At 34.7% G+C, this 67661-nt stretch overlaps 2 protein-coding genes and 1 pseudogene across 2 annotated transcripts; 2 read left to right on the top strand and 1 right to left on the bottom strand.

Annotated features, from left to right (window-relative positions):
• The first annotated feature begins 15456 nt into the window (after positions 1-15456).
• Positions 15457-15753, top strand: LOC120177205 (annotated as a pseudogene).
• A 6651-nt stretch (positions 15754-22404) lies between these two features.
• On the bottom strand, positions 22405-23633 carry LOC120177204 (uncharacterized protein At5g48480-like). The gene is made up of 2 exons (XM_039183425.1): positions 23224-23633; positions 22405-22679 (listed from the first exon to the last, which is right to left on the bottom strand). Exons 1-2 carry the CDS (start codon positions 23487-23489, stop codon positions 22460-22462), a joined length of 486 nt encoding a protein of 161 aa, XP_039039356.1. The 5' UTR covers positions 23490-23633; the 3' UTR covers positions 22405-22459.
• Positions 23634-39388: 15755 nt separating this feature from the next.
• LOC120177206 (fimbrin-2-like) lies at positions 39389-45043 on the top strand. The gene is made up of 14 exons (XM_039183426.1): positions 39389-39667; positions 39766-39936; positions 40364-40605; positions 40693-40864; positions 41303-41341; positions 41430-41498; positions 41701-41817; positions 42160-42371; positions 42954-43109; positions 43440-43639; positions 43779-43936; positions 44047-44143; positions 44395-44486; positions 44634-45043. Exons 1-14 carry the CDS (start codon positions 39581-39583, stop codon positions 44802-44804), a joined length of 1983 nt encoding a protein of 660 aa, XP_039039357.1. The 5' UTR covers positions 39389-39580; the 3' UTR covers positions 44805-45043.
• Positions 45044-67661: the final 22618 nt, after the last annotated feature.

Below are 67661 nucleotides of genomic sequence, written 5' to 3'. Positions count from 1 at the left end.
AAATATCTATTGAAATTAGGGTCCAAATGTTGGATCATAAACTCGATCCATTATGGGAGCCTAAACCCACACACAAACTAATTTGATGTCATTGCTTACATCAATTAGGTGAAGATGTCATTGCTTACATCAATTTAGTTAGGTGAGAGTTATGTATGTCTCATTTTTTAATGGTTTAAATTAGTTTATTTATGTGGTGTAGGATTGTTCTTAAGTAGTATAAATACCCTTCCCCATTTTAGTTTAAGCATCAAGAAAAATTAAGAGCTTCTAAGTGAGTGAAGAAGCAAAGTCTTATAAGAGTGAGTTATAGTATCTTATTTTTTGAGTGAGAGTGCCCTTGTAATATTTGTTTGAGTTTTAATAAAAGTTGTTTGTGTGAGTATTTAATTTCCAACAAAGTGGCATCAGAGTGAGTTGAAAAGATCGAAGGTCTCGACGAGAGGAATCTGAATCTTTCCAATATGAGTTCTAACACGCCGCACGCACCGCCGGAAGATTGCTGCCAGAAAATTGAGTTGACTCACCGAGTTGAGCCAAGTCAACCGAGTTGGAGCCCCTTGACCGAGTTGTCCAAGTCCCTCCCAAGGTTTTTCAGCGTTCCGGGTTCATTCGTATAATCAGATTTTGCAAATTCTCATTATATTGATAGATACAACAATTGGAGTATCAAAATGAAGGCACTTCTTGGATCATAAGATATGTGGGATATCATAGAGAAAGACTATAACGAGCCTGCAGATGATGATGTTTTTGCTACTCTTACACTAGATCAAAAGACAACTTTGAAGGATTCAAGAAAGAGAAACAAGAAGACTCTCTACCTCATCTATCGATGATGATGGTTTTGAAAAGATTTCGAGTGCAAGCTCTAGCAAGGAAGCGTAGGAGAAGCTGCAAACCTCTTACAAAGGATCCGAGCAAGTGAAGAAGATCTGTCTCCAAACATTAAGAGGTGAACTCGAATCCTTACACATGAAAGCATCTGAGTCTATTTTAGATTATTTCTCAATAGTAGTAGCTGCTTCTAATCAATTAAAAAGAAACGGTGAAAAGTTAGAAGATGAGAGGATAATAGAGAAGATACTTCGTTCGTTGGATTCCAAATTTGAGCACATCGTCGTGATGATTGAAGAAACTAAAGACTTGGAAGAAATGACGATCGAGCAACACCAATGATCATTGCAAGCATATAAAGAGAAGCATAAGAATAAGCATGGGTTTACTGAGCAACCCCTCAAGCTGCAACTCAAGGATATGCATGAAAGCCAACGCAATGATAGAAACCAACGTGGCCTAGGAAGAGGTAGAGGCCATGGACGAGGTGGAAGTCGCGGTCGTGGATGAGGCTGGAATTACAACAACAACAATTCCAACAACAACTATAAGAAAGGAGAAAGCTCAACACGAGGCCGTGGAAGAATCAATCCGAACTCAAAGTATGACAAATCTCAAGTTCGATGTTATAATTGTCAGAAGTTTGGGCATTATTCTTCAGAATGTAGAGCTCCCAACAAAAAAATTGAGGACAATGTCAACTATGTGGAGGAAAAGATAGATGGCAAAAAAACTATTCTTCTAGCACGAAAGGAAATTGATGGTGGCCAAGCAAATTCCTGGTATCTTGACAGTGGTGTAATCACATGTGTGGAAGGAAAGACATGTTCGTGGAGCTAGACGAGTTAGTAAGTGAAAATGTTTCGTTTTGAGATGATTCCACAATAGTAGTGAAAGGGAGATGTAACATCCTTATCCGTTTGAAAGATGGGAGACGTCAATTTATTTCAAATGTATACTATGTGCCCAATATGAAAAGTAACATCTTAAGTTTAGGGAAACTGGTAGAGAAAGGTTATGATATTCATATGAAGAATTATAATCTTTCTATAAAAGATGATAAGAATAACTTCATTGCTAAAGTGTCAATGTCAAAGAATAGAATGTTCTTGATCAACATACAAAATGATGTTGCAAAGTGCCTGAAAACTTGGTACAAAGATGCATCATGGCTTTGACATCTTCAATTTAGGCATCTCAATTTTGGAGGTCTAAAGCTGCTATCTAAGAAGGAGATGGTGAAGGGACTACCTCGCATCAACCATCCTGACCAGCTTTGTGAAGGGTGTCTAGTCGGGAAACAATTCAGGAAAAGTTTTCCAAAGGAGTCAGAGACAAGAGCCAAGAAGCCACTTGAGCACATCCATACCAATGTGTGTGGACCGATCAAGCCAAGCTCTCTCGGTAACAGTAACTATTTTCTTCTCTTCATTGATGATTTTCAAGAAAAACTTGGGTATAGTTCTTGAAACATAAGTCAGAATTTTTCGAAGTCTTAAAGAACTTTAAAGCTACAGTGGAGAGAGAAAGTGGTAGAAAGATCAAAGCCATGAGATCCGACCGAAGTAGATAATTTACTTCCAGGGAGTTTCAAGAGTTCTGTGAAGCAAATGGAATTCGTCAACCAATGACAATTCCTAGATCCCCCCAGTAAAATGGTGTGGCAAAATGAAAGAACAGAATAATCCTCGACATGACATGAAGCATGCTCAAAAGCAAGAAACTACCCAAGGAATTTTGGGTGGAAGCAGTAGCGTGTGTAGTCTACTTGACAAACCAATCTCCAACAAGAAGTGTATGGGGAAAGACACCGCAAGAGGCATGGAGTGGAAGAAAGCCTGACATTTCCCAATTGAGAATCTTTGGAAGTATAGCCCATGTTCATGTACCATATGAGAGAAGTTTATCTTCATCGGCTATGATGCTAATTCGAAAGGCTATAAGTTGTATAATCCAGACAATAAGAAGATTGTGATTAGTCAAGATGTGGCCTTCAACGAAAAATGAGAATGGGATTTTAACTCTCATGTAGATGACTTAAATTTCTTTCCTTAGTTTGAAGAAGATGAACAGACAATGAGGGAACAACTAGGTGAACCTCAACAAGAGATTAAAAATCCACTCACTTAACCAATATCAACCACTCAAAGAGACTCTTCACATTCGTCATCGTCAAGTGGGAGTCAAAGTGAAAGAGTTGTGCAACGTACAAGAAGCCTTAGAGATCTCTATGAGGTAACTGAACGACAAGATAATCTTACATTATTTTGTCTGTTTGTCGATTGTGAACCAGTAAGCTTTCAAGAAGCAGTATAAGAAAAGAAATGGAGAGATGCGGTGGACGAAGAAATCAAGGTCATCGAGATAGGAACTTACCTCACTTCCCAAGGGACATAAGGCGATAGGTGTCAAATGGGTATACAAAACAAAGCAAAATGCCAAAGGAGTGATTGAAAGGCACAAGGCGATGCTAGTTGCTAAAGGCTATAGTCAAAAGGCTGGAATTGATTATGATGAGGTATTTGCTCCTGTTGCTCGATTGGAGACTATCACACTAATTATTTCTTTGGCAGCTCAAAACAAGTGGAAGATACAGCAGATGGATGTAAAGTCTGTTTTCCTAAATGGAGTTCTTGAAGAGGAAGTCTACATTCAGCAACCATCAGGCTACAAAATCAAAGGGCACGAAGATAAGGTGTTGAAGTTGAAGAAGGCTCTTTACGAGCTAAAACAAGCACCAAGGGCATGGAATAGTCGAATCGATAAGTACTTCCAATAGAATAGCTTCAACAAATGTTCATACGAGCACGCTCTATATATCAAGATAAAAAATGGAGATATTTTTATTGTATGCCTCTACGTGGACGATTTGATCTTCACCGGAAGCAACCCAAGCATGTTTAATGAATTTAAGGATGTGATGATGAAAGAATTTGATATGATAGACATGGGGCTCATGGCGTACTACCTTGACATTGAAGTTAAGCAACAAAATGATGGAATTTTCATTTCACATGAAAGCTATACAAAGGAGATCCTAAAAAAGTTCAAGATGGAGAACTGTAAGCCAATAAGCACACCGATAGAATACGGGATCAAGATGTCCAAACATGAAGAAGGAGAAAGTATAGATCTAACATTATTCAAAAGTTTGGTGGGAAGTCTACGCTATCTAACTTGCACGAGGCCCGATATTCTTCACGCAGTTGGATTGGTTAGTCGCTACATGGAATCTCCAACAACCACCTATTTTAAAGCCAAAAAGAGAATTATTCGCTATCTGAAAGGTACAATTGACTTTGGCTTGTTCTATTCAGTTTCTAATTATTATAAGCTTGTTGGATATAGCGACAGTGATTGGGGTGGAGACATAGATAATCGAAGGAGCACTACTGGATTCGTATTTTTCATGGGAGATAATGTTTTCACATGGATTTCAAAGAAACAACCGATTGTCACATTGTCCACTTGTGAAGCAGAATATGTTGCTGCTACCTCATGCGTTTGTCATGTAATTTGGCTTAGAAATATATTGAAGGAGATAGTTTTGATACAAGAAGAGCCTATCAAGGTTTGTGTCGACAACAAATCAACCATTGTCTTAGCAAAGAATCCAGTATTCCATGATCGAAGCAAGCACATCGATATTCGCTACCACTATATAAGGGAGTGTGTTGCAAAAAACGATGTGGAAGTTGAATACGTGAAGTCACAAGATCAAGTTGTCGATATTTTTACCAAGCCACTAACAAGAGAAGACTTCATAAGATTAAGGAACTTACTAGGGGTCACAAGATCAAGTTTAACGGGGTGTTGGATTATAAACTTGATCCATTATAGGAGCCTAAACCCACACCCAAACTAATTTGATGTCATTGCTTACATCAATTAGGTGAAGATGTCATTGCTTATATCAATTTAGTTAGGTGAGAGTTTGGTATTTCTCATTTTTAATGGTTTAAATTAGTTTATTTGTGTGGTGTATGATTATTCTTAAGAAGTATAAATATCCCTCCCCATTTTAATTCAAGCATCAAGAAAAGTTAAAAGCTTCTAAGTGAGTGAAGAAGCAAAGTCTTATAAGAGTGAGTTGTAATATCTTGTTTTTTGAGTGAGAGTGCTCTTGCAATATTTGTTTGAGTTTTAATAAAAGTTGTTTGTGTGAGTGTTTAATTTCTAACACCAAAGTCCCCTGAATATTCCATGATAGTACTTTAACCATAAGGAAAATTAAAGGAACAAGGGAACGTAAACTTAAACTTGCATATCAGCAGATTCTGATTGATCAAAGACTGTATTCGCCCTCCACTAAACCTTTTCAGAAGTGTCATCCTGACCATGCACTGCTTCTAGGTTTGGATCCTTACCCTTGGCATTAGACTTGTTCAGCTCAGATGTCGTCGTAGAAATCAATTCTGCCAAGACTGGTTTGCTCCGCACAACATCAGTTTTTTTCTTGGTTTTTAATCCTTTCCTCGTATGTCTTTAATAGAAGCAGTCCCCTTACGATTTCCATTACAGCTACTACTGCAGAGAGGATTTTGAAGGCTAAATTACATAACTGACACCATTTTTTTTAACTTTCCCTTTCTGACACCGTTTGACCAATATTTCCAGAAGTAGCACCCTTTCTGCTGAGTTGGCAAAGGCGCGTCCCCGGGGACGCGCTTTACCCGTGTTTTCGCTGAGTTGGATGCCACGTGTGGAAGGCGCGTCCCCGGGGACGCGCCTTTGCCATATCAGCAGACACGTGTGGAAAGCGCATCCCCGGGGACGCGCCTTCCATTAAATGTCATAAATGCCCCCATCCGTTTTTCCTAACTACCCCTCCTCCTCCCCTATATAAACCCCCTCAACCCTCCCTCATTCTTCACACCAAAATCATATTCTCCTCTCTTATATAACTCAAATTCTCCAACTATTTGAGTTTTAAATTTGTTATTAGTGGTAAGAAATTTATTTTTATGTTAGTATTTTTTTAAATAGTTATTATTTTTTATATTAATATATTTATGTAAATATTATTTTTTTATTAAAATAATATTTATATAATTATTATTTATTTAGAATTATTAATTTTTTTTGCTAATTATATTGTTTTGTCTACAGTTATAATGGAAAACGAAATGCTGTTGCGATTGGATATTGATCATATCTCCAGACATTTTAGCGATATGATAATATTTTTTATAATTAATGTTAATATTTAAATTTATTTTTATTTTAAAGTTATTATGAATTTATATTATTTTTTTATTTTTTATAATGTATATTATTTAGGATGTTGATCGTATTTTAGAGACTTTTATTAAAAAATCCACGTATACCGACACCGGAACGTATTTTGCCATATTTGGCTTCTGCCGGGTTCGGGTATATTGCAACAATTATAGGCGGTTGCAAACTTGAACATGTCCTAATTTCTGCACTGATTGAGAGGTGGAGGCCCGAGACACACACTTTTCACCTTCCATGTGGATAGGCGACAATTACATTGGAGGATGTCTCTATGCATCTGGGGCTTCCCGTCGACGGAAATATGATGTGTGGTATGGCGGATGGTGATTGGCAATCAATGTGCATTGATTATCTTGGAGCTGCTCCGCCATAGTTTAATGGAGGTAAAATAGATTTATCTTGGTTGAAAGCTAATTTTGAGGTTTTAAATGAAAATGCTTCAGAGGATCAAGCAAAGGCATGTGCTCGGGCATATATTCTACGAATAATTTGAGGAATATTGATGCCCGACAAATCTCGCAACCAGGTGCATTGTATGTGGTTGCGGCAGCTGATCGATTTTGATGAAGCTGGAAGATATAGTTGGGGTGCTGCAGTTTTGGCATTTCTCTTTAGAGAAATGTGTCGGGCGAAGAATTATAAGAAAACTGCTATCGGTGGATGTCTTCTGCTTCTACAATCATGGGCGTGGTTCCGCATGCCTTTCTTATGCCCGATCGTGAATGAACCATACGTATTCCCCTTATTGTTGAGGTAATTTTTGAACTAAATTTTGATTTAAATATTTTCAATTAAATAGGGTGATATTTAGTTTATATTATATTTCATAGGTGGTCGATGAAAAGAAAGGACCATAAAAGTATACCTACTAGGTTAGAGGAAATTCGTTTACTTATTGATACGAAAGCTGGGTCTGAGGTATGTTTTTAAATTTGTTTAATTATTAATATTTTAATTTAAAATGTTAGATATAATTAGAATATTTTATTTATTTGAATTGTATATTTATATTTCAGTTTCAGTGGATACCTTATGCGAGCGATGAAGTGAAAGCTTGCATCCCACCCCACCTTAGTGGGTCATTAGAGGTATGGATATCGGTTATACCTCTTATATGTTATGCTATTATTGAGTGGCATCCAGTTGATCGCGTGCTCCGTCAGTATGGTTGTACGCAATATTCCTGGAGCTCATAGGAATTTAGACGACGTGCATAACATAGATAGACGAGGAAAGAAAGATGTTAACTGGGTGGTGAGACACAGAGATTGGATTGCGCTTTGGGAGAACCGATATACATTGTTGGCCCCTCGACAATATTACGCTGAAACTGGTCATATGGTTACGGATAACTATATGGACTGGTTTAATGAAAATGGGAAGCCGTTTCTACTTTCGGCGGAAGCACGAGGGGTTAACATTCCTAGGCACCGAGAAAGACGTCAACCGTCTCAATATCATCCCCCGACGCGTGGACGGAGAGAAGGCGCTACCGGTTCTGCATCAGTCCCACCACAACATCCTTATTCGTCGATGCCGCAGGGGTACATGCCCAGCCCTCCACTTCATATGCCAAGCCCACCAGTTTATGCCATGCCATCTCCAAGGTTACATTCCGAGCCCGCAGGGTTACATTCCTAGCCCGCCAGGTTACATGCCTAGCCCGCCAGGTTACATGCCTAGCCGCAGGGTTTTATACCATATGGAGGTGCATATACGACTATGTTTAATGATCCAGCATATGGTTCATATGCATCTTATTTGGCTGGTGGTGCTTCTCCGCAGACACCTCAATCTCCATCTGGATCACATACATCGATGCCAATGTTTCCACAGTTTTCACAGTTCCCGGGAGCGGTGGGATTGTTACTAGCACTCCTCCAGGGTCGTTATTTTATACAGGCCCTTCAGCCCCTTCAGCGTCATCTACACCAAATGAAGAAAATGCTGCTGATGATGATAGTGAAGATGAGGAGACTGAAGAACAAGTTCCACGAAGAAATCCTCCACGAAATAGACAACCACCGCCATGTGGAACTCATTCGAGAAGACGACATCGGTGATCCAGTTATATTTAATGTTATTTAAATAATTATATTTCAGAATTTTATGTAATTTGGTTATGTTATTTAAATGTTTCATGGTTGTTACATACATATTTTTTAATGTTATTTTTTATTCACATTTAACATTAAATGTTTGATAAATGTTTTTAAAATACAAATTATATTATTCGAAATTTAAAATAAAAATAAAAATAATATTATTCAAATTTAAATTTAAAATATAAATTATAGTATTCAAAATTAACATTAAATTTCAACTTAATATTCCAATGTATTCGAAATTAAAAGTATATTCCAATTATAGTACACAATACTTAAATTAAATTAAATTTATCCATACATATGATTTTATCATTAACATATATAAAACGTATACTTTATCAATTTATCCATACGGAATTATCTAATTTATTCAAACTTCACATAACGTTTTAATTTAAGTTATTCTTAACTTGCTGAACTTTCAAAAGAAGTTAAATTTTGGTTATAATTTACCTGATTTACTGATATATCTAGTGTCCTCGAGGGACATGAGGGACATAATAGGGCAATGATAACATATTCTCTGACGAAATAATGGAAGGCGCGCCCCGGGAACGCGCCTTCATATGAATAGTGAAATAATAGGTACTGATATATCTAGTGTCCCAGGGACATGTGTGACATAATAGGGCAATGATAACATATCTCTGACGAAATAATGGAAGGCGCCCCCCGGGAACGCCTTCATATGAATAGTGAAATAATAGGTACTGATATATCTAGTGTCCCCGAGGGACATGAGTGACATAATAGGGCAATGATAACATATTCTCTGATGAAATAATGGAAGGCACGCCCCCGGGAACGCGCCTTCATGTGAATAGTGAAATAATAGGTACTGATATATCTAGTGTCCCGAGGGACATGTGTGACATAATAGGGCAATGAACTATTCTCGACGAAATAATGGAAGGCCCCCCGGGAACGCGCCTTCATATGATAGTGAAATATAGGTCTGATATCTAGTGTCCCCGGGACATGAGTGACATAATAGGGCAATGATAACATATTCTCTGACGAATAATGGAAGGCGCGCCCCCGGGAACAGCCTTCATGTGAATAGTGAAATAATAGGTACTGATATATCTAGTGTCCGAGGACATGAGTGACATAATAGGGCAATAAAACATATTCTCTGACGAAATAATGAAGGCGCCCCCGGGAACGCGCCTTCATGTGAATAGTACTCCGATTATAGACTATTATATGCAACTATTATAAACTTTCAAAACAAACTTCAGTTCACAATCTTTCAAATTCTCAATTCCAAACTCTAAATTCTCAAATTCTCTGAAATGAGTCGTCTTTCTGCTGTTGTTTGTATGATGGAGAATTAAGGAAGCTGAAGAGGGGGTTGTTTTTGAGTCAGATATTATATCCCCTTAACCTTGAAGAGAACATCACAATGAGGGTTAATCACAAAAATTCGTTAAAGATTCGTGTAGCAGGCCAGAGACTATCTCACTTCAGTACAGATTTCCTACTGAACTTTTTCCGCTCACGTATACATCATTTCAGCTTTCAAACGATGATGATGTTTCTATGATGGTTGATGCTCATATGGGAGTTAGCCCGACACAACTGATCTGTAATGATTTCACATCATTAATGGCGGATCCAACGCCATATACCATGCATCAAGTTCAATAGGAAGGCATTCATCTGCAACTGCTTATGATCTCAACCCACGTGGCTTCACCAATAATCCATGGCAACATCTCTTCTACTTCAAGGGGCAGACATTCATCTGCCAATGTTTTCGACTTACATATGGAAATACCAACGAGACGACAGTCTATTCACATCCCACATGATACAATGACCTCAAGTTCAAGGGGAGGACACGCAAGCGGGAACTTATTTGACCTCAACATTGGATTATCGGAGGAACCCTCATCTATACCAGAAGAACCTCTTCGGGAGCCAGGTGCAGATGGTGCTGAAACGGGATTATTCGTTGAACCTGACTCACCACAGTTTAACGTACATTCTGATGATGACGAGGATGACGTTCTGATAAATACAACACCAGCCGAACTTCCTGCACATATGTATGAGGCTGATTATGATGCAATGTATGAGCCTGAATTTCCAGATCTTCCTGATGTTGGAAACTATGGACTTCAATCATCAGTCAATGACGGTAATTTACATATTGGAATGGAGTTCGCATCGAAGGAGGAAGCAATGATGGCAATAAAGAGTTAAAATATTCGTAACTCAGTTCAGTCCCGAGTTGATCGATCTAACACGGAGAAATATGTCTGCTACTGCGTCCAACGTGACAACGGATGTCAATGGATGTATGAGCCTGAATTCCAGATCTTCCTGATGTTGGAAACTATGGACTTCAATCATCAGTCAATGACGGTAATTACATATTGGAATGGAGTTCGCATCGAAGGAGGAAGCAATGATGGCAATAAAGAGTTAAAATATTCGTAACTCAGTTCAGTCCCGAGTGATCGATCTAACACGGAGAAATATGTCTGCTACTGCGTCCAACGTGACAACGGATGTCAAGGATGGTCCGTGTATCAAAGAGGAAGGAAGAAAACTTATGGAACTAACCAGATACAACGGTCCTCATACATGTTGTGCAAACAGGTATAACCAGATCATCCCAACTTGGACAACATTTGTCAAGCAATCATGCCCATTGTGAAGCAAAGCTCTCTATAGCTGTTGCAGTGTTGATTTCTGCTATCAGTCACAATATGGGTACACTGTCTCATATAAAAAAGCGTGGTTGGAAAAACAGAATGCCATTTGCAAACTTCATGGCGAATGGGATTCCTCTTACAACGAGCCCAGTGGTTTCATGTTATGCAAAGACTTAATCCTGGGACAATTGTTGAGTTCGAAACTCACATCATTACGTGAATGATCGAATGGTTCGCGATCGCTGCCAATTTTACCGAGTCTTTGGACTTACCCTCAGTGTATTAATGCAGTCAAGTACTGTAAACCAATTGTCCAAATTGATGGTACTTTCTTGTATGGGAAATACAAGCAAGTTTTATTATTGGTTGTGGTCCAAGATGGAAATCGCAATATTCTTCCTGTTGCGTTTTCCCTCGTTCAAGGAGAAGACACCGAGTCTTGGGCTTTTTTCCTTAAAAATTTACGTTTACATGTTGTCACCAGGGAACGACTATGCATTATTTCAGACGAGGAGCCGGGATAAAAGCAGCATGGACTCTTTGGGTACAATGTATAGACCTCCACATGTTCAACATCGTTATTGTGTCCGTCATATTGCTGCAAACTATTACGGAAATACAAGAACGATGAACGTCAGTTAGTCGTGCGGACGGTATGTTACTTTTTCCCAATTTTTCTAATTTCTTATTATTATTATACTTCATATTAACTATTACATATTCCTAATGGCTTAGGTTACGAACTCTTACCTCAAAGGTTTGGTCGATGCTACAGAGCTGTTTGGCAAAAATAAGAAGGGGTGCGAGTACATATGGACATCAGCAAAGAAATGTGGACAAATGCATATGACGGGGGGTATCGCTATGGTCATATGACAACAAACTTGGCTGAAGCAAAATTCAACCTTAAAGGGGCGCGTCATTTACCAGTCACGGCGTTGGTTAAAATGACTTATTTTCGTTTGGGTCAACTCTTTGCAAAGCTCGGTGGACAAGCTCTTACTTGGATGCAAAATGGACATATTTACCACCCAAGACTAGTAGTTGATTTACAGAAAAAAGTGGCTGCATCAAATGGGATGTTAGTTACAAATTTTTCTCGCACCCGTGAATTGTTTCGTGTAACCGAAATGCCACGTCCGCTGCAAGGGATTGAAGCTATCTCTTTCAGAGTTAATCTGCAAGAGATGTGGTGCGATTGTGGTTTCTTTCAAGCACTCAAATATCCATGCTCTCATGTCATTGCTGCTTGCTCACATTCGCATTTGGACTACAAAAATTATGTTGATCCCGTATACCAACTTTCACAAGTATTCAAGGTATATGAATTTGAGTTTCCGCCCATAGGAAACGAAAGAGACCCAAATGAGATTCAAACTTGGCTTACAATTGTACCAGATCCATTGCTATTGAGGGACTCAGGTCATCCAAAATCTACTAGAATACATTGTGATATGGATATTCGGGAGAAGTCAACAGAACAAAAACGATGTGGGCATTGTAGAAACATCGGGCACAATAGAAAAAAATGTCCAACTCTGTTATCATCATATAACCGTTAACTCTTATGTAATTAATATTGTATTTAAATGAATGTTTTTGTTTCTAATAATTTAATGTTATTGCATTTATATAATTTGTCAATGTATGTACACCTAAATAATTTTTTTTAACTTTTAATACATAAATATATTTAATATATTTATTTAATATAATAATTAATATTAGTTTAATTTTTTTAAAATATAATAATAATTCCACCTTCTAAGTAGAGAAAATATTAAATTAAACAAATTAAAAGTTATTAAAAAATTTATGTATACAATGACACATTTCATGTTCTGATTGGATGATTAAATTTATTAAATTAAATTTTCAATAAGACTAATTTTATAAAATATGTAAGTCTTGAAGATTAAATATGTAATTATACTAATTTATTAACTTATGCATCAATATTTTCGTTAAATATTGATATGAGATGACTAGATTGATAACATTTAAATAATTAACTGATAAAATTAATAGATCGATAATCAAAATAAAAAATAATAATATAACCATATGTGTAATATTATAATTTCATACATTTTTCATATAACTACAATAAAGTCAAAACTGGTTTTCATATATTGTTATATCATATTAATGTAGATAATTCACTCCACCTTTAACACACATTAACAAAATACATTTGATAATTCTTACATTATAATCGAAACATTTTACATAATATATTATTAATTTATAATAATAATAAAAATAAACTATTTATTATAAAACAAAATACGTGTCTGCTGAGTTGGCAAAGGCGCGTCCCCGGGGACGCGCCTTCCACACGTGGCATCCAACTCAGCGAAACCGCGGGTAAAGCGCGTCCCCGGGTGGGCGCCTTTGCCAACTCAGCAGAAAGGGTGCTACTTCTGGAAATATTGGTCAAACGGTGTCAGAAAGGGAAAATTTAAAGCAAACGGTGTCAGTTATGTAATTTAGCCGATTTTGAAGGATCTGAATGTTAGGGTCCTGTAGAGTTTGATTTTCATCATTCTCCATAACCTGGATAGCAACATGATTTTCTCGATTCAGGTTTGAATTCAAGAGTGTAGTCGTCCCTTTCGAAGCTACAGCGTCTGTGTTAATTGAATGTTGCGGGGTCATAGAGGTGTTCCTTTTGGGGATTGAGACATTTTTCACCTTGTGTTGAGCACCCCCACCCTACTTGATTCAGCAATATTCTCTGATGAAGCATTAACACTCTCATTAGCAGGGATCATGATAATCTTTCCACCTCCACATTTTCTGTTTCTTGAATTGCTTCGAGAATACCAAAATGAGAACCAGTTGGCTGATTTGCAGCAGGTTTCTTAGCTTCTGACATCTCATTCTTTTTTATTTGCAATAGTCTTTTTCTTTCTGTTCGCCACTTGCATCCAGGGTCCGTACAGCTCTTTGTACCCTTCAAAAAAATTATCAACGTTTGTTTCTTTAGCAGGCACATTTGGAGTCTTCCCACACTGTTCAACTACATGTCCATACTTTCCACAGGCATAGCAGATGGCCGGTAATCCACTAATCCCTCATATTCAGTAGGTTGTTTTATACCTTCTATCATGATTGCCAAAACCAGCGGTTTATCTAGATCAACGACGCTTTCCAATCCATCCTCCGTATTATAGTCTATCCTAGCAGCCCTGTCAATTACAGCAGCAATATGACGAAAAATACTTTTCGTATAGTATGGATATGGTAATCCTGGAAGACGAACCCATATCATTACCTTTGTTGGATGATCAGTTACCGTAGAGAAGTTTCTGCTCCAAGGCTGAACGGTAAGATAGCTTCCATATATCACTCATGGACCTCCTGATAATACATGGAAGAAATCTTCTTCAAGAGCAAAACTCATTATCGAGATTGATCAGGTTGATTTCTCCTATGGGGCTCCAAAGTAGGTTAATTCAATTTAATAGTACTTTATATCCAATCGTCTTCCCCAACAAACGAATGATAACTGAATTGGCCAACTTTGCATCAATAGCTTCATGTACTTTATTTGAGAATTTAATCGCAGGGAAGGGACCATCAGTGCCCAAGAAAACATCTTCATGTTGGACTTCAACATCTAGTTCATTGATGAAACTATTCTCCTTGTTGTCGACGCTGAGACCTTTAACCATGTCACTGAAAGATGGTTTGGTATTCACGTTCACCACTGTATCAGGATTTCCTGTCGGGGGGGAAATATGTTTCTTCTCTAAACTATTAGGGTTTCCTTCTACCATATTTTCTTTTTTAGCCAATTCCACATTGGTGGACGCATCATGAATTCCTTCAATTTCTTGATCGGGGTTGGTACGTTCATCCATTAGTGATTTCTCCATGACAGTATCATGGCACTCATCAGGCTGCTCTCCTTGAGAGATCTCGATCTCAGACTGGTTCACACAATTCGGACTTTCTTTATACATCTCTGGTCAACGTCAGCAAAATGGAAGCCGGGTCTTTCCAGTGGCGACGGTGGCTCCAAAAAAATAACGTCATCTGGCAGCCGGCCTCCCTGGTTGTTTGGTGCCTCCGATCCAGACGGAAAAGTGGGAAAAGCGGTAGGGTTGACCATTAGACGAAAGTGATATATAGTTTCTTTTTAAAACAAGTTAATTACAAAATTTAAATTCAAGATTATCCGTTTAAAATTTTATTTATTTTCAATTCTATTATCTTTTATTTAAAACATCCCATTTTGAGGTATTTCTACAATCACCTTCTCACTAATTTAGTTTGATATGAAAATAATTCATGGGCAATTCAATTGAAAACTATTAAAATATTATAAATTAATAATTGACAGATTGATAACATATAATTTTATACTATACATTATCATTGAAATTATATCGACATCCATGAGTGACAGATTATCTTTCGGATTCTGTGTTGGGGTTATAGAAATAGATCTCTAAAGAAGCATCTCAAACAAAACCAATGGCCAATCCACCAAAGTCACGGGTCCAAAACTCCCGGCAAATTCCTCACCTTATAGAAAGCTCCCACCGAATTATTTTTTGCAACACACAAGTTCACCGATCACCACTGTTTAGAAGACTGCTAATTGCCATGGAGACAGGGAAAGCAGTTGTTTTAATGATGATGATGGCGGCTTTAATGGTGGAGGGGTCAAGGGCAATAAGATTGTGTGACATGGACGATGACGGTATCGAGGCGTGCAAGCCATCAGTGACACAACCGAATCCGGTTGATCCGACGCCTGTGTGTTGCGAGGCTCTCAAAGGGGCTAACCTCACCTGCTTGTGCTCTTATAAGGATTCGTTTTGGCTGCCTTCACTTGGGATCGACCCGGCACTCGCCATGGGTTTACCGCCAAAGTGCATATGCCCCCTGATTGCTAATTAAGGTTTCCTGGGAGGAACATGAACCATGAACCGGATTCCATGTTCTTTTTGTGTACGTGTGAATTTTAAGTTCGCAAGTATTCTAAAAATGTGTATTAATTACTATTTGGTTTATCAAAGTTTGTATGAATGGATGCAAATGATGCCTTTTGGTTTAACTGACTTGTCATTGTATGCACTTCGGATGATTCGGTCCACCAAAGCGTTTATTGTTCTCTCCACTAACTATGAAAAGTTATAAAATGATCACTAATATTAATAAATTTGTTTCGATGTCATTAAAAGTTTAATAATAGATGATGTGATAGTAATAGCATCGACACAATATTAAATTTAACCCTTAAGTTTTAAACTTCATTTTAGTTTAAAAAAATCACTCAAAATTTTAATATTCTATCAACTTAATTCATAAACAAAATTTGAATTCAACTGATCCTATCATCAATGCCTATTAAGGGTGGTGAAAATATCTGAATCAGTTGATTCCAACTAGACAATCCTATAGGGCCATTTTCTTAAAAAATGTGTTCAATGAAAGTCAAGATAAGATTTACGAGATAGAAGAATTGAGATTGAGACAAATCAAATTTAAGACACAAACAAATTTCACCGACATAATTAGTATAATGTTTTGTTTATATTGTAAAGATAATTGTAACATTGACTTATATAGAGAGATAATTATTATAACATCCTATATTTTCTCAATTATCTATATAACTTTTGAATAAAAAACATTAGTGTTGACTGAGGTCGGAAGTGAATTTTTACTTGAAATTCGAAATGAGTTATGGACATGGGAACATCACTAAAATGTTGAGCTATTTGCATCATATGTCCTTAAACTATGATCTTCAAATTAAGTTGATCCTTAAATTTTTGAATATTCTAATTCCATTCATAGGTTATGCATTTCATTCTAAATCAGTCCTTAAACTTTTGAATATTTCAATTTCATCAACATATTATAATCTTCATTCTAAATTGATTCCTAAACTTTTGAATATTTCAATTTCATCCCCAAAATCTTCCAGATATGTAATTAGTTTCAAACATAGTTTAAACTAAATTTTGTTTTTTTCTCAAACATATAATAATATAAGGTTAACTACACAAATGGTCACTAAAGTTGAGTGAGTTTTCATTTTCTCCACTGAAGTTTCAAAAGTAACAAATTAATCACTAACGTTATTGGTTTATAACAAATCGGTCACTCACCGTTAACAACCGTTATTGTTGTTAAATGAGCTGACTCAGCATGTTTGACTCTTCACGTTTGACTCTTCTTCTTCACTATTAACATTCATACAAGCAACAACACCAGATTTTCAGTCAGCATAAATCTTTTCCGTCTATTGCAAATATGATGAACACATCAAAACTTGACCACGAGATGACACATGGGAACAAGAGCCAAAGAATTTCAATTTTCTACGGTTATTAGTAACAGTTCTTTCTTCATTTATACCGCCTACGGTCCTAGTTTTCTGCAGACGGTTCTGACAACTCCACCATCTGGACTTCGAAACAAGTAAAGGAGTAAGCTTACAAATTTGTTCTTTCAAAATGTTCCCATCACCTCTAATGCAAATGGCAACTTTTCTTCCAGTCTTTCTTGCGCATCTCAGATGCATATCCGCTGCATTTAAATCAAAGGGAACTTGTCTATGAGATAGATTTCCAACATGATCACTAATGCACCACATATAGCAACTAGCAAGTGAGAAAGCGGTTCTCAAAGAACTATACATCTGCAAAACCTATACATATCAAAACTTGCAATAAGTTTCTTTCAATTAATAAATTTAGTTCCTTAGTTAGAAACCATTACATAAATTCGATGTTCAGTATGTCGTCATATTTGTTGAAAAAAACATTTTGATCCATTCCCAAAAGTATGGAAAAAGCCATCATGCGCACACAGAAATTGAGCAAGCTAAAAGTTATTGAGGAAGCACAAACAAATAGAAAGAAAGAAAGATATAAGTAAATTAATTCTTTCACTAATTCTCATATTCGTAAATAATTTGAAGGCGTTCAATAGTATGTAGATATTGATATCTCTTCCGCTAAGGAGAATACATCTCTTAAAATTCATACATTTACTGTGTATAGTTCCCACACTCGAACAACAGCCACCATAAACCCATTTTCAACTACAATGGTAGTAAATAGAGAAGTTGAGGAAGTGCAGAAAATATACAAGAGCACTGACTATTAAGGATCACGCCTTACTAGATAGAAAAATAACCTACATCGTTCCATGAAATGAAATAATTTATCTAAGGTTTCATAGTTATCAAATTCACGAGCTAGTGAACAGTGAATATCATCTTTATCACCAGAAATAAAGCAGAAGCAAAAGCAGAAGCAGAAGAAAAAGCAGAAGCAGAAGAAAAAACAGAAGAAGAAAGAAGAGTCAAACGTTGTAACACCCTCAACCCGTATCCGACCGGATACGAATTTGAAGTGCCACATTAACTTTTTAAAACATTGTCATGTTGAAAACTTGTTGAAAAATTTTAACGTTTATTTATATTCCTGTGGTGAAACCCTTAAATCACATTTATCATTGAAAATTCAAACTCACGTTGGATATAAACACTTTAAAATTTACATAGATATAAATAGTATGATTATAAAACGGATCAAAACATTTCAATTTAAAACGTTATAATACATGCCAACATAATTACAAAATAAGAAATCTATATTCAAATTGTTCTTATCTGATACCCTTCGAGAATATGTTGTCCTCTCCTAGCTTTTTCCTTCAGATTTCTTTGAACCTACGTGCAAAACAATCACACACTAAGTAGTTGACTTAGTGAGGCAAGTACGAGTATAATAAAACATTGTAAAATCTTTTCTTACTCATATCATAGAAAACATTTCATAAGGAATTCAATTTACAATTCATGACAAGAATGTATTCTTTTATACATTATTCGGTTTATATCACTTTGTTTTAAATAGCCCAATGCATACTATTGAGAACTTTAGGTATTTGAGTACATTGAGGTTATGCACTAATGCAGTCACCACTGCTCACATAATTTGCATCGAAATGCCACATATTTGTCCCTGAAGGACCACATAGAACCCTCGATTCTTGGCATGCCAACTATACCTCTAATTCTCATGCATATACCTTGGGCTTTGACCATATAATTATGTCTCATTTCATTATTCAAAGTGTCTTATTCTCATAGTATACATTCTCATAGGGTACTTTCACGTAGAATATTTTCGTATAAGTATATTCACATATCACATGTTCACATTCATGTACATATAACAATAAAAACATAGTTTTAGAAATATAATTTGAATAAAGCATTATATAAAAAATACTGCGTAAAAGAAATAAAATGGTTTTCGATCGAAAACTCTAAGGTTGGCTTATCGCAAGCCGCTCTCAAATCTAATATAAAACAAATGAGTTGCACTTACCTTTGCCTCACGTAAGTTCTAAACGAAATCCTTTTTAACTTTCGTTCAGTCTCTTTGCTATATCGTTTTGATCAGTATGATGTCGTTTCCAATCTACACAACAATATGTCTAAGATCAATACCAACTTTCCATTAACGAATAACCAAATTGCACTTACAAAAACGAAATGAAACACCTAATTCAACATTTCAGGTTGAATACTATTGGCACCCCTCCTACAGTACTGATACTTCTCTTCTAGGGTACTGATACCCACTTCGGTATCGATACCATTTTAGCATTCTGAAATTTCATCTCTACTTACAATATCGATACCTTACCTTTGGGTATCGATACACACTTCAGTATCGATACTACTTCAATCAATATCGCTATTGTTCATCCGTTTAAAACCTTTTTTTCAATTTAACCCTATAGTATCAGTATTGTTCCTCCAGTATCGATACCCAAACCCCGATTTAACCTTTTTTACTTCGAAATTTTCCCACTCTTCACCTAAATCTTAAGCTTGTAGCCCCATTCATACCCTCAAACTTATTATCACTTATCCTAGCTAACTTACCTCCATAATTCCTCTATAACACCTAAATTTCTCCTTAGAACACTTAGAACTAAAATCACACCAAATATTCAAACATGTTCTTAATCCTTTCTAATACTTCTAACTTCTTAATTAGACCCTTGACAAGTCAAATTTATCATTAGAAATCCAAATATTAAATCATATCATCAAATCCCTTAAAAAAACCCATTTTACTAATTCATCATTAATTCACCAATCTCTTAGTTTCTATTCATATTAAAGCTTCTTCAAGTTTCTATACTACTCAAGGCTTCAAAACCAACCCAAAATTTAAAGAAACAACCAACTTGAAATATAATTTACCTTGACAATGGGGTTTACGGGTAAGAAATGAGAAGAGAAGATAATCAGGCTTCCAGACAATTCTTTTCTTTTAACCTTAATTCCCCACATGCCTTAATAACTTATAAAACAATATTAAATTCATATCCTATTAAAAGACCATAATGCCCTTCCACTCTTTCATCTTTGATATCAAGTCCTAAACAAAATTTCCAAAATTAGTCCTTGAACTTTTCAATTTATTAAAATTAAACCACCAAATATTAAATTTTTACACTTCAGTCACTGACCCAATGTTTGGAGTATTACAAACATGTTGAGTCAGCTCATTTAACGCATCACGTCATTATTTCGTTACTGCATTAATGACAATTAACAGAGAGTAACTGATTTGTTATAAATCAATAACGTTATTGACCCATTTGTTACTTTTGAAACTTTAATAGGGAAAACAAAAATTTCTCAAACTTTAGTGACTGTTTGTGCAGTTTACCCATAATATAACTTGGTCTAACGATTTCATCGACAAAGGATGTGCTTATTATAAACGTATATATTGGGAGGAAACTAAAATTTTCAAAAAGTTTGGAGACCAATTTAGAATGAAGGTCATAGTTTTAGGATGAAATTAGAATATATCTAAAAGTTTAGAGATTAATTTAAAATAAAAGTCATAATTTAAATATATGTAATGGGATTAACTCCTAAATTAATCCTAAATATTAAGACAAATCAAGATCATACAAACAATTTTATTTTTTAGGTCAAAATTGAAACGACAAAAGAAATTGACTCGTCTCATCCCTTCCAAATTCCCTCACTTTCATTTGTTCAACAACTTCGATTCAAAACATATGTTCATCTTTTCTCAATATTAAAATCTTATATTCATGTTAAAAATCTATAATCGTTCAAGTTAATTTTATCTAACATTATGACCGTTTAAATATGTTTTCATCCCTTTAAAGTTCAAAATGATTTGCATGTTGCTTTTGTTGATGGAGAAAACGAAATTTTGATGGTTTTTTTTTTATTTCCGTTTAGTTTAGATGAAGATCTAAGTGGTGGGTTTATGAAGAGGAACGAAAAATCAGATGAGTTGAAAAAGATGAGCAATAGAGAGAGGTTATAGAAAAATAGATCTAAAAATTCCTCTCCTCGACCTCGTATGGTAACTTACATCTATATACCTTTAATGTTAGTGTCAGATATAGGACGAAGATGGTTATTTGCAGCTGAGATCCTAGTAAAAATCCACTTCAATTCACCTACCTGCAGCCGCAGTGTAGATATTCAAATACCTTAATTAATACGAAATACACTCATTTTATTTTATTTTTCTCTAAAAAAAAGGGAAAGAAAGAGGGCCAAGTTGAATGATGTGATTTGGGGAAAGCGAGGTGTTAACCTCGGCCCACCCACTTAGTCCAAAAGCATCACAAAACTGAAACTTGTCTCTCTCACACACACACAAATAGACGAACTTTCCATTACACAGATCAGGCCGAGTTCAAGGTCTCTTTTTCAGTTTCATACGCACACGCCCACAACATTTCAGTAACCACTTCTCATCTCACTGTAATTAACATTCAACAATAAGCAACCACTCACTCGATTCATTTTACGTTTATTTGAAATTTAATAACCTAACGGCTTACAACACTCTCTGCTCTTAATTCAATGCTGAGTATTATATATTCCAAGTTACTTTTTAATTGTTTTTCGAATTTCAATGGAAACAAAGTTGCATGCATAACAAATTAACAAAAAGAAAATAATTATCAAAATAAAATAAACAGGAGAACCCCACCTATTCCTCCCGTCCTTTGGGACCACAACAGGCTACCCTCATATCCATTTGTCACTATTTATACTACAAGGACGCGTGCCCGAATCTTATTCGTTTCCCTGTTAAGTGTCAAAGTTACTACTTTATTCCCTCCCACGTACAATACTTTTTTATAATTTCAGAAACCCACTTTGTTACCACTATATATCGCACAAACCATAATTAATTTAAATTATCACACAAAAGAAAAAGATAACTAAATGGTACCAATCTCGTTGACCCAGACAGGAACCGACGATAAACCACCAGAGCAAATGCTTAACCACATCAGCTTGATGGGTCTTAACAAGAAGCGAGGTTCAAATATTCCTCTGCCACTGCTAACAAATAACAATTTTAAATAAAGAGATTAGCAGCGCCGATGAAATTCATTTTAGAGCAACTGACAGCTGGAGGTTCATGAAGAACAGTCTCAAAATAGTCAATACCAAAGGTCTCGCTATCGATAACCTAATCCTACCGGCTAGAAACCATTTTTTACTGACATCACAGAAAAGTTAAAGCTGATAATATAAATCAAAAGATCAAACGGCATCTACGCCTCCACATCTGCGCACTTCTTGGCAGGGGAGCAGATAAGCCAAACGTAACCATACGGATCCTTCACCTTGCCCACGCGACCGCCGCAGTACGCGCCGTCGCCCTCAGTTATCTCACCCTCCGCAACAGCTCCAGCGCTCACAGCCTTAGCGATAGCAGCTTCTACGTCCTCAGTCTCGAGACAGAGCACACATCCTGTCCCCTCGGTTTTCAACCTGCATAAATGAAAACAAACGAGTTACGACACCATAAAGTGCAACAGACCAAACGGTAAACATTGCGATTGAACTAAACTGTTGCAAAAGTCACGCTAGAAAACAGTTTCAATAATGTTTAAACATTTTTATAATCCTCGTGAAAATTGTTTTAGACATTAAAAAACATTTGGAGCCAAACAGCAAGCAGAAAATATCAAAAATGGAGATTAAAGGCAGGAAAAAAAACAAAATATCACGTAACGATAAAATAAATTACAGATCTAATAACCGGGAGCTCTAACAAAAGCACCGCAAAACCAGGAGCCGAGTGCAAAATAACAAACCAAAAATATGAGAAAATGCGGAATATATGTTTCCTACCAAACAAGAACACGGTCTAAACAGGCATAAACGAAACCTAAAAAAGAGTTTATTACTCAACGATGGGTGAAGGTAAATGGTCACAAGGGGAAATAACCGAAGATTAACAGTAAAAGAAAGCGTACAAATGAAAAACAATTAAAAACTACAGAATAGAGAGGGGAGGTAGAAAGGAGCTTACATAGCAGAGCTTTCAGCGGTGTCAGAAACCAGAATGGTGGAGCCAGCTAACTCAAGCTGAGCGGAGAGGATGTGAGGGAGCTCCTGCTCGGCCTTGCGCTTAGGGTGCACAGTACGGTCAACCTCGACAGCGCCGAACGCGAACTTGTAGAACTGCACCGCATCAGCTGCCTTGGGTGCCTCCACCATCAGCTGAGGTTTCACCGCCGTGAAAGTCACCACAGCTACCTCCTCTACTCCTCCGTTCTGAACCTCCTCCTGTGCCATTAGTGAAGCTAAAACAAAAAGGCTTTCGCAGAGACGCCAAAAACCTAGGAAACAGAAAACGACAAAAGGAAAGTCGGAAACAAAAAAGAGAGTGCAATGAAGAAGAAGAAGATGCGAGCGTTGGGTGTACTTATAGAAGCGGGGACCAGGAAGCGTTTAAGGGTAATATTGGTATTTTGATAATTTATGCGATTCCGATTTTGTCCTGTTGTTCATTGTTGTTTTATATTTTCCAAGACCAAAAGACCCTTGGCGTGTCATGTACTCAACTCTTCTACAATTCTTGCAAGTGTGAGATGGGCTCCTTAAGCAAGTAATCCCAACCAAATTTGGATTGGGGTTAGAGCCCGATAGATTTTAGGGTTTTTAACAGCTGGCTTTTATCATTTTATTAAAATATATGTATTTGTTTTTTGCCAAGTAAATTTATGTTTAATTATTAATTTCAAATAATTTATTTTATTTAATTTTTCCCCTTCTATAAAATTATTTTTGTTCATGAAAAATGCATTGAAATTTATGATATTTAGGGGGTCAATTGCATTACGAGTCAAAGACGACCAAACATAGTAATAATAACAATTCGGGGAAGGAAAAGAGAGGTTAGCACATGGTAAAAGCTTGGAGGAATGCATCAGATGCGGTGTTAATAAACTTGCAGTTCGGGGCATGCCGAAGACATTTGGTCATACGTGATTGTTGAATAATAAGGATTGGAATAGGGAATTGTTTGTTATTTTACCCCTTCCTCGTAAAATTCCATTGGAATATCGGAATCATCTGCCATATAAAGAAACATTTAATTAAAATATAAGGGTAAAGTATTAAATGGTCACTTAACTTTTTAGATGCTTGCATTTAGGTCCCCCAACTTTTAGAACTTGCAATACATCACCAAACATTTAGTTCGTTTGCAATATGGTCCCCGACATAATGGCCGTTTCACTGCCGTTAGGCTAAATTATATAAATGGTCACTAAACTTTTCAGAAAATTACATTTAGGTCCCCCAACTTTTAAAACTTGCAATATAGTCATCAATTATATTCTAAACCCCAAAATCCAAAATGCTTCAATTATATTCTAAATTTCAAATTCCAAAAATACTTCAATTATATGCCCAACCCCAAATTCATAATCCATCCTCAAAATCTGCCATAACAAACTGAACTTGAAGAAGCAATCCTAAACCTTTAAAACATAATCGTTTCGAAAAAAAATTAACCAACTATAAGTGAACAATAAGTGATTATGTTGGATTTAGGGTTATGTTGGACCTAAATACTCAATTCAATTTATAAAATAGTTGACTCGAAATTTTTTCGATTTGTTTTTATAAAATTTAATCAAGTCGAATTTTTGTTTAAATTTAATTATAAATATTTATCATATTTTAATATTATTTGATTATAATTCAGTTCAGTTTGTAAAATAGTTGACTCGAAATTTTTTCGATTTAAGTTTATAAAATTTAAATCAAGTTGAATTGAATTGAATTTTCGAGTTTCTGTTTAAATTTAATTATAAATACTTATAATACTATAATATTATTTGATTCTAATTTAAATAGTTTTTAACCATATACAATACTTATATTTCTTCATATTTTTCCATATGTGATATACATATATCATACAGAGTCAAGGGACTTGACTCAAACCTAAAAATTAATACACTAATTAGTAAAAAAATTTAGACAATCGAGTTGTATTTTACAACTTGATTTTAAGTTGAATTTTTTTTAAGTTGAGTTTATGAAATTACAACTCAAAGTCAATTTGTATCAATTCAAGTCGAAAAATAATTTTTTCGAATCTAATTGAGTATTGTTCACTTGTAGTTGGTTAAATCTAACTTTTAAATCCTAAACCCAACATAATCACTTATTGTTATGGACCAAAATAAACTAAATGTTGTTGATTATGTTGGGTTAATTGGTGGGGAAATTTAGCATTTAGTGTTATAATTTGAGGGTTTAGGGTTGATGCTTAAAGTTCAATTTGTTATGGTTGATTTTGAGAATTGAATATGAATTTGGGGTTGGGCATGTAATTGAAGTATTTTTGGAATTTGAGGTTTAGAATGTAATTGAAACATTTTAGAATTTGAGGTTTAGAATGTAATTGATGATTGTGTTGTAAGTTTTAAAAGTTGGGGACCTAAATGCAAGCATCTAAAAATTTCAGTGACCATTTATATAATTTATCCTAACGGCAGTGAAACGACCATTACGTCAGGGACCGTATTACAAACGAACTAAATGATTGGTGACTGTATTGCAAGTTTTAAAAGTTAAGAGACCTAAATGCAAGCATATGGAAAGTTTAGTGACCATTTATATACTTTACCGTTAAATTAATGATGTTTCTGGTTTTATTTATCTTATCGCGGTCGTAAACAAACTATGAGCAGATGGGAGCCGTCGGATCACAGACATTGGGGGCTCAACTTTTTTAGGGCGTAGGGACAGGTGGCTGTCGGGGAAGTTTTAAGGTGTCACAATCTGCCCACCCATTTGTCTTTCCTTTCCCTTTTTTGTTAAATTGATAGAATAGTATAAATTTTAATAATTATAAACTATTTTATAATAAACATTTAAATATTTTATATTATTTGTCATAACTGTTTTTAGGTGTAACAATTAAATATTGTTTTAAAAATAGTTACGGTTTTTAATTTTGGAAAATTGATGATTTTGGATTGATTTGGATAAAATTAAAAAGAGTTGCCATCGACCTTTGTGTTAGGTAAGTCGAATACCTAAAAACGTCTTTTAAAAATAATTTTAAAAAAATCATTTTTAAGACAAAAACTGGTCTGCCTTTACCAATGATTTGATTAAAACGGGTTCGGGAGTCGATTACGCGTGGGGAAGGATTAACACCCCCACAGCGTCCAAATTTGGTATTGTATCGCTTATACACTATCGTAGTTGTGGAAATCATAAATCGAATATCAAGTTAAAATATGATCCATTTATTAAAATATAATTAATTTGCTTCGAATGATTTATATTATTATGAAAAATTCTTTAACTTAAAAAGAAATATCGAGATTAACAATCCTCCATCAGAAAAACTAACTCTTCTATTTCTTAATAGTAAAAGAAAATTTCCTCATTAAAAAACGCAAATCAAATATAAAATAATATAAAATGAATATTGATAATTGCATAAAAATAAATTAATAAAAACACCTTGAATTATTCACATAAAATATTTAATTAATAAAATAAAATAGATTTATTTCAAGTCTCATTTCGTTCGAATGTCGTATCGGATTGTACCACTTCGATCAAGTGATACTTTCCACGCCGAATACATGTTCTTGAAAGATTGACACTAAAGAACAACGAAATATATATATATATATATATATATATATTATATATATATATATATATATATATATATGTATGTATGTATGTATTTTAAAACATTAATTTAGATGTATTTAATGAACAAAATATACATACACGTAGTAAAATATAATGTATTTAACATGAGTAACATTTATCTTATTTACATATATATATATATATATATATATATATATATATACTTGTTCATGAAAACATAATAATACTTGGTAAATATATCATATTAAAACATAGGTAAATAAACTACCTACCATACAAAGAATACATGAAACAATAATACACATAGGGCGAAATGATATACATAAGTAAACATACACATATGGAAAACTCAAATGAACTTATTTTATTAACATGTTTAATACTCATATATAGGATTTTCTTTAATATATAATAATATTAACATTAATTTGAATAGCTAAATAGTAAAACCAAAAATTAAGGTAACAATCGGAAATTTTAAATAATAAAATACGAGTAATGCCGATAAACCATGAAATAACATTAAGGCCTAAAACAATAATTATCCCAATTAAGTGCTAAAATTAAAAAAAAAACTTAAAACAAGAATTAACATAACACTAGCAGTGACTAAAAAAGAATAAATATAAAAAGCAGTAATTAAATTCAAATAAGAAACATGACAATTTAAGGACTAAATTAAACCTAAGTAAAATATAGAGTTCAAAATAAAACAAATGCACCTAGTGACCATAATATGAAAACACGGCTAGTCTATGGGGACTTAGGGGTGATTATACCACGAATTAGTGACCATAACGAAAAGGGTGCTAAAATTAAAGGGAACATTAAATGATTAACTCCTAAAATAAGTGAACAAAACATGAAGTTTCCAGAAATCAAGGACCTAACACGTGATTTGCCAAAAAAAATAAAATGAAGACACCTCCTTTTAACACTCCAGAAACGTGAAAACCAGAAAAACATTAAACACATTTCTTTCATTTTCTAACTTCAACCGCGGAATCCAAAGAACCTCAAGCCATCGCCGGCCAAACTCGAGCCCTCCATGACGCCAACCGTCGTTCCTCAATGGTCTTCCTCTCGGCCACCACCCATGGTTGTCCAAACGACCAACACTCTTCCTAAAACAAACCCACAACAACATCCTTTCATTCTTTGGAATCTAATCGATACCCTAAATCAAACTAAAACCTGACACCATAAACGACGACGTGGCCTTAGACGCTACTACCTTCTCCAGCGAGGGTCACTCTTAAGGTAAATGTATTCTTCTCTCCATTTCCCTCTACTGTTTTTATTCTTGAAGCACATACACATAAAAGAAAATGAAACAAAGGAAAAGATTCCAACGAACCCCTTTTTTATTGCATATATTTCGAAAATCTGGAGGGAGCCTCGGTTACAAAGCTATTACAAAATGTCCCTTTTTTTTAGAGAATAACCAACGAGAGAGAGGGGAAGTCTTCCTCTCTATTTTTTCTTTTCCCCCCCTCTGTTCGTGTTTTCTGCTTGCCTCCTCCCCTGAAATGGTTCGAATGCCTCCATTTAATCTTTCTTTGTTTTTGTCTTTGCATGCAAGATGACTGGATAATTGAATAATTGATTAATGGTGGATTAGGTAAGATTAGGTGGGATTTTGATTGGGTAGCTAAGGTTTGTTTTTGACTTTTGTATTTGGTGATGATGAATTTGGGGATGCTAAATGACGATGCTTGTTGGTGATAATTCTAAAAGCCTTCGATTGCTGGAGTGGAGCGTTTTGGGTGGCCTGCAACAATAATAAATAATGTTAATAAAAAAATAATAATAATAATATTTTTTTTAAAATCCGAACAAAAACAAGTGTCTACATTATTAATATTTAAAATTTCTAAAAATAATAATTATCCTTTTAATCATTTATATTGTTTGACTCTTACACCCATTTGTATTTTCTCAGAAGAGGTTATTAGATTTTTTTTCATTCACAGTAATGTGGGCAAAATTTTTCGATAATGCATTGGGAAAAAATTCAACAATTATTCACTCAAATAAGATGATTTTGCATACAGAAAACGAAAATGATGTGTGGTTGATTGATTTATGACTAAAATAGATGACTTGCTTTGCATTGCTTTTACCCTAGTAAATACATCATCTTCCCACATATTTAAAGGGTTCTTGAGGTAAATGTTCCATCCTTTTACCCTAGCAAATGTATCATCTTTCTACATATTTTACACCCAAACAATAATTGCTTTTTGCACCTCAGAAACGCATGAGAATTCAACTTTAAGGGTATAAAAATTACATCCTTTCACCCTAGTTTATACTAGAGACGCATGAAATGAAAAGTCATGCAATATCCCAAAAGCACATGGAATTCATTGCGTTTTTCTTTTTTCCGGTACCAATCACCTTATTTGAATGAATAATCTCGAGTATATATTATCCAAACCTTTTTTTCTGAAGCATTATCGAAAAAATTTTGCCCAGTAATGTGTATGTGTGCAGCTATCAAAACGCCTTTTACTTTCCAGGGTAGAACTACTTTAACCCAAAACAAAAACGTTTTCTACCTGAGCCACCATACATTAGTCTCATTTGGGCCTTTAGAGAAAACACCAAAATGTGGGCTCTATTCAATCGCCTCTGCATCAGTTTTTGGGTCTAAATCACGCTTCCTATTACCTTATTGTTTTAGTGGCTGGGTTAAACTTCAGACTGCAGTCAAAGAAATTAAAGTTGATAATCATACTATGTCAAGATCCGGCCTGCTCCTTGGAAGCTTAATTGTGTGGTGTGATTTCATTTTGGGGTTGAAGAGTCTGGTTCTTATTGTGGGTTGTCTGTTCAAGTTATGCTGCTTTTATTCTTATTTTGTTTACTACGTAACACCTACCCTGATTACTTTGTTGAATAAAGAACAAGACATCGCTCACGGCCGCTGAAATCATATTGCTATAATGTAATCTATTACTCCTACATAGTTTGAAAATACAATTCACTTGTGTATCGTACAAATTTGTGTTCCTCTCATTTTTCGACTGTTAAAGTGCATGCTTTTAACCATGTGGTCTTGAGTTCGGTTCCCACAGACGGCGCATTGAATCCGTGTTGCCATTTCCTCTCATATTTCGACTGTTAAAGGCTGGGTTGTCATTATATTTTGGCATCTCCGAAACCAGAAAAGTTGCACACTGCCTTTGAACTTCTATCTGCAAGGAAATGATTTAAAAGAAAAGGTGTATTCCTAGGAACCATGAAGGTACAGACTACATAGAGTTGGGAATTGCAGAAAGGTAATATATATAAACTGCAATGAGCAGAATCCCCATTGTGCTTACATGCAGTGTCAAACACTATTGGCCCTCTTTTTTGTTTGCATTATGAGGCCTTGGAGTTGGTTTAATTATTGAAAATGTTTGTTGCATATCATCTGCTTGTTAACCCCCTGAAAATGGATCTCTATGTTTGACTAAATCATTAACTTCTTCTGTTGTCCTTCCCCCCCCCCCCCCGGCACCCACTGTCTAGCATTGATGTGATTTTAGTGCACTCACATGCCATGAATTGTTGACCATACTTTGTGGATCAGCCGCTAGGTGTTTGATAATTGATTGACAACTTTGTTTAAAAGTTACTATCATCAGCAACAAAAATATGTTATTATTAGTCCACGATCTCCGCATCTAAAAGATTTACAATTTGCTTTATCTTCATTCAATGCTTGTCATGTCTTAACCCCCAGAAAGGGAAAAAAATTCAATGTTTACCATGAAACAAGTTCTTCGTTGCCTTTTAAGCTCGGACATAATGTCAAAACATATAATAATGTTTTATTTGTGGGAAAAATGCTCCCAAGTTAGATTAAATAATTAGTTTAGCACATATAATTTTTTGGAGCATTTTGGCTATCAACATTTTATTTTAATGTAAAAAGAAGATATTTTTTAGTATTGATCGATCGTTGACAAAAGATTTTCAGGAAGAACCTTTTTACTCCAAAATAAAATGTTGAACGTAAAAATAATCTAGACGATAAAAACTAAAATGACCATTTAATTAAAACGTTAGACCTACTTTTGGTCATTATCCAAAAAATCTTTGAGGCCTAAAGATCGATTGCATCAATACAACTCCCAACTTGTATCATTTCTCAAGGGATGCATCGATATTTTTAAGAATGATTTAGAGGATAATATTTCTCCCTATGAAACATCTATTCCATGATTTTTTTTTATCAATGAATATATCTATCACGAATGCAAGAAAATTCCCATTGAAGGGTAAAGCAAATCTGGGTTACATCTGTTTTTTTATTATTTGCAAGATATATTCTACTTCTTTTAAGTTGTTTAAATCAAAATCTTAATGAAACACGTTCATAAGTTGTAACCCCAAATCAAATCAGCTAAACAACGATGAAGATTCACAATATGTAGTTAACAATGGCGGATTACCATGTGTGGAAAGTTCCCACATTCCATAGCCATAGCCATAGCCATAGCCATAGCCATATATAAAACATAAGGATCAGCGACGAAACTTTTGTAATGATTTGAATGTTGTGAGAAGTAGAAGCAAACACAGCAAGGAATAAGGATTGCTACATATTCCTTCAATAATTTAGGAGTCCTTTTCCCCCACTAAACCAACCTCTTTTTTTCTTTCCGCCTTTCTTATAAAGCAACTATATAGTGTATGAATGAAACTCCAACCATATAGGATTTGGGCAGCACGCCTTCCACTAGGGCAGGGTCGGCCACCCTTCTTTAGGGTCGCCCCTACATTGGCCTACCTAAGCTGTCTTCTCGTGTCACCCTTGTTTCTTTGTCCTCGTCTTGTTCTTCCCCAACCTTCTTTTAATCAAGAGAAACAGACTTTGGATTTTACTCAAACTGAGAACTTTGTTCAAATTTGTTGTCGACGCCTGGTTTGAACTTGCTCTTTTTTTGCCTTTTTCATATTAAAAATGGTTAAACATTCTATCACAATGGTGGATCCATAAATATATTCTAAGATAGACATATATTAATAATATAAAATTTTTGTTCAAATTGAGTATAATAAAATTTAAGATTCACACAATCAATAAAATGGATAATTATCTTAAGAAAATTTAGATTTTAAGATGAACATTTATCTGTCCTCACTAGGACGGGATCCTCTACTATAGTAAAACGTGTTGGAGAGTAAATTTGGTTGAATAATCCGATAATAGGAATGATTTATTCGTCAAAACTATATAAATAGAATTAATAATATTTTTAATATTTATATAAAAATAAAAAATAGTATTATTAATTAAGTTAGTAAATAACTAAATACTAATAAATATTTTTAATATATATTAAATAATCATATAATCTTTTTAAAATTTAATAGCAATTATTAATATATCAGTTTTCTAAAAAATATTTGAGTCTTACGCTACTACAAATATTATTATTGTAAACTATAAAACTAAATTAAATCAAATAAAAGCAAATTGAATTAGTATTCAAGCATCCCACTTAGTAAAATGAATTAGTGAGTGATGACAGAAGCTTGCTTTCGATAAAGGTAGGTGGAATGTTCTAGAGTCTAGGCTCACTTTTGCTATTCAAACTAGGAGGGATAAATATGACCTAAGTAATTTTAATGGTAAATGAATTATTGTTATTTTTTAAAATTTTAGGTTCAAATACTAGAAATGTTAAGGGGGTGTGAACGTTCAATGTCAAATAGTTAAGAGTTAATAAAAGAAAAGATGGGAAGACACAAACTTAATTATTTCATGACAAAATGGTATGTGAGACCCTCGTATTTTTCAAAAAAATCGATATGACTCTAATATTCTTTTTACATACAATGTTGCCCTTAAACTTAGAAAATAGTTTCAATGTAGTTCTTTGATCAATTATTTTCGTTGTTGATCATTACAGTGCTGTCACTTTACAGTATTAACATGACAATCTACAGTGTCTTGTGATGTGGCTAATGATGTGACAAATATGTTAAATTGATTTTTTTATTGACTTCGAGGGTCAAATTATTTTTTCTAAAAGTTTATGGACTTATTTGATTTATTTGAAAAAAATAAAATATTTTTAATTTAAAATACAAAATTATTCAAAAAATATTAAATATCAAAATATCAAAAGTAAAAGTTAAATTACTAAAAATTAAAAACATAGTATTATATTTTACCTCGAATTTAACATGATTTTTATTTATATAAACATGAACTTGTCCATCATATACAAATTTTATTTTATACATTTACCTCTAACTTATCTTAAACTTTAAATGTCTTTCTAATTTAATTTCACTAAAATTGAAATAAATAAATATTATAAAGTCTTATAAAAAATAAAATTTAAAAGTTATAAAATTAAAATTTATGTATAAATTATCATAAAATATATAATTAAAAAAATATTCTAAAAATAATTATAATATTAAAAAGAGTATTTTAGTGAATATAACATGATAAAGGAAAATAAAATTCATCAAATATGGAATCTAGGTGTTTGAGATTTTTTATTGTCCCTAATATTTTTAAAAAAATTTAAAAAATAAAAAATTATTCTCTATAAAATAAAAATAAAATAAAACTCTCCTAAAAATCAACATGTATGAACATAACAATATAATTATACTACTAAATAAAATAAAATTCACATTAGAATTCATCGGTATACGCCTCCCCCGAGTCAGGCGAATAAACTGGTCTCTCAGATCATCGATATACGCCTCCCCAATATACTTTTACTGAAACTCTGACAAGAAGTGCTCCCACATATCAGGCTCCATGGCCATCTCAGTAGTCTCCAACCAGTCTATGGCATCACTTTTCAGCAAGGCGATGACACACTCCAAATTACCCTCAAGTGTCAAGTACAACTGCCTGAGCGTGATGAGGGTCTCTCTAAGCCACTGATCTACATCAATGGGATCATTGTTCTTAAAACCAAATAAGTCAATCGTCTTGTATCGGCAGAGTCTCTCGACTGGGGACTCCTAGGGTACTACAGCGGGAAGAGCTGACGAAACGAACTAAGTAGGTGGAGCGGTGGGTGTCTTGGGGATAACTCTAACTATATGTCGGAGGGCTACTGTCAATTCCCTGAAGAATGTCGTCTCATCGACCCTCAGCGTCTCCTAGAACCTCATACTCAAAGTCTAGGCTGAACTCATTGTCGGTGTCACCCGCTAAGGAGGCACGACTATCCTATCTACCCTCATGGCTAGGATCTGTACTATCCTCAATGGCCTAACTCTGAAATTTAGACAAGAGCGAAGAGTTATTATCGCATTTCCAGACACAAAGTACTTTTAATACTCTAGGGGCATGTATGCACATATAGACCCTTACTAACTCTAACCCATGAGTCTTAGGAACAACTAAATGTGACATTCTGATACCACTAAATGTAACATCCTAATCCAATATGATCCAAAAATTGAATGATTATACACTACACGGGACCACCAAAATGGCTAACCTAATTTCTCTCTCTCTTTAAAACATGATTAAAAACCATACAAAAACATCCACCATAATCACAAAATAGACAAAGTCATTAAGTTTACAATTTATGGGAGTTCCAAAAATACATCCAATTAAACTTTAAAGAGTATTTCAAAAGTACAATTACGACTCGAATACATTAAGTCTATATACAGTACATGCCCTCTACAATATACTCGAGATATACTCAAACAATGATGTTGGTATAGAATACAATCAGCACGCTAAGCTCTTCAAACTTTCCACTAAGAAACTACGCACGGAAAAAAATTATGAACGCTGAGCTCAAACGCTCAGTGTCACACTAATAACCAAACTATACTATATGCACCCATTATATAATCATGCTTGCTAACGTAATTAATTACATGCAAGAAAGAAAAATTAAACATATACATGGTGGGCATCATGGTGTGGTCGGAGGGTTTCGTTACATCTTAGAGACACATACCCTTATAGCTAGTGGCAGATCCATAAATTTATAAACGGGGGTCCAAAATTTTAATTTTCTTTTCTTAAAATTAACGGGGGTGCAAAATTTTTTATTTTTTCCATTTTTCTTTAACATATTATACTAAATTTAATTTTTTTTCCTAAATAATGGGGATGCACTTGACCCTTAGGGGGCTTAGTGCATCCGCCCCTGCTTCTAGCCTACCTAGGGTGAGATATGAAATTTCTATATTAGAATATTCACTCAACCAACCTACTGCAAACAAGTACTTGGGACATCTATACCTAGTCAGTGAAGAAGTACCGTGTGCACTAGTCGAGACTTATCCGAACATTCTACCATGCAAGCATGTATATAGCTACTAAAGTAACCCGGGTGTACTGGATTTTTCCTTAGCTCGATACAAGGCTAATTTTATGGTTTCTAATTTATATTGTTTCTAGATGTAATTATAGTCATTTATGTTATTTTCACTTGAAGTCTTATGTATGGAGTTTAGACGACCTTAATTCCATAATCAAGAGTACTTAAGATGAGATGTATTTTTTATCCGATTCAAGATGAGGGTATTGATACTAGCTGTAAAGTATCGATACTTCTATATAAGGGTATCGATATTGCCCCTAGTATCGATACTAAAAATGGCTTCGATGTTTGAAAAACGTGATGAGTATAGATACCCTTATCTAAGGTATCAATATCTTTATCCTAATATCGATACTTCTTTGAGTATCAGTACCAAAATAGGGTACTGGAATCCTAAATTCTAAAATAGTATCGATACTTCCCTTTGAGCATCGATACCTTGATACTCTTATAATGAGTATCGATACTCATAGCTATAACACCCTATTATTTTACCCATTGGGAGAACAATATTGATGCCATTCATATAGTACCAATACTACTACCCAGAAATGCCCTATTTTTGGCACGAAAATGCAATTTAATACTACCCATTCTCCCCCTTAAGGTCATCAAAAGGTGTTTAAATTATGTGACACATTAGGAGCCATAAAGAGTCATTTTTCAAGCTTAATAACAACATAAAATAACATTCACCATGAATATACCCTCTTGCTTCATAAACTAATGCAAGCTATGTAAGTGCACCTAATGACTCATAAATGGTATAGGGAGGTTAGAAATGTGTTACCTTTTGCTTCCAAGTTGTAAAGGATGTCTTCAATCATCCAAGAGTTAAATTTTCTTTTCCTTTAACTTTGAAACCTTCCCCAATTTCTCATTAATATAACATAGAAAATGAGTTACTAACTTGTTTATGATACTAAAGTAAATCTAAGAGCACTTTTTTAAACTTACCTTACCCCAAAAATGAGCTAAAATCCCTATATTTGTAAACCTCTACTAAACCCCCAACTATGGTCATTATGACTAAACTATGAGATTGAGAGCTTGAAAGAAAGCTTTGGATGGGTAGATTTTGATTCATTCCTTAGAAATTTCTTACTAAGCTTAAAAGGCTACCAAGTTTCTACCCTTACAATTGCTTGAGGAGGAAACACAAAGGAAATGGAAAAGAAGGAAAGAGGGGACAAAGAATGATGATAATTGGGGAGTGGGTAAGACAATTACATCATCAATCATTAAAACTTAAAGCTTTTGTTTGAAAGGAGGGTACAATTGCTCTTTTAGTCCTCCACCTTTTACTTAAAAAATAAAATGATCCCTAACTCTACCATTTGGGCTTAACACAAACCCATTATCTAGCTTTAACTTGGTTCAAGGTATTCTATAAGCCTATTGGGCTAAATTTAATATCCTCAGGTTAGCTCGAAACTCCTAACCCGGGGTTCGGGGCATTACAACTCTGGTTAATATATAATTTTAGTTATTTTAATTTAATTTTTAATATTTTAATATATATATATATATATTTGCATAGCTTAAATTAAAAATTTAAAACTCAAAATATCTTTTCTGAAAAAATCAAATAAGCCCTTGAATTTTAAAAAACTAATTTGACTCCCAAACTCGACCAAAAAAATTCAATTTAGTCTATCTACCACATCATTAGCCACATCACTAGCCACCGTGGATGATCATGTTAGCATTGTGAAGTGTCATGTCAGCACCGTAACGATTAACGATGAAAATTATTGGTTAAAGGGCTACATTGGATATGTTTTCTAAATTTAATGACCACATTAGGTGTAAAAAATACAAGGGTCACAATGATTTTTTTTTTTAAATATGAGGATCTCACGTACCGTTTTTTCTTATTTCATTCAAGAGCTCAAACAAATCAAACTAACATAGTAATAAATAAAATATATTTTTATTGAAGCAAAATTTATTAAATTTTAAAACATATTTTTTAAAATTAATTTGAGTAATTATAATATAGTATATATGCATAATGTTTTTTAATTATTGATAATATATATTCGACTAACATAACTATTTGAACTGAAGACCTCTAAAAGAATATTACTCTTTAAATTATCGAATCCGCTTGATAAATTCAATTTTAAAACATATCTAGAAACTTTGGTTAATATTAAAAAACACTAAAAATGGATCTAGATAACCTAAAATCCATCTAAGACTTGATAAGGGAATAACAACATTAGGTTGAGATTCAAATCAAGATTTGAGAGTAAGGAACTGATATTACAACACAAGTATGTACAAAATAACTTTAACAACATACTCATAAGAGCAGGGGCCGGAACATATAAGGGGCTAGTGGGGTATGACCCTAAAAATATATTTATATATAAAATATAATATATTTATACATATTAAATTATTAAATTTGACCACTTAAAAACTGTATATAATAAATTATTAAATTAACTTTTCTTAGAAAATATTTATATTATTTTAAAATTAGAAATTATTTAAATATTATTTATTAAAAAATTGACATTTATTTTTTGTATTATTAATTTAGTTTTAAGTGAACAAAAATCCATTTTATTTGCAAATAATCCTTTGTGTTTTTCATGGTTTGGTTATTCATCTTTTCGAATTGATAATTTCAATAAAATTGTCAAATATTCAACTTTTAGTTTCATTCCGGTTGAAGTTTTTTTTTTAATTTCAATTTAATGTATATTTATGTTTTTTTTTCAAATATCTATATTTATTATAGGAGTTCTTGAATTTTCGTATGTAAAACTAAAAGTTTAGGCTCAATTCTAGATAACATTATTATCAATGTATTTTGTTTCTCTAAATTTTTGATTGAACAGATGAATTTTAAAAATTTTATTTTACTATTATGATATTTTGATATATAATTTGTATTGACAAAATTATTAAATCTATTAATTAATATATATATGTATATCATTTTTTAAAAACGACCTTCTCATAAAATAATATTGAGTTTCCTCGCCGCATAAGAGATAATAATTTAGAACAATTTATAAAAAAAGCAATAATAAATATCATAAGTGGATAGTCAAGAACTCTAAATTCCTTTATTTTTCTTCGACTCACCTATACTGCGAGAGCATCAATGTAAGTGACGATTTTAATTCCTCTCATGGGATTGTATTTATAATCTTACACTTATGAGCTTATGACAATGTTTTATGAATTATTATTATTATTATTAGAGTGGGTTGTTCAATTGTCCCACGTCACATGAGATGCCCAGCATGTTTCATCACTGCCGTATCTTATGCATGTCCCATGTACATGTGCACCTATTTCCTATATCTTCTTGTGTAATAAACCTCAAATTCAAATTTAGTTGTTAAGGGTTGATACCTAATCACTTTTAAATTTTAATTATATTAGGATAAGTATATAAATTATTTAAAACCATTACTGTCATCTTCTCATGTAATTTTTATCATATGTGAATGATACTTCATTCATTTATCCCCCCTCTTCTCATATATTTTTTTATCATACGATCATGTGATTTTAGACTTATTAACTAAATAAATAATTATTATTTTGATTAATTTTAATGTTTTTAGAAACTGAAATTAATTTTATCGACCAAGTTTAGTTCGACTAATTTTTATTATCAGTTTAATGTATAAGAGGATATGAGATCAGACATGTTGAACACTCAATATGTTTTAACTTAAAGAATGGAAGGAGTATGGATAGCACTCAATATGTTGAACATTAAAAAGATTGATTAAATTAAATTTGAAAAAATTAGTTTCTGTTTTTTAGTTAACATATAATTAGGTACGAACATAGGTCGCGTTAGTTCAGATTTTGGTTGTTCCGACTCGAAAGTTTGTACTTTAATCTAACACCCGAATCGTTTAAGAATGAGTATCCTTAATGATTTTAAGATTGAGTTTAGTACTATATAAAATATGTATACATTTCATTTAAAGTTATATTAATTTTTAATACGATTGAATTTTAATTTGAATATAATTATTTTTATTATATTTAAAAACAATTTGTGAAATAACTCATGAGTGGGTTGTACTTTTTTAAAACAGAACTTGGGTAATAAAATTGGATTCTCAAAAGCAATATTGCACTGTTGAAGCTAAAAGGGCCCCATAGAGCAAAGGCCCACACTCACCACTCATTTTTCAAACATAAAAAAATAGAAAAAAAGGAGGGGACAAAATTGTCATAATTTGAATTCTCAAGAGATTAACTTTGAACTCTTGACAGCAACAATTCCGTCCCATTCCCACAGTCCACTTCTCCTTCTCCTTCTTCATTGATTTTAAATCTCTTAGCTCAAAAGGGAAGCGTATCAAGAAAGATATAAGCAATCCAAGAACAATTCTTCGAACAAAATTAATCAGCCAGTTACTAGATTTTGATCCAATGGCTGGTTACGTTGGCATTTTGGTCTCAGATCCATCGCTGCAAAACCAGTTTACTCAAGTCGAGCTTCGGAGTTTAAAAACTCACGTAACTTGATGAATCATTTGATTTTCTTCTTGTTCTTTTAAGCTACGAATCTGTTTTGATCATAACTACTAACGTTTTTCTTTCTTTTGTTTTCGCAGTTTATGAGTATGAGAAGAGAGAGCGGGAAGCTAACGGTGGGAGACTTAGCATCGAGAATGTCGAGGTTGAAAGTTGTGGGAGAGAATCTGAGTGAACAAGAACGAGCTGGATTTATTGCTGATTTGTATCCTGAGTCGAACGATGAAGTCGATTTCGAGTTCTTTTTGAAGGTCACTTGATGTTTCTTTATTTTGAGTTTCATCAATCTGTTTTTTTCCCGTTAAGCTCTTTTCTTTTTGTTTGTTTGATTCTTTTTTTCCTACTAAATATGTTAGGCTTAAGGAAAACAAAATGAATTCGGATTGCTCTGTTTTTTTTTATTGTAGCAAATAGCAATATTTCAAATTAACTTTTCAGAAAAAGTTCTTTTTCTCTTTTCCGGTTTTCTTTTATTATCCAAGAAAATAGCATTAAATCATTCTTTTCTTTTAATCTAATTTCTGTTTACACGTTTAGAATATTTTGTTGATCCGAACATAAAAGAACTTTTTAAGATGCTTAGAAGATAAACTAAGAATTGGAGGAGAAAAGCAAATGATCCACTTAAATTAGATATATATTGTTTTGAACTATTTGGGATTTTGGTTTTGTGAATAGGTTTATTTGAAACTTCATGCACATGCAAGTTCAAGAACAGGAAGTCCTGCAAAGAATTCGTCAGCATTCCTGAAGGCAGCTACAACTACTCTGCTTCACACCATTAGCGAATCTGAAAAGGCATCCTACGTTGCCCATATCAATAATTATCTTGCTCAAGATGGATTCTTAAACAAGAACTTACCCATTGATCCTTCCTCCAATTATCTCTTTGAGATTGTTAAAGATGGTGTTCTTCTTTGGTAAGTGATTCTTATAAATTTTTAAGCTGTTGAATTTGTGCTTACGTGATGCAAAAAATTTGAAGCATTTATGCAAAACAAATGCAGCAAGCTTATAAATGTAGCAGTTCCGGGTACAATTGATGAAAGGGCTATTAATACTAAGAGATTGCTCAATCCATGGGAAAGAAACGAAAACCACACGCTATGTCTCAACTCTGCCAAGGCTATTGGCTGCACTGTAGTCAATATAGGGACACAAGATTTCATTGAAGGAAGGGTATGCATATACTATAATGTTGGTTGTTCCGTTATTGAAATATAGTTTATTTGATGGTTGGTTACCACTTAAGTTTAAGAATGACTTTTGGATTTACGCAGTTTATTTTAAAGTATGCTTCTTTGCTCTTGTTGTGGTCATCTTAAAAGCTGTTCTTGTGCTTCTAATACTTGGCTTGGACTAGGTACTAGGTAGAGGATTTTCTCTAATACCCTAGTTTCGAGCTCATTCTCCAATGGTCACCATTCATGTTCTTATAGCTCATTTTTGGATGTGTGGTGAAATAATTTTCATGTGGTTGTCGTAAAGCCTATTTATGCTACATCAGGCTGAAGTATGGATAAAAACCAAAATGAATCACTTATGAATGTAACTACTTGAAGTTTGCATTTTGCAAGTGATTATTGACAATAATATCATATCTGGCTCCTTTTACAGAGGCATCTTGTGCTTGGATTGATTTCTCAAATTATCAAGGTAATTGGATCTATCAAATAATTAGTTATGCAACCTTACTACTTATGAATAGCATTGGTTAATCTTGCTAATGGTTATGCTCCTTTAGATTCAACTATTGGCAGACCTCAACTTGAAGAAAACACCTCAGTTGGTAGAGCTTGTTGATGACAGTAAGGTTGGTTTGTGTAACATTTTAAGAAAAAGTACAATTTTTAGGAAGCTAAACTATCTGATCTTTCGTGATGAATGATGGTTAATATGCCCACAAGAAATTTGCATTTCATTTACACCCCCTTCTAAATTTTAACAAACCAGAAAGGACTTTGATGCTTTTTCATGGATTCTTTGATAATATTTTTCTGTTCCTAAACCAACAGGATGTGGAAGAGTTGATGAGTTTACCACCAGAGAAGATCTTATTGAGGTGGATGAATTTTCAACTGAAGAAATCTCCATACAAGAAAATAGTCTCAAATTTCTCTACTGATGTAAAGGTAAGGAAGAAATTCGTTTTAACACATTAAATTTTCCGTCAAATATCTTCTCTTATGCATTTTTAGTATCCTCAATTGTTGCAATATGATATTCTGTTTTAGTTAGCATTTAACATAAGGTCAAAGTTTAAACGTCTTAAAATCACCATATCAAATCTAGTGTGAAAATAAATTCTTAAAATGAGATTTCTATCCGTATATATTTCTTTTGCTTCCTCAATTCCCCTATGCTAACAGTAGATGAAAGAAGTGACATAGTTCTAGTCGCAAGCTGCCATGAGACCTTTTTTAAAAATATATATATTTCTTTCCACTCCTGATTACATAATATTCAACCCACAGGATGCAGAGGCTTATGCGCATCTTCTAAATGTTCTTGCACCTGAGCATAGTAACCCCTCTACATTGGCTGTCAAAGATCCATTTCAGAGAGCAAAGTTGGTTCTTGAACATGCAGATAGAATGGGATGTAAGAGATACTTAACTGCAAAGGATATTGTGGATGGTTCCCCAAATCTTAATCTTGCTTTCGTTGCCCATATTTTCCAGCACAGGTGAGACTTGATAGCCTCCTTTTATTTCAAACATGATTCTTAATTTATATATAAAATGAATTTCTTTTATACTTTTAATATTTATGGTTTTATGTTAACTTTTATTATCCTTCACATATGTTATATGTTCAGTTTGGTGGCAGCATTGGAAGACTAGATTACTTTCTTCTGAGACATTGTTTCTAACACAAGTTCTATGATTTAGAACTTTTTAAGAATTTGGATTTTGGACTATAAAATTTCAAACTCATTAAAACTTTTATAGAGCAATTATATTGTGTTATATGGTATTTCCATCCACGTGACAACAATTATGGATGGGTTTTGATTTGATTCTTAACATGTCTGCTCTTTCTCAAGTTTATAAACATTCATCTTCTTCCTCCATATAGTTCTGGTAGAATATGTCAACTCTGCTATGTAGGATCAATCGACAGGAATGTGAACTGACAAAATCTCATTTGAATGTTTCACATATGCAGAAGAATACAAACTGATCGCTAATGATGTTTTTGTTCGGTAAGTATAACTGATAATGAGTTCAAGATATAAAAGCTAAACATTGGTATATGTTAATTGCAGGAATGGCCTTTCAACCGAAACAAACCAAATATCTTTTCTGGAAACTCTGCCGGATGATGCCCAAGTTTCTAGAGAGGAAAGAGTGTTTCGCTTCTGGATCAATAGTCTTGGAAATTCAACCTACATCGACAACGTCTTTGAAGATCTCAGAAATGGGTAAGTATTGCATAAATCATACTAAATTCTTTCACGGGTCTTATCCTGAGCTCTTGAAAGGAATTAGGCTTCACAGTGTTGGTTCTTTTGCTTTCTTCATTTCTTATCTTTTTCATTTTGCTTGCAACTGAAAAAAACATCATATCCTCTAATCGATAGGTAAACTGTACTATTATTTATATCTGTTTCAAATCCCAACACTTTAATAAACTATGTGAGACATAGCTCTAAATGATTGAAATGTTTATAAATATTTTATTTAAAACCATATGATGGTTTACAAATAGATTAGTCTCCTGTATGTGAAATGACTAATTTGGTCTTCTGCAGGTGGATACTTCTGGAGACCCTTGACAAAGTGTCACCTGGAATTGTTAATTGGAAGATTGCTAACAGGCCTCCTATCAAGTTGCCCTTCAAGAAAGTAGAAAACTGTAACCAAGTGGTTAAAATAGGGAAACAAATAAAATTTTCCCTGGTTAATATTGCTGGAAATGACATTGTGCAAGGAAATAAAAAACTAATATTGGGTATGCTATCTACCATGATAATCTGAATTTTCATTGCTGTTGCAAAAGCATTTTGAATACATTTTTGGCGTACTTGAACATGCATTGCCAATTAGTTTAGTCCTGTCTTGACAGATTGAATGCTGGTTTTTCTGTTCAGCTTATTTGTGGCAATTGATGAGATTCAACATTCTTCAACTGCTGAAGAACCTAAGATTCCATTCACATGGAAAAGAAATTACTGATGTTGATATTCTTAGGTGGGCTAATACAAAAGTAAGCGATTCAGGAAGACGGAGTCGTATGGATAGTTTCAAGGTATGCTTTCTATAGCTTTGGTTAAGCTCAAATGGGGCTTGAATGACTTTAACTGGATTTAATGAAATGGCCCTATGATATTATATATCTCATTGATTTCCATTTTACAGGACAAGAGCTTGTCAGATGGCATATTTTTCCTTGAGCTTCTAAGTGCTGTTCAGCCTAGATCTGTAAATTGGAGTCTTGTTACTAAAGGAGTGACTGGTATGTTCCAATTATTCTTTGATAAAGTTGTTATGTTCGAGTTTAGCTTTTTTCTCCCTTTTCGACGCATGAAAGTTATGCATTATTCGACATGCTGGTGTTGTCAAACTTCAGCAAACTAGTTTCTTTAAAGTTTCAGATTAATTAAATGAATTAGGATTATTTTACCTGATTAAAGTTTGTGCATTTTGCATAACATACGGTTTTATGCTAATAATTTCTCATGTTTCCTCCAACTTCGTATATTGCAGATGAGCAGAAAAAGATGAATGCCACCTACATCATTAGTATTGCGAGGAAGCTTGGATGCTCGATATTTCTGCTTCCCGAAGACATAACCGAGGTATCTTTTCCCGTCGATGCAAGCTTCTTCCTCTTATTTTTTTTAAAGCAAACACACATAATGTAGTCATGAGATAATCAATGGAATTTGACATTACAAATGGATACATTTCTTTTCCTTTTATTGCGCCCGGGAACATCATTTCAGGTGAATCAAAAGATGATCCTCACGTTAACGGCGAGTATCATGTACTGGTTCTTGAAACAACCTGTTGAAGAGAAAGCATCTGCAACGTCCGATAGTGAAAACGGAAGCCAAGTGGAAACAATTTCTAATTCGACAACTGACGACTCGGCATCCGAGTCGTCGATAGAGTAGAATAAGGAAGTGCTGAAACTTTGTTTCATTCTCTTGTTTCCCTTTTTAACGTTTCTCATAAACACTCCCGTTTTGGATTGTATTTGATTGCGAAGGGTTGTTGTATGACACTACAGAAATCGGGGTGTTTCAAGCAAATTTTGCAAAAATGCAAATGCATATGTGAATATCATTTCTGTTTCATCTCCCTCTGCTCTTCTAGCTATCTGTATTTATTGGTTCTTATCTAAAGTGATTTGTAACGTTTAAAATGTTCCTTATTAAAAGGTTTATTCAGTTTTTTATTAGAAAAAAGGAGTACTTTAATCTCTGTAGAAGCTCATATTAGTCTATTATAAAATGCAAATATAACCATGGATGAATCTAGGGCCAGATGGAACAATTGTTCTTCTGAAAATTTTATAAATTTTTTCGCTAATATAAAATAATCTTAACATAATAATATAATTGTCGAGACGTTTCTCTGTCCCGGCGACGGAGAATGCAAATAGTACATCCAAACGGTGTAACTAGTTTCGAAAAAGTAAGTGCTTATTCTCCATGAATCAGATTAAACACCAAATTGTAGAGTTGCCACCAATCTTTTTATTTGGTGAGATTAGTCACCCAAATGTCATTATTTTAATAAAAAATCATAAGAATAATATTAAAATAATACAACTTGGGTCTGCTTACCAAAAAAATGAGTTTGGGAGTCGGTTACGTGTAGGGAAGGATTAACACTCCAAAACGCCCAAAATTGATACCGGTATTTATTAATTAAATGTCTTTGCAGTAAATGATAGATTTGAATCGGGCTCGAGTTTGGTTATAACCGGGCCTGTGATTTGCTTGTATTCTGGCCTGTGAGCCTTACTTTGTAACCGGACCTTCGGGCTTTATAAATAATAATATTTATAATATAATTATTATTATATATAATAACGTATATATAATAAATGTCACTCGAACAAAAACTAGTGTCGACAATAATGCAATAAACAGACAATTAAATTAAAAGTGTTTCAATATAATCAGAACAACCCAATTGGAATCATATCCCCAAAAGTAATAATAGCATATTCAAAAAGAAAAGTGGTCCTAACAAAAAAAGATTAAATTAAGCAAAGCATGTGGATGGTATATGTGAAACTAATCATAATTATAAGTTGGTTAAAGAGTCTAATCTTAAAACCCTTTAATGTAAATGGTATAATGACTTTGTTGGTTTTTAAACATTGCAACTTTTGTCATTTTGGCCATTAAACTTTCTCTCTCTTTTAGTTCAAGATTTTATTTTTTTTGTTAAATGGATCAAACTTGAATGAGAAAAAAAGACAATGTCAACATTATGACTCCATTTTTTTCTTCTCGGTTTTGGACAATTTAGCAAAAAAACAAAAGTTTAAAGATTAAAAGTGAAAAAAGTTTAATGGCCAAAATGACGAAATTGAAAAGTTGAGGTGCAACAAAAGTGGGTTTAGCAATGTAAATATCAAAGTGTAGGCAAGGCAAAAAGCTTATAGCCCCACCCATGTTCTGCTTTAGTTTCCCATTTGAAGGCTAACCATATGATAGAAAGATGGGACCATTTTGGTGATGCCAACTTACGAAGGTGTCAAATGTCGACGGTGACAATAGCTACGAGATTTGAGAACCTGAGAAAAAAATGTTTTTTTTTGAAGAAAAATAATCATAAATGGTTTAGAAAAAGAATAAATAAGAATAAAACATTTTACGTTTTAATTATTTACTTACATGCAAATAAGATAAAATAATGTCAACGGTTTCCATCCCAATTGAATTTATTTGGAAAGAAAATTACACAATGAAATTACCTCAATGGTTAAAAGAATGATTGTTATTTCTAGAGGTCTCGAGTTCGAGCACCAACGACTATAATAAGGGTGATTGAACATTCATTGTCAGATGATTGATAATATTTAGAACATATACTATTTTGTAATCATCTTAGCTTAATCAAAACAATTATTGCAAAAAAAAAAAAAAAAAAACAATAAGGGTGCAATTGAAAAATTATGCAATTGAAAAATTATAAGGGCAGCATTACAAAAGTAAGTAAATATTAAGTGTGACAGATGAATTATACCAAAAAGTATATTTCTGCATGTTTATCCACAAATATAAAGCTTGAAACTATAAATGTTTAATAGCAAAAAAAAAAAAAAAAATACAAACGCCGCATAAAGAAACAAAATATAAGATAAATAATAACATAATAATCAGGTTTAGTAATCCTAATTTCATAAATATATTTTATTTGAAAATGCTACGAAGAAAAAACATGATAGGAAAATATTGGTTTTTATGATGGTATTAGAGAATGGTAAAAAATAAAATAAATAAAACATCAAAGATTTTACAATTTAATATATGAATGTTTTAGTGATGAGATTTGAAATTGAAATCTTTATATGATATCAACTAAAACTTAAAAATATCGTACTATTTTTGTCATTATATCATTAGTTTTAATTGATATTTTTGTACGAATACAAGCAAATTTTCAATGATATAAAAGATACGATCACAACAGGGTTGGGTTGGGTCTAGATTTTGGTAAACTCGACTTGACCTGACTCGAAAATATGAATCCTTCATATGAAACAGACCCGATTCGAAAATTATATGTCCTCTATTCGGCCTGATCCGACTCAAAAACCATATACCCTCCATCTGATTCTAACCTGACCTTAATTTTTAGAGCATAAATCCAAGCCGATCGATACGACTCTGATAAAATAATGATTTAATTAAAAAATATTTTTTTTTTAAAGAAATTACATTATTATGCTTGGGTCGAGTCGGATCAGAGTTTTTTCAACTTCCACCCTTCGGGTTAAACCTTAAAATATCCAACCTGACCAAATTTATTTTTAAAAATATTCAACTTCCACCCTTCGGGTAAAACCTTAAAATATCCAACATGACCATTTTTTTAAAAAATATGACCCTATCGGGTCGGAGCTCATCAGAATCGGGTTAAATTGACATCCTTGATAAAAGATGAGTATTTAATGAAGATAAAAAATTGAGTTAGTTAAGTTGATGAGTTTATTTTATTATTTGAGTTTTATTTTAAGTTTTTAAGTTGAGCGAAATTTATGAAATTTGAGTTGAATTAAATACATTTGTTCAAGTTTCTATTTAAATTTAATTATAATTATTTATAATATTATGATATTGATTAATTTCAATTTAAACGAGTTTCTCTAACCATATACACACACACATAGTTAGAAAATGTAAAACTCTTTTAGTTTTACACAAGTTTAGGACCGTTGGATGAGTGAAAACAGATGACTCAGATTAAAAGTAAGAAATGTGAAGATATTTTCTGGAAAAAATAACGAGTTAGTCTCAACAATATGTTTTCATTCATCTAACGGTCCTAAATTTGTGTAAAACTAAAGAGTCTTACATTGTATAAGTGGATCTTAACCATACACACACGCTGCAGTAAAACAAGTTTATAACGACGTTTTGAGAGTAAACACCACTAATTTTACAAATACCGCACCGTTTAAAAACCAAACGCCACAAAATGATAACATTAGCGATTTTTTTTCCAGAAATGTCTTTATAAACTCATCTTTTGTGTTAAACAAATAAAACAATAGGTTGATATATAGTGGTTTTTATAATTACAACCATCACAATGTTTGAGTCTTTTATCCCTAACTTTTTTTCTTTACTTGTTTTCCTTAAAGCTTTCAGCCGTTTACCCTTTACCCACGAAGCTGAGTAGGTTGCCGTCATTCAATGCCACCGTGGGCTTCACTGCCTCACCCATCAAGATCACCTCATTGTTCCAAGTCAGCCCAGTCTTTCTCTCCTCCATCACCGTTGATTTATTCTCTGTTGCTGTCAGGGTAAACATTGTCGTCGTCGATTTCAAGTTCTTCATTCGACACCATCGATTATATTACATAGATAAACTTCCCCTCAAATTTCTACCTTTTCTAATATCACCTCAATTTAATCACAACTTCAATAATCTTTTAGAGTCCTTCGAGTTTTTTTTTCCAACACCATTATCTATTTAACTATGAAATTGTTGTAGTTCTGAACTCAACAAATCTCAAAAAGTTGTCTATGCTTCTATTGAGTTTGTTGACATTACTGGTCTCATTAAAAGTGCTAGTCAAGGGGAGGCAAAACTTTAATACTATTTGATTTGTTTTTTAGATTATGTTGCAATTAGGTTCCTAATTTCTTATATGTTATTTAGTTGATGAATCTAAGGTCATCTCAACTTTTTATGTAACACTCCAAATTTTGGTCTAGTAGTTTTGGGTTTACCCGAGAGATATGTAGATCTTGTAGAGTTCATAATTAAAGTTGTTGGACCAAGTTGGGCTTAATTGGGTTGGAATTGGGTTTAATTAGCCATAAAAGTTTGAATAGTAAAAAGATGAGGAAGAACCAAATATGTAATTTCACCTTAAAAAAAATGAGAGCTTTTATATCGCATTTCATCTTCTTCTCTTTATTTCATCATTCCTATTTCCTTCTCATTCATCTTCTCCAAGTGCCATAGCTAAAGGTGAGTCCTTTAAGCCATTTTATACTTCTTTTAAGCTTCAAATTCGTTCATAATTCCTCTAGCAACCTTGTTTTGAAGATTCAATCTCAAGATTTGGGTTTTTTATTTTATTAGAGAAAGTTAGGGTTTATCATCCAAGTCCTAGATGAGAGTGTTGATTCGCTAAAGAAGCTTCATTTTTTGTTTCTAATATTAAGGTAGTGTATTTCCAATCCTTTGCGGTGTTAAGACTTTCATAAGCATGATATTTTGCTAATATTTGAGTATTTTAGGGTTTATGCTTGATTTCATGATTAAATGACGTTTTGATGTAAAACATGTGTTTTTACGACACTTTATGACCTTAAGTAACTTCCTAAAGCTTTAGCAAATGATTAGGAACCAAACTAAGATATTTGGGATGATTTTTGGGTGTTTTCAGAGCTTAGACAAGCCATTTCTGGTTCGAGTACCGATATTGGATGAACATTATCGATACTGGATGAATGGGGTGGAATCTGGGTATTTCTAGTAGGGGGTACTGATACTGAGGGGGAGAGTATCGATATTGCCCCTATAATATCAATGCCGAGAGTACTAGGATATCGATACCGTAAGTAGAGTATCGATACTACCCACTTTTGGTAGCGATAATCATGGGGGTATCGATACTGCAAGTAGAGTATTGATATTATCCACTTTGGATGGTTAGATTTGACCTCGTTAAGGCCCGTAAGAGTTAAGGATGATATGTAATGGCAGAACTTAGGCCATGAGGGACATAAATGACCAAGGGGGCCTAAAAACACTCGTAAGAGTGGGTTATAATCGAACATACCAAGCATAATACGTCTAAGTATCTTTAGTCGAGCACGTATCAAATAATTAAGAATGAAGATCATTGTAGAGGATGCATCGACAAGTGATACGATAAGTAAGTCAGATTACGTAATAGTGAAATTGTGTACTCTAGAAACTTCAATGAATTGAGAACATATAAATCATCCCTCTAATTCAAGGGGTAATGAAGAGAAGTGTGATAAGAGCAACTAGAGTGTCGTTACCAAGTAATGACGAGTCAGGTATTGGACTATCTAGTATTACAGGTAGTGAACAACAAATATAATAATTGTCATACAATCATAAAATATATATATACCTATTTAGAGACATAAATGGATAAAATACCCTTAACTTATAATGACCAGAATAGATCAACTTAATAAATTATCAAAAATAATTGACTAATAAATCTTTGCATAACGTTCTAGATAAGAGAACGAGTGAGATAACGACTAGTGAGGGGTTGACCTCACGTTAATTGTCGAGCTACACTACTGTGTAGTTAGGCTACCTCAGTTCCCCTAGTGGGACGTTGTCAGTTTTGTGTGGCCTTAGGGCCCTCAGATATGAATGTGTAGTTACATCAATCTAGTACAATAAATATATTTAAAGCTTGGCTTGACGGCAGTGTAAGATCGAGCCAATGCTTTAGTTGAGCGGAAATTATACCGATTATTATGCGATGATTAGGTTCCCCCTCCATGATCTACCTGATGACTATGTGAGACCAAGAGATCATTAAGAATCTTAGTGGAAGTTTTATTGATTCAATGTGACATCGGGTTCCCTCAGTTAATTAGTGTTTGATGGCTATGTGAGACCATGTACTAACAGAGTGTTACATTCAGATAATGCACAATAGTTTCACTGTTGCATTTAAATAATGCACAATAATGTTAGTGTTGCATTCAGATAATGTACAATAGTGTCAGTGTTGCATTCAGATAATGCAAAATAGTTTTATTGTTGCATTCAGATAATACACAACATTGTTAGTGTCGTATTCAAAAAATGCACAACAGTGCCAGTGTCACATTCAGATAATGCATAGTAGTTACAATTATAGTGTAATATACATATTAAAGGTACTCTCATGGTGAGGCCCTTAGCAGAGGATTAAAGGAAGTATGAGACTCTTACTTCAGTGATATAACAATTAAACCTTAAGTAGGTAGCACTTGATTAAGATCATGTATACACCTACTACTTAGTACCATATCTTTAACATGTTTATGTTTACGAGACTCATAATGGTTCTCTAGCCTAACAATTATACTACCGGGCTTTGTGAGCTTAGGGTTAAGATGTTTTTTAATTGTAGGTTATTAGCTCGAGCCATTTGAGGAGCACTATCGCTGTAGGACTTCCAATATCTCTTCCAGAGTACTATACTATAGCTTTAGTGGGCATATGTATTCATAGGACCCTTATTATTGTATTCAGATTTATAACTCTGAGTTGTATTATTTTGGTTTTAGATCACAAACCTCCGATTTATAAAAGTGTTTTATAACTGTCATATATGTCTAATTTGACACCATTCAATATGTTTTGAAATGAAATGAACATAATTTTGAAAAATCATGGGTTGCCTAATGTGGTACTTTAGGCCCAATCAGGTTTAGGGTGTTACATTTAATGGTATCAGAGTGTTAGCTTGAGTCGATCCTAGGACCTAGTGGTCAATTTTAGTAATGTGTCAGTGAATACATGCCCTAGGTGCTAAAAGTAATTGTATAAATCTGGAGTCCTGATGGTACACATGCCCTAGGTACTTAAAGTACTTGTATAACTATGTAATCTTGATGGTGCTTTCTTTATTAATCTGTTTTATAGAAATTTTTATGATGGTCGATAGTTTCGAGTGTAACCTTATGGATAAGATGGAGTTCCGTGCTTCTTATCCTGATAGCATTAGTGATGAGTTCCTACCTAGGGTAGAGGATATATGATCCGTTAGGTATGGGAGTCGCAGAGGTGACATTCTTTAAAGGTTTGACTTTCACTCTTAGAGAGATTATGGATGACATCCCTAGAGTTCAGACTATCCAGCTAGTTGCCTAGAGCACTTTTTCACAGTTAGAGTCCATAATAAAAAGGTTGAGGAGGTACAAGACAATTGACTTCAACTGTTCATGCGATGATGGTCCAATTTCAGCTAATCAGTGGTTGAGAGAGACCATGTGGACTTTGAGGCAACTTAACCTTACACTAGAGGGTAAGTTAGAGTGTGTCACCGCTTTACTCAAGGGTGATGCTATCGACTAGTGGTATATTGTAGAGATGACTCTACAGTCTGAGGTATCTATATGGGATCAATTCTTGAGCGATCTTATAGGCAATTATATCAGTAAGGTACATATGGATGGGTTGAGGATGCAGTTATCTCAGCTAGTTCAGGGAGATCACCTAGTGTACGAATACAAGAGAGATTTTCTTTTATTGATATGTTATGCTCCAAAGTTAGTTGAAATCAAGTCCTTGAGGTGTAAGAGGTTCCTCGGTGGACTTCATATTGATATCCATACACAGTTTGTGGTAGACTCCACTAGGGTATTTTCAAAGTTGACACGGCAGTTAAGGTTGTGGAGAAGGTACAGAGTTTGAGGAAGAGTTTACTGGGTAAATTAGGCAGCCCAAGTATATGGGCTTGTATACCATTGGATCTATCTCAGTCTCGTAGGTGACCGTCAGCTTCACCATCTATGGTGAACTCTGGAGGATCTAATAGAGTTTTGAGATATCCAGAGTGTGAGAAGTGGAGCAAAAATCATCGAGGAAGGTGTTTTAAGCTCTTTAGGAAGCGCTATAGATGCAGATCCTTGGTACATATAGTAAGGTTTTTCCCTAGTTCAGATGGTGATGTTTCAGCTCAACCTAGGGAAGCGATCCTAGTAGCTCAACATGACATCAAGCCGACCAAAAGAGGTGTTAGTTCTAGGCTCATTTAGAAGATAAGAAGAGCGAATTGACTTATTTTCGATTCGAATATGTATGATCCTGCTGGTTAAATCACAGTGGGGGAGAGGCAGGCGTTGATGTTGCAAATAAGATGTTAGGTATGTTTTTTGCTATCTCAATTTTTCAAGTTGCTCCAGTATACATAAGTACGTGCATTCTTTTGGGGTGTCAAGTAAACTAAGTAGGAAAATTATTTTTGTAGAGGATCCTAGTGTGAGGATCCAAGTGCCTGATTAGTGGGCCTTAGCAGAATATGCAATGTTTACCTTAGATATTTTTTGAGGGTTTAGGTTAAACTCGGTTGTCAACCTAAATAAATATGTTAGCACCAGAGTCGTTTTGGCCTCAAGGTTACGAGTCAAGAGGTATATGGATATGTGATTTCCTCTTTTCGAGTTAAAGGTCAACTCTAATAAATGTTTAGCCACAAAATCTTCCTCCATTGCGTGTTCCCTAGGGGAGCATATTTATAGGTTTTGAAGTTATATGAGAGATTATAAGGATGTTTTCACATCATTAGTTGAGGGTTTGCGTGACTAATCCCATAGGTTTAGTACTCACAGGTTCAATCTTGGAGGTAGAGATCTCTATGGGAGTGTTAAAAATACCCAAGTTATTCTAGCCAGTACGATTATCGTCTTAGTTACCAAAAGTATTATGATATATCTCAGCTAGTGACAACGTAATTCAGTTACTTACTGGGCGCATCTAACACCCTAATCTAATACGACACAAAGTCGGCTAATTATAATCTCACACGGAACCACCGGGGTGGCTAACCTAAATTTTTTCTTTAAATACCCTATAAATCATTAATTTAAAACCATTCGAAACAAGGTAAATCAAACATAAACAAATAGAGTTTACATCAAGGAGATCCCAAACAAAGTATATCAAAATAATACAACCCAATATTTTATAATAAAGTTATGACTCAAGTACAAGGTCTATGAATAATATATGCCCTATAAGAATAAGACTTATGGCATATTTTTTTGTTCAAAATGTCTGAAACGTTTACTGCACGGTAGGCTCCTCGAATGCTCATTCTACAAACCTATGCATATAAACAAATTATGAACATTAAGCTCACTAGCCCAGTGCCACACTAACAACTAAAACATACTAAAAGTGTTCATTAAATGCTCATCATATCGGGTAATATAAGTAAAGTGAGTATACTCGTATACTTTACACTACTCTATAATAGTCATCATAGTATGGTTAGAGGGTTACATATCTTGGGATACACACCTTTCTAGTCTTTATAGGGTGGGGTCTGAAATCTCTACATCAGAAATAACACCCGACTAACCCACCCCTCACGAGAGTTCGGGCCTTGCACCCTAGTTAGTCTCAAAGTACCTCGCGCACTTGCTTAAGGATATCCGTGCATTCTATACTTCGAAGCTATCAACATCTACCACAGTAACTCGTGTGTCCTGACCATTTACCAAGCATCAACTAAGGCAAGTTTTATGTTGTCCTAGTTGATATTGTTTCTAGGTGTAATTGCATTTTATCAATGGTTCTCACTTGTAGTTTTATTCGATGGTATTTTAGTGTTATTTGGTCTCTCAATATTATCTCTTAGTTCATTGCCCAAAAATGTACGAGGGTAACAATACTCGCCCTTGGGTATCAGTACTATACTATTATTACAATCTGAGAAGGGCGAGTAGTATCGATACTACTGGACTAGTATTAATACTCTCGAGCTAAGGTATCGATACTTTCCAAGATATGGATACCAACTTTTGTTTTGATATTTTGAAAAATACCTTGGTATCGATACTCCTATAAGTATCGATACCAAAATGGCTTATTAGAATCGGTTAAGTGCACTCGGTATCAATACTACCCTATGAGTATCAAAACCCGACTGTCAATATCAATACTCTTTAGTAGATGATGAACAAAATCGGTACCATTCTTCCAGTACCGATACTCAAACCTAGAAATGCCTTATATTGGAACAAAATTGACTCTTTAAACTACTCCAAGTGCCTTATTGAGGTTACCAAGTGTTTTTAAAATCTCATATAGGTAAGAAAGGATCATAATATGTCTTTAAACACGCTAGAAACACCAATTACTTGAGTTTACCATGAATGCTCTTTTATGCTTTACAACTCTAGCTAGATGCATTCTAATGACTCCAATGGTATGAATGAGTTATGAATGTGTTACATTAGATCCCTAGATGTTGGAAACGTCCTTAAATCAACCAAGGGTTAATTTTTCATTTCCTTTAGTCTTAGAGCCTTCTCCCATCTCTCTCACTAAAAGGTCAAGGTAAATGAGTTACTAACACATCTAAAGGATAAAAAATATTAGAAATATGTTTTCAAACCTTCAAAAACGAACTGGGATCACTAAGGAAACGCAAAACCTAAAGCCCATATTAAACCCCGACCTAAGCATTCCCATGGCCAAAACTCATAATATAAAGCTTGAATAAAAGCTTGGAAGGTTGAGATTTTATTTTTTACCTTAGAAAATTTGGAATGTGCTTGAAAATCTACAAGTTCTTACCTTTTCGTAATGTTTTGAAGAGGAAAAGCTATGAGAGGAGAAAATGAAACAGGGGACGGAGAAAATTAGAATTAAGGAAAAAAGAGTGCGTAAGCAAATTACATCACCCTCATTAAACTAATTCAACCTTGGGAAAACTAGATGAGCTCAAGCCCAATTCATGAAAGCCCAATGTAACCCCAAACGTTTAATTGGTCTTTTAGTTTATTCTTAAGACCTAATCAGGTTACCCAAAACTACTGACCTAGTATTTTGGGTGTTACAATTCTTCGCTCCTAGAAAGAAATTTCTTCATCAAAATTTACCCGGATAGAAAAGATGTAGATACTGAAGTTGTATTACCTCCTCGGTTTCTCAGGTTGTTTCCTCGACTCTATGGTTCCTCCAAAAAACCTTTACTAGGTGAATCCTCTTGATCCTTAATCCTTTCACGTCTCTGGCCAAGACTCTTATTGACTATTCCTTATAAGTCATGCTAGGGTTCACCTCAATTTGCTCTAAGGGTAAGATGTGAGAAGGGTCATATTGGTATGCATGGACACGTGAAAAAACGTTGTTAATGTGCTCCAACTCTAGGGGCAGGGTTAATTGGTAAGCTACGTGTCTAACCCTCTCGAATACCTCACACAGTCCCATGAAATATAGGGTCAACTTCCCTTTGTGTCCAAATCGAAGTACCTTCTTCCACGGAGACACCTTAAGGAAAACTTTGTCTCCCACAGAAAACTCGATATGTAACACCCTAATCTAGTCCGACCTGAAGATCGATGGACTATGATGTCACACGGGACCATCGAAGTGGCTAACCTAAATTTTTTTATTTTAAAACAATTGTAAAACATTATAAAATAACCATTCAAGTGAAAAAAGAATAATAAATATGAGTTTAAAACAATTGTAAAACATTATAAAATAACATTGATGAGCTCTTAAATTATACAAAATAATACATTGAGTTTAAAACAAAATAGAGTTATGAATGAATAGTAACAGGGTCTATAATAATACACACTCTCTAATACAAATCAAGACGTACTCTGAAGATATCTGTTGAACTAGAATATCTGGTGATGATAACGCTCAACGTATGGCCTCCTAAGAACCTACACACAAAAACACATTCTGAATGCTAGCTTTATGAGCTTAGTGCCTCACTAATAAGTGTACTATACTAAATGCATTCACTAAATGTACATGTAAAGACATAGGAATGAAGACACAAGGAAATATCGATATGAAATACAGAGGTAGACATCATGGTGTGAGTGAGGGTTTTGTATCTCAAAGCTCACATACCCTTTTAGCCTTCCTATATAACCTTGGGTATTTGGGCAAGATCTGAAACTATATTGTTGAAAACATTTTGATGTTTCGATATAAAAAATAAAGTGTAAATGAATTTTAAGATTTTATATTCGATTTCAAAAACAATATTTGATTAAAATAATCGAATATCAAAAATATTACTCCAAGTTTTCAAATGTTAATTTTAATCCTTACTTAAGTGTAAAATTGTGTTTCAATCTTAAAATATTTTTGAAACAATTTTTACAAAGTATTTTGAACCTTAATCGAGCCAAAAATGATTTTTGAGTAAGGGTGTACCGATACACCCATAGGATGTACCGATACCCCTGAATTTTGAATGTAATATGAGTATCGATACACAACCAAGTATACCAATACCCCTCATGTTATAATTGGCTCCGAGAAACATCGAATGTAATTAGTGTACCAATACCCCTAGGGTGTACCGATACACTTGGTCAAATAACACTCAAAATATTTTAATTTTACACTGGGTGTACCGATACCCCTACGCTCCCAACAAATTTTTAAATGGTATTCACACCATAATGGCTCTATTAACTTCACCAATGATCCCCAACGTTCATAATCAATCCAAGGTGTATTTAAATAAGTTCTGAAGCCATTGATCAACAAGAATTGAGAAAGAATCAAGAGAGAAAGCATCAAACATCAAGTTTGTGCAATTCAAGCCTATTTTCATTCAATATTCATTTTACTTTCAAGAACACACTTTGTGCTCAATTGTATTCATATTTGAGTGTTCTTTTTTTGTTCTAGAATTGTGCAAACAATCTACCTTGAGAGGTTTTCTGTAAAGTTTGAGAATTTGTAATTTTCTCTTTGGGAGAGAGTGTTCTCAAGAATTTGGGGTATAATTCTTGAGGGAGTTGTAAGGTTACTCTTTGTCCTCAAAAGAAAGATAAATTAGTGAATTTGTGGAAAATCCTTAGTGTGGATAGATAAGGTAGTGGACGTAGACTTTGATTGAGAAAGTCGAACCACCCTAAATCGCTGTACAAATATTTTCAATTTTCTGCAAAAGCTTCCATCGACGTTTTTATTGCCGATTCATCCCCTCTTGACTGATTCATCCAATCGATTAACTCAACAATTGGTATCATATCTACACTTATTTGAAGGTTTTACCACCTATTGAGTCGATTTGGGAAGAGTTATATCGATATTCAAGTCATCAATGGCCTCTACATCAAACTTCGACTTCGTTTTTGATTCTCAGCCCATCAACAAGCCTCCTTTCTTCAATGGAGCTAATTATGCTTATTAGAAGAATAAGATGACATGCTTCATTCAATCTAGTGACATGGGAGCATGGAAAATTGTGATGAACGGATACTTTGAACCATCCACACATCCAAATATGTGGAGTGAAGAAGAGACAAGAATCTTCCAGCTCAACTCAAAAGCTATATATATTATATTTTGTGCTCTAGGACCAGATGAATACGGGAGAGTTTCATCTTATACAACCACCATGGAGATATGGGATAAACTACAAGTCACTCATGAAGGCACCAACGAGGTAAAAGAATCCATAATTAGTCTTCTAACTCATTGCTATTAAAATTTCAGGATGAATCTAGAAGAAGACATCAAAGCTATGACGAATAGATTTTCCATGATTGTCAATGGCCTCAAAGCATATGGAGAAATCATTCCAAATAAGAAGCTTGTAAGGAAGATAATTTATTCTCTTCCAAAAGCTTGGCAATCGAAGAAGACAACTATCATCGAAGTTAAAGATTTAAAGTCTTTAACTCTCGATGAACTCATCGGTTCTCTTCTCACGCATGAAATGATGATTCAAGATAAGGTAAACCTTGAGAAGAAGGACGAGACAAAGAAGGAGACGGAGAAAAAGAAGAACGTTGGAGTTTCTCTCAAATCCACAAAAGATGAGAGTGATTCTGATAATGATGACGATGATGAAGAAATGGCATTATTTTCCAAACGATTGATTGCTTGTAAATGTATATGCTAAGGCAAGTAATTATGTGCAAGTATACACAATCGATGCAAGTAATATAGTAGTGAGTAAGTATCGTCTCCACAAGGATTAGATTAAAAATATATTTTAACCACAACTAGAACTAATGTCACACACTAAGTCCTACTAAGTATTATCCTAAAAACTAATATTAATGAACTAAGAAAATGATTCAATGATTTCAGAAAGGTTTGGTTGAGGAAAAATTAATATGCAGACTAATAAAACAAGTGATGGTTTAAATATAATGAAAACAACCTCACATATTCAGACGTGTCACAGAGCACTTATGCTAAACCATTGTCTTGACAACAAATATTCTCGGTTTAGAATGACTTATTATGACTCACTAAAACTGCCCGATAGGATTACTAGGTATTCTTAGACGGTTGCTACGACAATACCTCTCGGCGTTAACTATAGACGTAGTCTCTCCTACTCTAGCATTTATCCCTTTTAGTCATTTGAAACTCACTCCTTATCTCTAAGGTAGACAAGTTAGAACTTCACCATCCCGGATTCATTCCATTGCTCACGTTGATCTATCTTATTTCTCTCAAATTTAAGAATCACTTATCTAGACAACAGGCTATCTCTCGATGCTCTTACAATGCCAAGACATGTTTAATCAAAACCCAAGGTTATCTCTCGATGCTCTTACAGTGCTAAGGTAAAATATTTAAACTATGAACAAAACAGTCTTAAGTGAAACATAATTCATCATTCATAAACATAAAAATATTATTCAGGCAAAACAAAGTTTAACACCAAGTAAATCATTCATGGTGCTATCAAAGATTATCCAAGATTCAATATTTAATATAAACCCAAATAGATAAAGAGTTAAAACAAAGGAATAACGACTCCCAAAACTTGGGGCTCTATCGCGACAATCCTGATCAGCACCGCGTCTGCCTTGGTGATTACCCTCTCTCGAGGCCTGATCACCGCTATGCTATTGTCTGGCTACAGAGGACACTAAGGAAGGTTGGTGGGTAGACGGTGGGAAAGTACTACAGTTGCTTACTCACGCCTTAGGTAAAGCTCTTCTCTCTTCTTCCTTGCTCCCTTTTGTTTGGCGGCTACGACTGGTTATTTATAAGAAAATACCTCTTAGGTCTTTTTCTACTTTTAGAGTTTCCTTAACTAGCCTTTATTAATTTCCCATACTTAAAAGGAAAGGTGGCTGGCGGATGTAAGAATAATTGAGGCTTGCTTGCACGTGAAGTAAGCCATCCAGCTGACGTGTGACATAGGCGATTTAGCCACACCTGCTTCAGACTTCCTCAAATAAATCTTGCCTTGGCGAGATAAATCTGCTCCTCACGTTCTCATCTGTTCCGTTGGCCTATGCACTTTTACATTGTCACGACTGAAATGTTCTTCCTCTGTAGGATTCCTGCACAAACACAGCCCAAACAACCCTTTCTCTTCAGCAGCATCAGTCAAACCAAATAAATCTTGCCTAATCAAAACTTATCCACAACAATCTAATATAACCTATATGCAACTAAATGCAACTAAAAATGTAGTGCATACTTTGTCTAGACGAGAAATAACTTAAGTGAAAAGACTAGGAATTAAGTCTTTTTACGGAGTTATCACACCCCCAAACTTAAGCTATTGCTTGTACTCAAGCAATGGACACTAGCTAGAAGAGAATTAAAATTGTCATGACAAAGCAGTATTAAGAAAATCATATGGTTTGAGATTTCAGCTCTTAGCAAAAAATTGTTTGGCCTCAACATGTTGACAACCATATCAGTTAAGTCCCTTCCCTAGTCAAGATCCCTTACTATTATGTGTGCGTGATTGTAACCAGTCTATGGATAGAGGTAATTTGAAAACTTAAAGTAAGTACTCATGGTTTGTCAAGGCAACAAATTATTCATCAGGATTAGTTTATACTTCTAGTTATTTATCAACTTTTATTTTCTTTATTCATATTTTTTTTCAAGGGAGTCAGCTCATCACAACTATCGTTCCACACTCTAGGTGAAAGGGAGCATACCTTCCACCCCTAAGCTAGTCAGGCAGAGTCATCTTGTGACTACTTTCATTCACTCATATGCCTTGGCTACTCTTAATTTGTTTTGGAGTTTTTCTTGTTCATGCCCTTGCACAGAGGAGCGACCCTTTGTATTTTCGAGTTTTTCAAGTTTTTAAACACTAGAGAGTTTCCACTTTACCCTTAAAATATTTTTGAAGTCTCGAAAAATAGAAAGTTCTTTCCTAAAAATTTTACAGATTACCTAGAGCAAAAACAGTCTACAATCGTGTTTATAAATTTCAAGGAATCAAGCCTAGGTTTGGTTCTCTTCTTTAGACAGTCTTAACAATAATTCTGGCATAGGTAATAAAATTTTGCATTCATCATTGGGCATCCCTAATTTATTCCTAACAATAATCTCAACCTGCTTATGTCATGACAACCAAAATTCTCAACCAATTAACATCAATTGCTTTCTAACAAAGTATGGTAGAATATGGTACAATACCTCCCCCAAACTTGAAGGATGTATTATCCTCAATACATGAAAACTAAACTACATGATTCTAAAAGCATATGCGAAAAAGGAAAAAAACTAAAGTAAAGACTCACTGTGGTGGGGTGGCTTGACTAGATGCCCTCATTCGGCGTCGTTTGGGAGGAGAGGGACTCTCGAATCCAGAGTCTACTGCTGCTGGTTGAGAGGAAGATGAATGAAGTATACGGCCTGCGGTTCTCTTGTAATGCTTCTTGCTGGATGAGGTTCGTGCTAGAGTAGATTGCTCGGTCGTAGGAGTTGGTTGTGCTAGGATTGGTGGTGGACTAATAGCTGCTGCTGGGACTGGCGGTATTGGATAGACATGGGACTGAGTAGGATATTGCTCGAGTTACGAAAGTGCTGGAGTAAAATCTTCATCGGAGAAGAAGTGGGGTGGAGTATCATCACTGCTTTTGCAAGTTGAAAAGGATGAGGAGTTGAGAAGTTCTTCTGTGTCACCTCGGCCTTCCTCTGGTACAGGTGGTACTTGAGTTGCTAGTGGTGGCACATCAACGAGTACTTCTGGGGGAACGTCTGGAGGTGCATACGGTGTTGAGGCATGAAATATGCTCTCGCCCACATTGTATTTGAGGATAACAGCGGGAAAAGTCGGTAGTCTGATGTCTGTGTTCAGTAGCAACTCTTTGAAGAAGGCGTTGAGTTGTAAATCCCTAGCCTTGATATACTCGAAGTAAATTTCCATGTGGTATTCCAGGTGACCGATCTTTTCACGTGTTTCTCGAGTGTGCGTGACCACAACAACCATTCTAGCCGTGGTAATCGATTTTGCTCCTCGCTCCAAACTTTCCTTTGGGTCGTCATCATTGAAACTCATCAACTCGGGGACATTTTTCTTTATGATGCCCTCCTTTGGTTTAATGTAATCGTTAAAGTGATCCTCAGGAACCTTCTTCTTCTTGCATAATGCAGTTATCAAGTTAGGAAACAGAAGGTTACCCCAGTTCCTCTTGGCACAGTCATGGATCTGCTCAAAAATGAGTTCTCCAACGTCAATCTTCCTCCCGTAAATGATCGAGTGTAGGAGCATCAATCTCTTCACAAGGATAATGGTGTTGTGAGACGTTGTCATCAGCTTACCTTTAAGAAAGTGGTTCCACAGTTGCATGTGCGATTTCAGTGCTCGACGATCAACTCTTTTCCTAGTTGGGGCACTCCTTTCGAACTTGGCTCACTCGAAGTAAAGATCCTGCAGTACGCCACTGTATATTTCTTGATCGACTTTTGCCACAAATCTCTTGTGTTGCACTTCAACTTTCCCCAACTTAAAATATCGATTGAGTACAGAGGGGGAAAATCGAATGAGTTTTTCTCGAACATAAACTGTGTGGCTAGACGGGTCTTCGAGATAGGCATATAATTCCTGTACTATCGTCGGTGCTACAACTTTAGGATTATGAGCAAACTTCTCCCGGTTGTGATTCTTTATCACGTCCATCACCTCCGGTCCAAAAGCTCCTCTTTCTCGGCTGGAAAATTGAATCCATCTTCCAAATATACTTGGCGTTTCTGGAAGGCTTGAGGCGTGCTTCTGCTTCGGCTGTTTGGAAACTTTCAAAACTTTTGGTTGGGGTTGGGGCCTTCCTTGTTCTCACCATTGTACTTGGCTGAATTTAGTGGTGGTGATGGGGAGGTATTGTTGAGAGAAAGAAAAGATTTTCTTGTTTATAGAGAGAGAGGGAAACACGATAAAGAAGAAGAGGTTGGGTAGTTTTTCTTGGGAAAGTGATGGGTGGTTTCGGGGTAATTCAGTCATTTCATGGTGGGGAAAAGATTTCTCATTAAATGAGAAATATTTGATTGGACGTAAAGGGGGATAAAAGATTTCTTTCCCTCATTATTTTGCCGCCAAAACCGTGTACCCTAGGGCTTTTTCTTCATGCATGCTTCAACTCCCCATGCTGCCACGTGTTCCTTGCTTACCTACAATAAGAAAGAAGAAAATAATAAAACAAATTAAAGCAAAAAATAACTTAACTTATTTATGTACAGAATTCAGATTTTTGTTACCTAGGCAATGAATATTTGCTCAATTAAGTAAAGCAAATTCTTGGGCATCATGTGCCAATGATGCCGGTTTGTCGCGCATTACTAGGGCTCTTTTGTACTCCTTGAGTCTCTTCCCGTTCACCTTGAAGATGGAACCATCGTTTTGGTTCTGAATTTTAACTACTTCATTTTCATAGACTTGGTGAACGATAAACGGTCCTGACCATCTTGATTTCAGCTTGCCTGGGAATAACTTAAGGCGTGAATTGTAGAGCATTACTTGTTGTCCAGGATAAAATTGCCCCGGCAATATTTTTCTATCATTCCATCGTTTTGTTTTCTCCTTGTAAAGGCGATCATTCTCGTATGCATGTGCTCTAAATTCATCAATCTCGTTCAGCTCCAAGAGTCTTCTTTCTCCAGCAAGCTGAGCATCCATGTTTATCTTTTTGATGGCCCAGTAAGCTTTATGTTCAAGTTCAACCGGTAGATGACATTCTTTTCCGTAGACCAGCTTGAACGGGGACATTCCCAGCGGTGTCTTGAATGTTGTGCGATATGCCCATAGTTCTTCATCTAGCTTTGGTGACCAGTCTTTTCGATTCAGGTTGACCACTTTTTTGAGGATCTGCTTAATCTCTTGGTTAGACACTTCAGCTTGTCCATTCGTTTGAGGGTAATACACCATAGCAATCCTATGTCGTACTCCAAATCGTTTCAGTGCCTTAGCAATCAATTTGTTGTCAAAATGTGTTCCTTCGTCACTAATTATAACTCGTAGTGTTCCAAAGCGGGTGAATATGTTTTTGTACAAAAACTTTAGCACCGCCTTGGAATCGTTTTTAGGTGTTGCGATAGCTTTCACCCATTTTGATACATATTCCACTGCCAGGAGAATATACAAATCTCCGAATGATGATGGGAAAGGTCCCATGAAATCTATTCCCCATACGTCAAAAAGTTCGATTTCCAGAATATTTTACCATGGCATCTTATATCGTTTCGAGATGTTTCCTGTTCGTTGACATCTATCACATGACTTGTAGAATTCATGCGCATCTTTGAATAGGGTTGGCCAATAAAATCCGGACTGAAGCACTTTTGTTGTTGTTCTCATTCCACCAAAATGCCCTCCATATGGTGACGAGTGGCATTGGTGTAGGATATATTACTGCTATTCTTCTGGAATGCATCTTCAGATTATTTGGTCTCCGCATTGCTTGAATAGAAATGGTTCATCCCAGTAGTAATGTCGCACATCATGTCAGAACTTCTTTCTGCCCTAGCTAGATAAATCAGGAGGAACAATACCACTAACAAGAAAGTTAACACTGTCAGCATACCACGGCGCAACCATGACAAATAATATTTTTTCATCTGGGAAATCCTCTTTAATTTCTTTGATGTTAGGACAATCAGGTTTGTTATCTAGCCTAGACAAATGGTATCTCACTTGATTTTCTATACCTTTTCTATCATTGATCTCTAAATCAAATTCTTGCAATAGTAATATCCACCGAATTAGTCTAGACTTTGTATCTTTTTTATTAATCAGATATTTAATGACATAGTGATCCGTGTACACAATTACCTTAGTGCCTATTAGATATGGCCTAAACATATCGAATGCAAATACTACTGCTAAGAGTTATTTTTCAGTGGTGGTATAGTTCACTTGTGCATCATTAAAAGTTCGAATTGAATAGTATATGACGTGAAAAATTTACTTTTCCGTTGCCCTTACACTGCTCCGACTGCATAGTCACTAGCGTCGCACATGAGCTCAAATGGTTCATTCCAGTATGGTGGGATGACAATTGGTGCTGCTGAAGGTTTTTTTTTCAAATCTGTGAAGGCATTCAAAGAATCATTAGTGAATTAAAATGGATGATTTTATTGAAGCAAAAGACATAAGGGTTTAGAAATTTGTGAAAAGTCTCTTATGAACCGACTGTAGAAGCCTACATGTCCCAGGAAACTGCGTACACCTCGCACATTAGTAGGTGAGGGAAGATTTGTAATTACATCCACCTTGGCTTTGTCGACTTTGATGCCATGGCATGAAATTTTGTGACCCAACACTATTCCTTCGGTCACCATAAAATGGCATTTTCCCCAGTTCAGTACTAGGTTGGCTTCTTCACAGTGTTTCAACACCTTGGATAAATTGCCAATACATCAGTCAAAATCATCACCCGATACGGAGAAATCGTCCATAAATTTTTCCATGCACTCTTCCACCATATCCGAAAAGATTGCCATCATACATCTTTGGAATTTAGCTGGAGCGTTACACAGTCCAAACGGCATTCGTCTAAATGCATAGGTACCATATGGGCATGTGAAAGTTATTTTTTCTTGGTCTTCTGGTGCTATGACAATTTGGTTATACCCCGAGTATCCATCGAGGAAGTAGTAAAATGCTTTTCCCGCTAGTCTATCCAACATTTGGTTGATAAAAGGGAGGGGAAAATTATCATTCTTTGCGGCTTTGTTGAGCTTCCTGTAATCCATGCATATGCACCATCTCGTGACTGTTATTGTGGTGAGTAGCTCGTCATGCTCGCTTTTAACCACGGTCACACCACCTTTCTTTGGTACGCATTGTATTGGGCTAACCCATGAACTATAGGATATATGATAAGTTACTCCCGCATCCAGCCATTTTATAATTTCCGTCATGACTACCTTTTTCATGATCGGGTTGAGCTGTCTTTGGGGTTCTACCATAGTGTTATGGATATATTCAAGGTTGATTTTGTGCATGCATATGGTCGGACTGATTCTTTTCAAGTATGACATCGTCCATCCTATAACTTTCCTGTGCTGTGACAAGACATTCAACAAACTATTCTCCTGTTCGGAGGTTAGGATGGCAAAAATTATCACTGGTAAGGTTTCATCAACTCATAGATAAACATATTTCAAATGTGATGGCAAAGTTTTAAGTTCCAACTTCAGTGTATGTTGTGAAGATGACTCATGAGATTTAACTTCATCATAATCTAAGGGTTCAAATTTTATACCTGATCTGTTATGAAGAAGTCTCGATTGGTCCCTTGTCTTTCCTCCGTATCTTGTATTGGTATTATTTTCAGGGTATTCATTGCTCTGATTTCTGTGGTCGAGGCCATGATTTTCAGGATCGTCTTCTGAAAATAGTTCGTATGGGCCAAAGTTTTCTGCTTTATTTATCTCGATTGTAGGTTCATGGTATAATGTACTGTATTCATCGAGCCTTAGGGGTTTACCTCATCCAAGGATTGCATTTTCTTCAATCTCGTTAATGAATTGGTATTCCTCTGAATTGTCCATGTATTTTATGGAGTTGAATACATTGATAGTTACACTTTGCTCGCTTACTCTCATGGTGAATTCTCCCTTTTCATAATCCATGATGATTCTCCTGGTGGCTAAGAAGGAGTGTCACAGAATGATTGGTGTGTTTTCAATGGCTTCGTAATCCAAGATGAGAAAATCTACTGGAAATACGAATTTATCCACCTTCACTATGACGTCTTTTGTTATGCCATCGGGTCGCACATAAGACTGATCAACCAACTGTAGGATGACTGAGGTGGGTTGGTTGTGATACCCGTCTAGCTTCATAAATATGAACTTTGGTATCAAGTTTACACTTGATCCTAAATCAATAAGAGCTCATCCTATTAAGTCATTACCAATAGAACATGGTACTATAAAACTACCAGAGTCTTTTTGTTTTAGTGGGAGTTTGCTTATTGCTGAACAGATTTCTATTACCGTGGCGACACGTTCTACCTTCATTTTCTTTGTAAAAATTTCCTTAAGATACTTGGCATAAGAAGGCATTTGTTCGATGGCTTCAAGTAAGGGTACATTAATACACAACTGATCCAGATCAACAAATTTCTTGAACTAGATTTCATCATCATGCTTCTTCAACCGTTGAGGGAACGGTGGTGGAGGTCTCACATCGACTGCTGATGGTGCTGAGTAATCGCTGGCCTTGACCATGAATTTTTTGTTATCCGGTCGATGCTCTTCTGAGCCTTCACTCTTTTCCATCTCTTCAGGCACTTCTCCTCGTTCAACATTCTCAGATTGATCATCCAGTTGTGTTACGCCTTGGCGAGGATTGTTCAGGTGTTCTCCCTCAAACT

The sequence above is a fragment of the Hibiscus syriacus genome, unplaced genomic scaffold (genome assembly GCF_006381635.1).
Source record: "Hibiscus syriacus cultivar Baekdansim isolate YM2019G1 unplaced genomic scaffold, ASM638163v2 tig00112285_pilon, whole genome shotgun sequence".
Classification (NCBI taxonomy): Eukaryota; Viridiplantae; Streptophyta; class Magnoliopsida; order Malvales; family Malvaceae; genus Hibiscus; species Hibiscus syriacus.
The sequence above is the reverse complement of the archived record's forward strand: the minus strand, read 5'-3'. Positions and strand labels throughout refer to the sequence as shown.

Coding starts and splice junctions, on each gene's coding strand:
- LOC120177204 (XM_039183425.1), bottom strand. CDS start 23,489: ATGGCACAGGAGGAGGTTCAGAACGGAGGAGTAGAGGAGGTAGCTGTG. Junction 22,680..23,223: donor ACCGCTGAAAGCTCTGCTAT/GTAAGCTCCTTT, acceptor TCATTTATGCAG/GTTGAAAACCGAGGGGACAG.
- LOC120177206 (XM_039183426.1), top strand. CDS start 39,581: ATGGCTGGTTACGTTGGCATTTTGGTCTCAGATCCATCGCTGCAAAAC. Junction 41,342..41,429: donor TGATTTCTCAAATTATCAAG/GTAATTGGATCT, acceptor ATGCTCCTTTAG/ATTCAACTATTGGCAGACCT. Junction 41,818..42,159: donor ATTTCTCTACTGATGTAAAG/GTAAGGAAGAAA, acceptor TTCAACCCACAG/GATGCAGAGGCTTATGCGCA.